The 72,089-nt window shown below is 37.5% G+C and overlaps 2 protein-coding genes and 1 non-coding gene across 4 annotated transcripts; 2 read left to right on the top strand and 1 right to left on the bottom strand.

Annotated features, from left to right (window-relative positions):
• Positions 1–4,106: 4,106 nt before the first annotated feature.
• Positions 4,107–5,114, top strand: GPR119 (G protein-coupled receptor 119). The gene has a single exon (XM_054576963.1). The coding sequence runs from the start codon at positions 4,107–4,109 to the stop codon at positions 5,112–5,114; it is 1,008 nt and encodes a 335-aa protein (XP_054432938.1).
• Positions 5,115–16,379: 11,265 nt separating this feature from the next.
• On the bottom strand, positions 16,380–48,829 carry SLC25A14 (solute carrier family 25 member 14). 2 transcript variants are annotated; one of them, XM_054576961.1, is made up of 11 exons: positions 48,761–48,785; positions 48,387–48,630; positions 43,207–43,300; positions 41,761–41,908; positions 39,612–39,706; positions 37,989–38,074; positions 33,341–33,436; positions 26,289–26,413; positions 24,951–25,086; positions 17,719–17,799; positions 16,380–16,779 (listed from the first exon to the last, which is right to left on the bottom strand). In XM_054576961.1, the coding sequence occupies exons 2-11, from the start codon at positions 48,459–48,461 to the stop codon at positions 16,738–16,740; spliced, it is 978 nt and encodes a 325-aa protein (XP_054432936.1). In that variant the 5' UTR covers positions 48,462–48,630; positions 48,761–48,785; the 3' UTR covers positions 16,380–16,737. The 2 variants fall into 2 exon arrangements, with proteins under 2 accessions (XP_054432936.1, XP_054432937.1); XM_054576962.1 differs by lacking the exon at positions 48,387–48,630 and having other exon boundaries at positions 48,761–48,829.
• Positions 48,830–64,001: 15,172 nt separating this feature from the next.
• Positions 64,002–64,151, top strand: LOC129073395 (small nucleolar RNA SNORA57). Its single transcript, XR_008529436.1, has one exon. It is a non-coding gene; the product is annotated as a small nucleolar RNA SNORA57 (small nucleolar RNA).
• Positions 64,152–72,089: the final 7,938 nt, after the last annotated feature.

The following is a 72,089-nucleotide window of genomic DNA, read 5'->3' as shown; positions in this document are numbered from 1 at the left end:
TTTGCCTTGGATATCTTCCTAGAGCTGCTTTTCCAGCAGCCTGGCTCCGAAGGTGGGCTGTGTTGAAGCCTGGTGTCTCCTCCATTCCCATTCCAGCTGAAACCTCTGGTCCTCAGCCCCATGCACTCAGGGTAGATGAAGTGCTCTTTTGTATCCTTGGTAACAGCCCAGTATGACCAGCCTTTAATGCATTCATTATAGGATAATTTGACCAGAGAATAAACCCTCTCATCCTCTTACTTCCTCAACCCCAGCATGTTCATCTTGTCAACACTCCATTCCAGAGACTCTGAGAGCCCTCAGCCCACTCCAGTGCAGCAGGACTATAAGGACCAGCCACCAACCTCTCAGGAAGGAACCACGTTCTCTATGGCCTTGACCTCACAGTATGTGCACACCCCTAGGATGCACACCTGAGCCATGTGGTGGTATCAGAAAGGGGGTATAAAAGACCAAGGTGGATATAGAAGTGGAGGTAGCTAAGAAAAAAAGGAGGTAACTGAAGTAGGGAAAAAGACTCCAGGGGCCCATTGAAAACAGGTTATATAGGGACTGAAAGAAAAGTCAATGGGAATAATGATGTTTTGCACCACTGCAGGAATACCATCTAAGACCCTCCAGACAAGTGAGCATTCAGCCTCTGCTTGCATACTTACAATGACAGGGATCTCACTATTTTCCAAGGCTTCCTAAAGTAGTTTGAATCAGCTTATGGGACCCTGAGAGGACAAGACAAAAATAGGAAACATTTATTTTTGCTAAATAAATAGGCTAAAAGAAAAGAAATAAATCTCTAGGACATGAGCAAAGGAAGAGCAAACTGAGAAGAGCATCTGTGCGGGGTAGAGGAAGAAGAGATCTGGACAGCAAGGAATACCGGTATGGTAGGCAGAATAATGCCCCTCCTCAAAGATATGCATGCCCTAGCACCCAGAACCTATGAATATTTTACTTTACATAGCAAAAGTTGCATTGAATATGTGATTAAGTTAAAGGGTCTTGAGATGGAGAAGATATGGATTATCCAGGAAGAATCGATCTACTCACAAGCGTCCTTAAAGAGGGAGGCAGGAGAGTCAGAGTCAGAGAAGGAGATGTGACTAAAGAAGCAAAGGTCAAAGTGATGAGCCATGAGTCAAAGAATGGAGGCAGCCTCTAAAAGGTGAAAGAGGCAAGAAGTTATTAAACATCCCTAGAGTGTTTTGAAGGAATGAAGCGCTGCCAAGACTTTGATTTGAGCCCTTTAAGACCCGATTTGGACTTCTAAGCTTGAGAACTTGAATAGATTTGTGTTGTTTAAGATACTAAATTTGTGGGACAACTGTAATAGCATAATCAATAAAATATACTTTAAAAAAGATACTAAGTTTGTGGTAGTTTGTTCCAGCAGGAAAGAAAACTAATACAACCAGGCACCAGAGAGTGAGAAAATGGAAGTGGCAACTTTAATGTGCATAGAGATCACCTGAAAATATTGTTCAAATGAAGCTCTGCTTCAATGAGTCTTCAGCAGGTCCTGAAATTCTGTATTTCTACCGAGTTCTCATGTCATACCAACACCTGATCTGATAAACACTTTGATTAACAAGAGACTAGAAGACACACAATAAAAATGCCTATGTAACATTTTACAGTTTATGAACCCCTTTCATATCAATTATACTTCATTTTGTAATCCCCACAACCCTTGATGTAGGTACTATTGTCCCCATGATACATATGAGGAAGCCAAAACTAAGTCAGAGAGGTGAAGTCATTTGTCCAAGCAAAATCACAGAGATAGTGTCAATTCAGCCCCCAGGTATTCTGACTCCAGAGACTGCTTTTGCCATTGGGCAGTGGTTCTCAACCCTGCCTGAATATTTGAATCACTTGAGGAATGTTTAAAACTCCAGATGCATAGGTCATGCCCCAGGCTAATGACAGTAGAGTCTCTTGGCATATGACCCAAATATCAGTAATTTTGGAATCACCAAGTGATTCCACTACACAGCAAAAGTTAAGAATCACTTCACTATTACATAGCTGGTGTGGCTCAGTGGATTGAGCACCAGCCTAAGAACTAAAGGGACGTTGGTTCGATTCCCAGTCAGGGCACAGGCTTGGGTTTCAGACCAGGTACCCAGCAGGGGGCATGCAAGAGGCAACCACACATTGATTATTTTTCTCTCTCTCTCTCTCCTTCTTCCCCTCTCTCTAAAAATAAAATTAAAAATATTTTTTTTTAGCCCTGGCTGGTGTGGCTCAGTGGATTGAGAGCCAACCTGCAAACCAAAGGGTCGCTGGTTCGATTTCCAGGCAGGGCACATGCCTGGGTTGCAGGCCAGGTCCCTAGTGAGGGGCTTGTGAGAGGCAACCACACATTGATGTTTCTCTCCCTCTCTCTCTCCCTTTCCCCCTCTAAAATTTTTTTTAAGATAAACCAAAAAAATAATAAATAAATAATCTTTTTTTTAAAAATCACTTCACTAAAGTAGTGATTCTCAAAGTGTGGTCCCCAAACCAGCAGCATCAGCAGCACCTGGGAACTGGTTATAAATGCAGATTCTCAGGCCCACTGAAGACTTAATGAATCCAAAACTCTGGAGATGAGGTCTAAGCCCTATAAGGGATTCTAATGCACTCTTAAGTTTGAGCATTGGCTTGAAAAGGGCCATCTTGACTCCATGCATGGAGTTTAGGCTGAGGAAACAAAAGGTCACCTTATATCCAGGTATAAAATTAGGCCAAGTGCCAAGCGACTGAAATCAGCCTTCTAATGGATGTTACAAAGGACAGTTCTCAGACTGGTAACTGGAATACCAAGTCCCCGCACCACAGCCTTTCTGATCCTTTATAGGAGAGACATCTGCCAAAGGCCCACTCATTCTGTCAAAACATCCAAGTATATTTGCCTCCAACTCTGTACCTTGCTCCACTCACTCACTTAAAATAATCTTTCCCATTTGTGCTCTCACCTGAACTGAGCAAATAAGCTTCTAACCACTCTTTTCCCCACCCCTCTCTTCTTGGTATCCAAGAAGAGAGTGACAGGCAAAAGGTTAGTTCTAACATACCCAAGCAAGTGGATGGATATACAACCTAAAATAGGAGTGACCTACACAGCTCCCCTCTAAGCCCATCTCTCCTGCCTCAACAACACTGCCACCCTTGGTGGGAAATGGAAAATTCCACAACCAAACATTAGAGCAGACACTTCTCTAGAATGCAGTCCACCTCCTCTTCTCCTGTCCCAGAGATACCTCAGGTCTATAGGATCAAGAAAGGCAAGTCTACACGATAAAGAAAGGCAAGGCTGGCAGCCACTACTCATGACAAGAAACATGGCTGACATGGTGCAGAAAAATTCTCAATGAGTATACCCGACAGACACAGCCTTAAACAGGGATGGGCTCTATTCTAAATGGAACAAAGGCCATTAACAATTCTCAACTTTGTTTTTCCCACCCTTCTAAATTCTCAACTAATTGAGTTCCAAGGGGTGAGAAAGAGAGGAACAGCACACCCTATTTCAGAGAATTAGAATCTGAGGTGTTAGGAAGCAGTCCTAATAATAACGGAGAATTAGTTATTAAGCAAATACTTAATTAAGCTGAGGTTAGTTGTTAAGCTCATAGTTGAGGCTGAGAAAGAAAAGTGGAAATTTAATATCCAGCTATGGAGGAAGAAAAAGTGCGGTTAGAGTCAATTATATCTTCTACCAGACAGGAAACCTGCTGAATGCCCCAGTCCCTCCAAAGTCCATCAAGCATCAGAGAAAGGAGAGAGAGCCTGACGACACAGTGTGCACCAGGTACTTGTGAGTTGTCTAGTAACTTGATTGTTGAAGAGGGAGGGACTAGCCCAGGGTCCAGGGGAAGTCTGCACGGAGATTGCCGCCTTCAGAGAGCTGGGGAGGCAAGAGGCTAAGGACTGAAAAAGAAAGGGTGAGTGATTCTTAATAACCAGCAGGATCCCAAATATGGCAAGCTGCCAGCCAGGACTGCCAGTGATGAACAGAACTGTGCTGCAGCTCTGAATCCACAGCTCCTTCTCACCCAGCCCACGAGAATTTGAGCTGGAAAGCCAGCATGCTCTAGTAAGTGGAAATCCTGACACTTCCAGACATGGAGTCATCTTTCCCATTTGGAGTGATCCTTGCTGTCCTGGCCTCCCTTATTATTGCTACTAATGCAGTAGTGGCCGTGGCTGTGCTGTTGTTGATCCACAAGAATGATGTTGTCAATCTCTGCTTCACCTTAAATCTGGCTGTGGCTGACACCTTGCTTGGCGTGGCCATTTCTGGCCTAGTCACAGACCAGCTCTCCAGCCCAGCTCAGCCCACACAGAAGACCCTGTGCAGTCTTCGGATGGCATTTGTCACTTCTTCTGCAGCTGCCTCTGTCCTCACGGTCATGCTGATTGCCTTTGACAGGTACCTTGCCATCAAGCAGCCCCTCCGCTACTTCCAGATCATGAACGGGCTCGTGGCTGGAGCCTGCCTTGCTGGGCTGTGGTTGGTGTCTTATCTCATTGGCTTCCTCCCACTTGGAATCCCCATGTTCCAGCAGACCACCTACCAGGGCCCCTGCAGCTTCTTCGCTGTGTTTCACCCACGCTTTGTGCTCACACTCTCCTGCATTGGCTTCTTCCCAGCCCTACTCCTTTTTGTCTTCTTCTACTGTGACATGCTCAAGATTGCCTCTGTGCACAGCCAGCAGATCCGAAAGATGGAGCATGCAGGAGCCACAGCTGGAGGTTACCGGCCCCCACGGATTCCCAGTGACTTCAAGGCCATCCTCACTGTAGCTGTTCTCATCGGGAGCTTCACTCTATCCTGGACCCCATTTCTTATCACTGGAATTGTGCAGGTGGCCTGCCAGGAGTGCCACCTCTACATAGTGCTGGAACGGTACCTGTGGCTGCTTGGTGTGTGCAATTCCCTCCTCAACCCACTCATCTATGCCTATTGGCAGAAGGAGGTGCGGCAGCAGCTCTATCAGATGGCCCTGGGAGTGAAGAAGGGGCTTGCTTCATTCCTCCTCCTTATCATGGGCAGGGATGGTGGCCCAGAGGTATCAAGGGAAAGTTCCTGTCACATTGCCGCTATCTCCCACCCACAGCTTGATGGCTAAGACGGTAAGGGCAAAGAAATTCAAAGTGCTTTTTCCCTCCTCTCTAGGTGTCACAAATAGTAGCTCAGAAGGAGCTAGGGGAATGAGAGCACTTATTTCAGGCAATTAACCACCCCCCATACTCCCCCACCCCAGACTGAGAGGTAACTGAGGCAGGGTGCTGACTTTCTTCTATAATCAGTTTCCTCATTTGCAAATATCCACTCCTCTCTGTCCTTCTCTTGCAATGAGTCTGTTTCTCATGTATGGGTAAACTTACTTATAGTAACAAATGTACTACTATAAAGATGCTTAAAAGTCAAACCCTATTTTTGAATACACTACATACAGGTGCACCACTCAATCAAAATATAATACAAGCCACATACATAAGTTTAAATGTTCTAGTAGCCACATTAAAAGGGTAAAACAAAAAGAAAGAAAGAAACAGGTGAAACTAATGTTAATGCTTCATTTAACCCAATATATCCAAAACATTATTTCAATATAATCAATGTAAAAAACTATTACATTATTTTTTCATGCTAAGTCTTTGAAGTTTGGTGTGTATTTTACTCTTACAGAACATCTCAATTCAAGCTAGTCGTGTTTCAAATGCTCAATAGCCACATGGGGCTAGTGGCTACCATATTAAAGAGCATAGCACTAGAGAAACACGGTTCTGTTGTTTTTAACAGTTTATTATAGTGATTGCTTTGGTAAAGCAAAAAGTCCTGCCTCCCTGATGTAAATCAGACATTTTAAGTAGTGAGTTTGCATAACATGTAGGAACCTGTATTAGATTCTAAAGCATGTCTTTCCCCACACTTCATGGTGTTCAAAACAGTGTTTCTTTGGGAAATAGTCTATCTTGTGTGGGGTTTTTTCTATTAACCCTCCCAATCCACCACCTTTCTAACTCTGTGATGCCCCTTTCCCTCAGCTGGCCTCTTACTTCACTTGTAGCTACTTGCTGATGCCAATGCTGAACCACAAATTCTGAGACACTGGAAGGGAAGAGAGGAAAAAGGGGTAAGGTACCAAGGAAGGCACTACCAAGCTCTCTGCACTGGACCCACTTTGCTCCTCAGAGCTTGACGTTCTTCCATTTACTGCCAAACTTTCATTTTCCTAAGAAGCTCAATCACATAAGATGTCTCCAAAGTGGTTCAGGAGACCAGCTGAGGAGCAGGTGCCTCCTTCTGCTCTCTATGGGTACAGAAAGTGACTGTTGGCATCTGGGAATTATGCTCAGGCTCCCTCTGGGCAACCTCAGCAGCAGAAATTCAAGAACAGAGTGGGGAAGAAACCCAGGAACTACACTCAGCCTTCCTGATCTTCCCTGTAACTCTTTCCTCAACCTCCTGGTCTCCACAGTGGATTCCTAGAATGTTTGTCTCTTAAAACCCTAAACTAGATGGTCTCCCTAAAAAGCTGAATAGATGAAAGAGGGCAAAAAGACCTCAACAGTATGGGTTAATTGTCTAGGATTTCGTGCCAAAACAACCTTGAAGGTTAACTGCTCTGTATCTCTAAAATGATGGCCTGAGAGTACATTTGTGTCCAATGTTTCAAGAGGCCCATGAAAATTTTCATTCAAATTTCAAACTCTGATGTTCAAACTCAGATTCCTAAATGGAATCTGGCATTCCTCCTCTCAAAAGGATAACACCATGCCATGACACTTTGCACTTGGTTTTAATTCCCCTTCAACCTTAGATGAACTCCTAGCTTGTTTTCCCTAAATTGTTCAAAGGTTAAAGAACTTTTTGGCTGTCAAGGGGATGATGGAAGCCAATATGCTTTCAAGTGTTGAGTGCCCAGCAAGGACCAGTTATGCCAGCAATAAGGCACACTCTTGGATTAGGTTATTAGTTACTGGGAACTAGGTAAAACACAAACAGTAACTGGGTTTTTGGACAAAACTGAAAGCTGCCTCAAGTGGGTGCCCTTCCTATTGATGGTTCAAGGATTAACTTCCTGGCCTTGGTGCAAAGGACTGATCTTGCTGAGATAACACAAGCAAAGTATAATGAAAATTAGTTAAGGAGAAAGGCAGGATCTGAGGGGAGGCTAGGTGATTGTTGTGTTATTAGGTTCAGTCTAAGAAACCCTACTATCTCTGGAGTCAGCATGTAAAGTGGAAAAATCATGGGCTTTGAAGTCCAACAGACCAGTGTTCAAATTATGACTCAGTCGTTTAAATTCCCAAAGCTGCATTTCCCTCATTTGTAAGATTAGGGTAATAAAGACTACCTTATATGGTTATAGTGAGGACTAACTCCAATAACATATGTGAAAAATAACTAGTAAGCTATAGCACATTGTTAGTGCTCAGAAAATGTTCTCTTTCTTTTCCTTAAAGATCCAGAATAAAACATCAAATTGGCCAATTTAAGGGAGCCTATCATATCTGTCGATGTTATGACCTCCAGGACAAGCACAATTAGGCTCTGAATCGTGAATTCCTCAACTCTAAAATAAGGTTTATTAAAATGAGTGATTAGAGATGACTCAAGTTGAAAAACACAAAGAGTAAATCTAATATCTTACTAGGATCAAGAGAGAGCAGATACAAGCAAGGCACTATTATCATATACTTGGGCTTAAGAGTAACTGAAATTAAAAACACTGCGTTTAAAAAGCCATGAGCAGAGGTACAGAATGCTATGCAAAACTCTAATGGCTTTCTTTGATGTAGCCTCCTTCACAAATAAGGGAATGCCCTGGAGAAGAAACATTTGGATTTCATTCATGCATCCAATGTTGTCTCCAGATGGACTTGAAAAAAAACCAGATCCTGTTCAGCAATTTGATCAAAATAGCCAAAAGATATTAAGATCTTGTAGGACAGAATGTAAGCCAATTGGTCCCATGTATAATTTCCATAAAGAGCTTATTGTGAATTTGTTATAAAAATTGTGATAACTAAGTTTTATACCGATTCCTCAGGTAGCTAACATTATACATAGCACAGCTCAGTTTCAGAGGACTACTCTCAAGAATGTTAAGAACACACAGCACTCTGTACAAGGGCATTTTGAGTGGTCTCACAAGTGTTAGAGGCAGGTTTTTGTAATCCACCAACATTCACCTGCTTGTCCACATGACCAATAAGCCCATCTCTGGGAGTTGGTCAGCCAGAGTTAGTCTTGGAATATCTTTCCCTATGTGAAGAAGTGATCATGGTTCAAAAGGGAAATGAACTCATGACTATTATTTCATTCTCACTTAATTACTAGCCAAACTGAATAGAGACCAGTGAAATCAGGAAGCATCAGAGATACTTCAAGGACACAAATATAACAAGAAGAAAAATGGTGTTGATACTGGGCAACAAGAGCAGCAACGGACCTAAGGCCAGACCACAACTCCTTGGCTGCTGTCAGCCACTCACTTGTCTTGTGACTCCTTCAGTACCTTCTATGTTATCCTTCAGACTGCTGACTGATCTGGAATTTTCTTCTCTTAATTAAAAAAATCTTCATTTGCTCTTTCTGCAGTCATATAAATTCAATGATGGTGCCTACAAGCGTTAACTGCCAATCAATTCATTCATCTGTCTATCTATCTTTGTACCTACCCCACAAACATTCATTCAGAGCTAGGTATTAAAATTGCTCCAGCTTTGCTGGGATTCGTTAGAGACATATGTTGATGCATATATAATTTGCATGATTCTTTTCTGATTATCAAAGAAATTTTTGCTTATTTTAGAAATTTTTGAAAATATATAAAATTACCCATAATTGCATCATCCAGAGATGATCGCTGTTATTCTCCATCTGTTTTCTTCGCTTAACATTATACTGTGCATTTTTTGTCATTAAGTTTTGTTCAAAAATATAACTTGTAAAGGTTGCATGTTTTTTCAACATGAGTATATAATATTTAACCATTTCCCTATAATTGTACCTTTATGTTATTTCCAATTTCTGTTATAATACCACTATAAATACCCTTGCGTATAAATATTTGACATGTCTGTTTAATTCCTTAGGATAAGCAGTATTACTAGGTCAAAAAGCATTAAACATTTATAAGAAATTTGATTCATATTTTTCTAGCATTTCTTAAAGTGTAATGTTTCCCTAAGATATCTGCCAAAAAAAGTCAAAAGTGAGCCATAAATGAAGATACTACACTGATATGAATATCTCAAAGAAATAAAAGTGCATGGTTTTCTAAAAGTATAAACTATACAGAAGGGGTTTACCCAGTTTTTCACAAAAGGAAACCTATCAATATGTCCTACTGCTAGAGTTAATCTGCAGATTTAGAAATCTGGACTAATGGGGCACAGCATATTAAAAACAACTCTCACAGTACAACTAGATCATCAACCCAACATTGTATGATATTCAGATATTGATTTCAACGTATTTCCACTCTTAAAATTGTCTGAGGTGGTTGTTTTGTGCAATACAATAAAATTCTAAGGCATTAGAATATGAAAACATGATCACATGGAGCCAGGAGACAGGGCTTGATGTAGTTGAGCCTTGAAGCTCTAGTCTTGCAGCCTTGCTGAGAGGGAAAGGTGTGCTCCATCTAATGGATCAACTGTAGTGGGGTAAAGTGCATGAGAGCTTAACATGCTACTACCCAGCCATATGTTCACTGGATTTACAAGCTGTTGGGACCATAATCCACCACTGGGCTCAAAGAGCCCTCTCATGAGGAGTCCTAGCAACAACCAGTGCAGCTGCTAAGGTACTCAGAGTGTGTTTCAATGCATAAAGTAGTTTCCATTTTTTTTTCCAAAACATTTTCTATACAGTGGGGCGGGCAGGAGCCATTTACTCCAGAGCACTGGAGAGACTAAAATCATGTAAGACCAAGAGCCTGAAGGGGAGGGGGGGCGTCTCTTTTATTTGTTTAGGTTTGTTTGTATTTGGTATATGTCACCCAACAACCCTGTGATTGAATCATATTTCCCACTTACTATAATAAAGCCACATCAGTTTCAGTTCTGTCTCAATTATGTTGACATTAGGCACTAAAAAGCTGATAAACACACTGAGATAACACAGTCATTGGCCCAGTAAAATGCCATGCTGTCTTACAAAACTGTTCATTGTGCTTTTATCTCTTATAATATTTTTGCAGATTTGCCCACTGGACCATTTAACAAATAGTAAAGCACTTCCTACAGAAAAGCAAACTGGTGTCATGTTATCTCAGAGGTGGTTTAAAAAGTGAGAAACCTAAACCAAGAAATTATAGCTGAATGGCAAGAGGTTATTTCAAATGTGAAAAACATTCATAATCCAAAATTCCAACTACTAAAGTATTTAAAGTTACCAGATCCCTTAGTAGTCTTACACTGATGTACTAAATAAATGGGACAGACAAGGAATCATGAAGAGAGTTCAGAGTAAGTTAGGCACAGCTCAAAATACAACTGAATTTTGATGCTGTGACACTGAATAGAGAGGATAAATATCCTTTACTGAAACCTTAGGAATTAAGATTAATGCAGAGTGGTCATTCTGAGAAGATATGAAAATACTTTTTATATTTTTAAGATTTTATTTATTTACTTTTGGACAGAGGGGAAGGGAGGGAGAAAGAGAGAGAGAGAGAGAGAGAGAGAGAGAGAGAGAGAGAGAGAGAGAAACATCCATGTGTGGTTGCCTCTCACATGCCCCCAACTGGGGGCCTGGCCCACAACCCAAGCCTGTACCCCAGCTGGGAATCGAACTAGCGACCCTTTGGTTCGCAGGCCTGCGCTCAATCCAGCCAGGCCAGGGCCTGAAGATATTTATTTTTAAAAAAGCAATATTATTACTTTAACTTACATGTAACATCTTGACTGGCTAGGCTAACAAAAATATTATCCCTTATATGATATACTGTAGTGAATAGAAAAAATATTTATAATCAGGTTCATAATAGTTTAATCATTCCTCCCATAAACTTGTTTATAAGCCTAATGACATACTTCTTTGCACTGGATGAGAGAGGGTGAGAAGGCTAGCTCCATGTTCACTTTATTCAATTTCAAACTAGAGGCATTTGTATCAATAATTCCAAGTTCTTTAATAAACAGTATAACACAAAACAAGAACAAGGTCCTCTGTGTGTTGGGCTAGTGATAAAGGAGGACATGGAGAAGAAAGACCAACAAAGGAAAGATAGGGAAAGCAGTAGAAAGTCCAGAATAAGAGAAAAGTTATATATTTGCAGTCACATGTCTCCAGGAAAATAATTTAAGTCCAGTATTATAGTTCAGTGTCAGAGAGTGACCAACCACAACAACTATTGACCTTCTTTTGCCCAGGGTGCTATAAAGATAGGGGAATTAATGAAATCAATATTCTTTACTGCTCACCTGCCATAAACGTTAACTGACCCTGGACAAGGCTAAGTCACTACACCTCTAGCATAGTGACTACAAGCACGGGCTCATGAGCCAGACTGCTTGGGTTAGAATCTTAGTTCTGCTATTTCCTAGTAACAAAAGTATTTTACCTTTCTGTACCTCAGTTTCTCATCTGAAAAATAAGAATAGTACCTACTTCATAGGGTGGATGGAAGAATGTAAACAAAGTTTCATAAACATAATACACTTATAACAGTATCTGGCACATAATAAAGCCATATTAAGTGTTAGTTGTTGTTATTATTATTATTAGAGTCGTATCATGCTCTATCCCAAGTTAAACAAAATTATTAAAGAAAGAAAAAATAAAAATGAAATTTTTTTCATCATATAGCCTAGCCTCTGAACATTATTTTATCCCTTCAGACCTGAGGGTTCGTGATCAGAAATGTCAGTTATTTGATCTTCAGGTCGCTGGTAACATGAGGGATTTGCTTATTCCAAAGGAAAAGTATCTATGCAATCATCTGGAGTTAATATGAATCAATCTGTGTTTTCTTACCAAGCAGCTTCATTGAAATCCCTCACTAGCCATCCCAATCACATGCTAGTCTTAAAAAAAAAAACTGAGATATAATTAACATACCTATTTAAAGCATACAATTTAATGTTTATTAGTATATTTACAGAGTTGTGCAACCACCACCATAACCTACTTTTAAAACATTTTCATCCCAAAATGAAATTCTATACCCGTTATCAGTCCCATCCATCCCTCCCCCCAGCCATAGGCAACCAGTAATTTATTTTCTATTTTTATGGATTTTCTTATTCTGAATATTTAACTGGAATGATATCATATTTTTGTGCTTGACTTCTTGCATTTATAATGTTTTCAAGGTCAATCCACATTGCAGCACATATCAGCACTTCATACCTCTTTTATGGCTGAATAATACTCCACTGTATGGATAAATCACTATTTGTTTATCCATCAGTTGACGGACATATGGATTGTTTCTGCCTTTTCATTTTCATTTCTCTCTTACAACCCACATCCTATCCTTTAGCAAGTCATTATTTGCTGTTCTCCAAAATATAGGTATTTCAACGACTTCTCACAGCCTCTACTGCTACTACCATCAACCAAGCCACCATCACTTCTTGCTTGTAACATCACATTAGGCTCCAGGTACATGCTCACCTCAGGGTCTTTGCATTTGCTTTAAACCTAGATTGGCTTTTTATCTCACCTCTTACAGACCTCAGTCAAATATGGCTTTCTCAGTGTACGACCTTGTCTCAATATTTGCCATTCCCCTTCCCTGCTTTATTTCTCTACTAAGCATCTTTCACCCTCCACTATATATTTACTCATTAATCTTTTATTATGTCTCTCTTCTATACACAGTAGGCTCCCTGAGAGAGATAGATGTTGAATAGTTAAAAAAGATTAGGTGCATCTCCCCAAGCACTTTTATTTTCCCTTAAAAACCTGTTCTTTATCTACCATCCCATCATTATCAGTAATTCAAAATTTAATTTCATTCCATTTAAATCCCCCAGTATTTGCTGAACATTTGCTATATTTTAGGCATTTTGTCAGATCTTTGGGTACTGATTGATTCATTTATTGATTTAACTAGTTACTAAATAATGTAACTGTGCTAGGCACTGAGAACACAGCAGTAAACAAAATCAACAGAATCCTATTTTTATGAAGCTTTCAGACTGATGGGAGATAGAGGCATTAATCAAATAATCACACAAATATGGAGTTATAAATACATAGTATTTATAATGAGCCCTGACTGGGTTTTTCAGTTGGCTGGAGCATTGTCCCATACACCAAAACGTTGTGTGTTTGATCCCTAGTCAAGGCACATACCTAGGTTGCAGGTTCAGTCCCCAGCGTGGGTGCATTCAGGAGGCAACTGATCACTGTTTCTTACATTGATATGTCTCTGTCTCTGTCTCTCTCCCCCCTCCCTTTTTCTCCCCCTCCCTCTCTAAAATCAATATAACATATCCTTGGGTGAGAATTAGGGAAAAAAGAAATTATAATGAGAAAAGTTATTTAGATTGGTGAAGAGAAAATCAATGAAAAATTTCCCTGAAGAAATTGCATTTACCCTGAGGTAAATGAAACCCAATTTCCAATATATATAAACCCTTTAAGAAACTATCTTTCACTCTATACCAGCAATTTTAAACCTTTTTCATCTCATGGCACACATAAACTAATTACTAAAATTCTGCAGCACACTAAAAAAGATACATAGTTTTGCCGAGCTGACAAACATAGGTATAATTTTGATTCATTCACACCAGACAGCTATTGTTGTGTTGGCTGTTGTCATTTTTTTTTATTTGACAATCTAGGGGAAAGGAGGTCAGTGCCCCTGACTAAATAGTCAGGTATTGTATGCTTTAAAAATTCTTGTGGCACACTAATATGACTCTTTGCAGCACACCAGTGTGCCACAGCACACCAGTTGAAAATTACTGGCCTATGCCATTGTAAAAACATGACTTCCTTTTTGTTCATTTATTTGGGAAAGAATTGGGTATCTGATGGTGTAGTAGTCTTTATTTTATTTTTAATTACAATTTACATTCAATATTATTTGACTGGTATAGTAGTCTTCAAATAAATATAATCAATGAGATACTTATCAGAGTAGCCAAAATCCCAAACACTAACAATTCCAAAAATTAGCAAGGATGTAGAGAAGTGGAAACTCTCATTCATTGCTGGTGAGAATGCAAAATGGTACAGCCACTTTGGAAGACATTTTGGAACTTCGTTATAAAACTAAACTTACTCTTACCATGCCACCTAGCAATTGTATTCCTTGGTATTTACCCAAATGAGCTGAAAACTTGTGTACACACACACACACACACACACACACACACACACACACACTGCACATGAATGTTTATAGCAGCTTTATTCATAATTGCCAAAACTTTAAAGCAACCAAGACATCTTCTAGAAGGTGAATTAATATACTGTGATATATCCAAAAGGGAAAAAAAAGGAAATGAGATATAAAGCCACAAAAAGCTGTGGAGGAAGCTTACGTGCATACTACTAAGTGAAAGAAGCCAATCTGAAAAGATTTCATACTGAGTGGTTCTGACTATACGACACTCTGGAAAAGGTAAAACGATAGTAAAAGGATCAAGAGATTCCAATGATTAGGGGAGAGAAAAGAATGGACAGGCAGAGCACAGATGATTTTCAGAACAGTGAAACTATTCTGTATGATGCTATAATGGTAGATAATGTGTCATCATACCTTTTGCAATACCCATGGACTCTATAACACCAAGAGGGAACCCTAATGTAAATGATGGATTTGGGATAAAAATCATGTGCCAATGTAGATTCACTGATTGCAACAAATGACTCACTCAGGTGATGAATTTTGATGGGGGGAAGCTGTGCACATGTGGGCATAGGGAGTATATGAGAAATCTCTGTACCTTCTGCACAATTTTGTTGTGAACCTAAAACATCTCTAAAAAAGGTCTATTAAAATTAATTTTCAAAAGGAAGTACTAGACCGTTCAGAAGCCACTGTGGGGTGGTAGAATGAGACAAAGAAATCCATAAATATGTTCTAGTCTCAAACCTGCAACAATCTGGCTATGTGGCTTAGAACAAGTTTTCTTAGTTTATATGGACCCTATTTTGTCTACCTCTACATAAAGGGAAAGAGATTTCAGTGTGCCCTAACCTTTTTAGTGTTTTCCCCTCCAGACCACCCTCCACACTAGGGTTATCTTCCTAAAAACCAAAAGCTGATTATATTATTTCCCTATTTTAAACTTCCTATGTCTGCCCTACCCCTCAGGATAAAAGTCAAACTCTTTGGACATATAGAGACTCTTCATAATTTGACCCTTTGGCCACACTATTCCTATCTCGTTTCATTCTAGCCCACATTTCTTTACAGGTGCTTCTAAAAGTATAATCAAAGTACCACCTGCATTGACTGCCTGTAACCAAAGCAAAATGCCTTTGCCCCAAGTAAGCTTAGGCTCTCAGATGATGGTATGCAAGGACATACATTTACGCAAGACTGCCAGGTGATTCTCCCTCATGTGGTATTTGTAAACCACTGCCCTACATCTTCACCACACTGAACTTTTCCCCATTCTCCTGCCTGGAATGTCATTTCTTGCCTCATCCACATAGTAACTAACATCTGCTTTTTAGCACAAACGTCACCTCCACTATGAAGCCTTTGGCCAATCTCCTAGGTAACTGGTTGTTCCCTCCTCTGTGCTTCTGCAGAACTTTGTTTATCTTTCACATAGTACTTAGTATCTACTGTAATTATCGACTTACATTGTTTCTCCTACTATAATGTGAGCTTGGAAATGGATTGTCTTAACTTATTTTTATATTCCCTGCATCTAGGACATAACACACACAGAATTTTTTTTAACAAATAATGAATGAATAAAGATGAAGAAACTAAACTACTCATTCCACAAATACCTGAGTGCTTACGATGTGTTAGGCACTGTTCTAGTACAAGAAAGTTGGCAGAACTTTTACATGTAAGACAATTAGAAGCCTAGACACAGGGTTCTATTTCAGGCTTTTTTTAAAGCATTTTATCTGTAGAAACTTCCAAATGAGCTACTTGGCTTTTTTTTTTATTATTATTATATATGCTTAGGAAAAGACCATTTGCCTGATGTTTACATGTGAGTGACATTATGACAATGAATGACAGTGGAAAGACCAATGCACTTAGTCACACTTAGTCTGTTCCCATAAATGTGCTGCAAGTGTCCAGACTCAATTTCATAGTCACCTCCTCTTTATCACTTTCTGGAAAATGTAACTTATAAAGATTTGGCAAACAAGAAAATAATAAATGAAGACAAAGCCAAAGTGATTCTTCCAATAAATACTTTAATGAGAACCGAGGTCTGTAACATACATAGCAGTAATTGCCCTGGCCTATGCCTTCTGCTCTTGTCCAAGTCTGGGGCTAACCAACTACATTTAACCCACATTTGAAAAGAAAGCCATTTTCAATGTCACCCATCAGTATCCATCTTCACAGAAGATACCAATCAGGGGCCAGAATCTCAATGTTAACACCTTCTCCTGGGGACGTTAACATGGTAGCACAAACAAATGAACAATTTTGAATCATCCTATTGTTCCATCAGGAGGCTCTTGGGAGACCAATGGTTCAGTAAACACTTAAAACTCTGTCAAAATACATTTGAACAAAGAAACAGAAAAGAGTAGAAAGGCTGGCAGGGCTTGGCTTACATATAATTCAGTCCTTAGATCTGAAGCCTCTTAAGCTGCTCATATGTGATAAAAAACTGAAGATTAAGTCATGGAAGATCACTGGGATAACACTGAAACCAAATCAATTCTAAAATTGTGCATTGCATTCTTAAATTAAGGTACTTAGACTGTGCAATTCTATGTTGCACTTAAGTCTTTTTAAAAAACAATACCTGATAAATCAAGCATGCACCGAGTGCCCACCATGTGCTTATTATCATCATTGGCATTTACCAATATAAACAGATTAAAACTCTAACATACTTACAGTCTTCAGAGGCAAACAATACACACACACACACAACCAAGAACATCAACGACAACATATAATTCAGAGCTAGAATAATTGTTACAAATATTAGGTAATCAGAGCAATCCCAAGGAGGGAGAAAAATATTCTCTCTCTCAACCTATAGACTCCACAAGGGCAGGAAATTACTATTCAATCCCACAATACTTGCACACAACACCACACACAGCATCCAATTCATGGCTCTGCATGTAGAAAGCACTCAAACACAGCTAAAGGAAGGAGATTCACCCCTGAGGAAATAGCCCTACTTGGCCCTGGATTCCTTCATCCTATCGATGTTTTCTGACTTACAATTTCCCCAGCTGCTTGGGTCCTAATAGTTAGGGGGTAGGAAATATGGACCTCCTCAGCATGGACTTTTCTGTGGGCATCTCCCAACAGGGTTTCCAAAAACTTCATAGCACCTTCTACACTTGGCTGTTACAGTTAGTGTTGTTTCTTTTTAAAAGAGGAAACTTTGTCATGTATTTTCTAGTCCTTTCCGTTTGTTTTAGACTCCCACTGAAAGTCATGTCTCAATTCCATCCTCAATGGTCACCATTAGAATGCTTGAGTTTCTCACTTGCCTAAAGGCTTTAGGAGTCAAATTTTCCTTCTTATAGCCTAGAATTACATAAGAGCCTGAAGCATTTGCTTCCATCTTCATGTTCTAAAAGGATACAATGATGTTCCAGGGTCCAAGTCGAAGCCAGTTTGGCCAAAATCCTTTATAGAGTGCAAAAAAGCCCTCGTGTTTCCACATCTGAAAAATATAATAACAAATAGAGTGAATTCCCTTTACTCTTTACATCTCACAATTACTTGTATTTCAGTACTCATCTTCCAAGCCCCTCCCCAACAACTCATGGCTCCATGAAAGGTCTTTTTTTCCCCTAAAGACACACATTTGAATTTATTTGTAGTCTAAATCCACCCACCCATTCATTCAACAAATATTTATTAAGCTCCTACCATCTGCAAAGTATTCTTGATACTAAGATATTAGTAATACTAGTAAACAGAGAAAAATTATCTGTGGTGGAGAGCTTCCAAGATGGTCCCCAAAGAAAGCCACCTCCAGTTACTCCCACCCTTGTGTAGGCCCTCCCACACATACCAGGATTGGTGTGTACTGCCAATAGAATAAGGCAGCTGTGAACACATGTCACCCACACTGCTTCACTTTAGGAGGTGTTTTATATATAGAATGTGTCTGTCCTGTTCTCTCTTGGATCATTCATTCTGGAGGAAGCTAGTGTCCATGTCATAAAGAGAGGCCCACATGGTGAGAAACTAAGGCCTTTTGCCAACAGCCAGAGAGGAGGAAAGGTTTCCTGCTAACAGCCAGATGAATGGTCTTTGAAGCAGATATCCCAGCCCCAGTCAAGCCACCAGATGACTGAAGCCCTAGCTGACATTTGGACAACAGCTTTGTGAGAGAGTCTAAGTTAAAATCCCTCAGCTAAACTGCTTCTGAATCCCTGACCCACAAAAAATGAGAGATAATAAATGTTTGTTGTTTTAAGGCACTGAGTTTTAGAGTAATTTGTTACACAGCAAAAGATAATTTATATAGCCCCTGCCCTCATGAAGTGCATATTCTAGTGAAGCTGACAACAAACTTAAATACTTTCAGAAGTAAGCACTAATAAGAAAACTAAAGCAAGGTAAGACAATAGGGAGTTGGGCAAGTCACTATCCTCTGAGTCTGGTTCATCATTTAAGTTCTGTGTAACGCCATGGCCTACCTCATACCAATGCTCTGAGGATCACATGAGGAACAATGTGAATTGCTTTGAGTTTGCATTCCCTGTTTTATACAAAGCGGTCTACACACACCAAGTGAATGGTTATTATGAATTAAATGACAAATCATGTATATCAAAGGTCACAAACTGGTGGTATATGTTGAATTCAACTTACAGAAACAGTCCCTATTTGATGGACAAATGTCTATTAATTGATTCCTGTGATTTAGGCATTGTGTTAGACATTGGAAAAATGTTATTTTGCCTTTCCATTGGTGAAGTGAAACCCATCCCTATACTAAAAATGGATATATCCAGACTAGACAATATTATGAGAATCCAGATTTATAAATATCCCTTACCCCATCCTGTAGATTAAGAATACTCAATTTCTTTAGATAAATACCCAAAAGTGGAATTGTTGCATTGTATGGTGGTGATCATATTGTAAGGTATAAAAATGTCGAATCACTATGTTGTACACCTGAAACTAATATAATACTATATACCAACTAAACTTAAATTTAAAAGAATGAACAGTCATTATCCATACCATTTTTTAGAGCAAGTAGTAATTTAATAAGGGCATTGTTTATGAAAATATGATGGTTAATGTACTTCCCCCAATGAATCACCAGCAAATGCCATGGGTCTCAGACCAAAACAGATGCTGAAAAATTGTGAAAATCAGCAAAAATAAAGCCCAGTTGCCTATAACCTAGAATCACAGATTGCTAAACTTACAAGGGACCTTAGAAATACAATCCAACCCCATCACCTCTCAACTGAACTACCACAATAAGCCTTCTATTTTAAAATCTCCACCTAGAAGTCAAAACAATCTTTTAAAATTTACGTTAGATAGTGTCACTTTCCTGCTTAAAGCTCTCCAGTGACTTCCCAATGGAATTCATTCTAATCCCAAGTTTTCTGAGATGACTTACAGGATCCTACATGATTTAGCACCTGCCTCTCTCTCCAGTTTCATTTCCTACTACTGGGTTGGCCAAAAAGTTCATTTAGTTCTCTTCCATAAAATAAAATATACACTTCTTCATTTTCACCAATAACTATATTGATTTGGATATTTTGAGTATGTCAGCTATTTTCTGCATAGTATAACATTGATTGTTCTCAATTAATATCTTGGTTTGATCGCTATCAACTTCAACTGGTGTACCTGACCGTGGATCATCGCCCAGTGAAAAATCTCCAGCATGAAATTTCACAAACCACCTTTGACAAATTTGATCAGTCACGGAACTTTCTCCATACACTGCACAATTTTTGTGTGTGTGTTTCAGTTGCGTTTTTACCTTTCTTGAAATAATAAAGCATAATATGCCAAAAATGCTTATTTTCTTCCATCTTCAATATTAAAACGGCTACACAAAAATTCACCAATTTTGATAAGTTTTTTATTTTTTTAAATTTATTTTATTTATTATTTTTAGAGAGAGGGGAAGAGAGGGAGAAAGAGAGGGAGAGAAACATCACTGTGCGGTTGCCTCTTGTGTGCCCCGCACTGTGGACCTGGCTGGCAACCCAAGCATGTGCCCTGACTGGGAATTGAACCAGTGACCCTTTGCTTTACAGTCCGGCGCTCAATCCACCGAGGCACACCAGCCAGGATGATAAGTTTTTTAAACGCACACTGATATGACAGCTGTCACAACACAATCTAACAAAATTGTTTCAAATGAAGTTTAAAGACAACTAAGTGCTACTAGAGCCATCTTATGGGGGAAAAAAATGAAGTTTTTGACCAACCCAATACTTTCTCCTTCATTTACCACTCTCAACCACATCAGCCCTCTTTTTAATGCGTGAACATGTCCAGCTCATTCCCAACTCAGGGCCATTGTGCCTGTTCCTTCTTTATGAAATACTTTTCTCTCAGATTTTCATGTGGCCACCTTCTTCCCATCATTCAGACTTCTGCCCTGATGTCACCTCCTCATAGCCTTTTCCTGGCTACCCTAGCTGAAGTAGTTTTCTACCATCATCACTGAATCACTATCTCATTATGTTCTGTTTGTTTCTTCATTACATTTACTTCTATCTGAAATTATACTGTTTATTATTTGTGTGTTTATTGTCTGTCTACCTCAACTAACATATAATCTCCAGGAAAGCAGGGACTATGTTTGACTCATTAGACATTATATCCCTACCACCTAACATTGTCTGGCACATAAAGTTTCCAAGAAATATTTAAATAAATATTTGTTGAGTAAATGAACACACAAACACAGTGAAGGTCTCCAACACTCCCATGAGCCACCTGAATCCTTATAAAGTTAAAATATATTGACTAATTTCTTTAGAACTAGGAAGCACACTTTTTGGCTTGAGGCAGTTGTGTGAGAACAAATCAGAACTTCTGTAAATAAACAGAGACAACAAGGTACTTCATGAACTTATACATTCATTCAACAAATATTTGTTGTGAATAAAGTGATAAACAAGATACACACTGTCTTGCCTTCAAGGAACTTACAGTCCACTGGGATGAGCAGACAGACATTAAAAGTAATTACAGAGGGTAGGGGGTTTGGGGGACTAGGTGAAAAAAAGGTGAATGAATTAAGCAAAAAAAATACACACACACACACTCACACACACACATATGACACATAGACATGGACAACAGTATGGTGTTAACCAGAGAGAAAGGGAGTGGGGGGAGGTAGAAGAAGGCAAAGGGGGAATAAATAAGGATAGAAAGAAACTTTACTTTGGGTGAAGAGGACACAATGCAGTGTGCAGATGATGTTTTGTGGCGTTGTACACTGAAATCTGTATGGTTTTATTAATCAATGTCAGCCCAATGAATTCAATAAAAAAGATAGAAAATAAAATAAAAATAAAAGTAATTACAATAGTAATTACAATAAAATGAAATATATATATATATATATATATATATATATATATATATATATATATGATTCAGCCATATGGTGGAATATTATCCAGTCATAAAAAGGAACAAAGTAGTGATACATGATACAACATGGATAAACCTTGAAACATTACAGTAAATGAAAGGAGTCAGTTAAGCCCTGGCTAGGTTAGAGCATCACCCCAATGTGCCAAGGTTGCAGGTTTGATCCACAGTCAGGGCACATATAAGAAAACAACCAGTGAGTGCATAGATAAGTAAAACAACAAACTGATGTATCTCTCTTTGTCTCTCTCTCTCTCTTTGTTTCTCTCCCTTCCTCTTGTCTCTCTAAAATCAATCAATATTTTTTTTTAAATACAGGTAATGAAAATGTTATAAAATTGTGGTAATGACAGTTGCACATATCTGTGAATATACCAAAAGCCACTTTGAACAGATTAATTATATATGTGAATTAGTCCTCAAAAAAAGATTTTTTTTTAAATACAGTCAAACTTCAGTTCTCGGATGTCTCCCATCTCAAACAATTCAGTTCTCAACCAAGTTATTCACAGAAGAAATGCCTCAGTTGTCAAACAAAACTTCTGTCTCGGGTTCTTGGCCCAACAACCCTTTCATGCTGATACCTATATGATCAGTCACACATCTCTCAGATGACAAACAAAGAAGATTCAGTTTTTGAACAAATCACTTCTCAAACAGGCTTGCAAAATGAATTAAGTTCAAGAACCGAGGTTCTACTGTATAAGAAATGCTATGATAGAGCAAGTACACAAAACTATGTACACATAACCTACTTTAACACTCTGAGAAGGCCTTTATGAAAAAGCATTAAGATTTAAAGAATGAGTAGGGGGTGGCCAAGTGAAAGGGAATTAGTGGGGAGTGGGGGGCATCTCACAAAGTACATGGCATGGGTTAACACTTGGGAATGAGATAAAGTCTAGTACTATAAATTGTTCAATACATATGAAATGAAGAATAAAGGTAGCAAAGATAAGGCTGTGGAAGGAAAAAGGGGTCAAATCACATAGATCATTGGGCCTATGACAAGCCATTCAATAGTTTTAAGATGGACATAACAAAATGAGATTTGCAGCAGTTGCTCATTTCTATGTCAGAGATGAATGCATAATTCTATTCACCAAAGTGTTTTGGGACTCTTAGAGATGAAATAATAAAGTATGATTCTATTGTATATAATGACGATGTGCAGTGAAATTGTTTTAAAGAACTTTAATAGCAAATAAGTGAATGAGTGAGTAAATATAAGTACTTAAAAGTTACTGCCAACATGAAAATATGTTTCTGCCAATACAACACAGATTAGTGATTACGAGTACAAACTTTGGAATAAGACCCTGGTTTAAATCCCAGAGCTGACACGTATTTGCTGTGTAATCTTGGGTAAATATTTAGCTATTCTGAACCTGAAATCTGTCATTTATAAAATGGGAAAGGTAATACCTACTCCATAAGGTTGCTGTGAGTTAGAGGACATATTATAGTGTGTGGCACATAATAAGCATTTAATAAATGCTAGCTATTACTATATTATTTTCCCTTTAGTTCCTCTTAGCCAACCTTCCTGAAGGAATATTTTACACTTAACTACTTATCCTCACTTCCTAGGTGTGTTTATCTGTCTCTTCCTATTAAAATTACAGTGTCATGAAAGGCAGGACTATTTTGTTCACCAACCTAGAAAAGTGCCTGGTACATAAGACACTTAAACATTTTTATATTGAATGAATGAATGATTAAACACACTCCTCAATGCACAGCACTCTGGCTTTTGCAAACACCAATCCAGCAAACCTCTTCTAGAAAATATTACACCCAACAGATATGTTGCAATCCTTATACTGGATCTCTCTATTTCATTTCACAAATAATTACTCACTCCTTCTTGAAACTCTTTACGCCCTTGGCTTCCATGACACTATTCTAAGTTTCCTCATACCTTTTGAACTATTATCTTTTGGTGTCTTTCCTGGGTTCCTCATGTATTAATCCCTTAATAATCAGCATTCCCTCAGAGTTATTTCCTTGGCCCTACTCTTTCCTCACATCAGTGATTGTCAAGTGGAAGGATGAGCATGTAAGAAACAACAAGGGGGGCTTTTGCCAAACTCTACTCTTCCGAGTCTGAGAATCACTGCCTCTGTGAATCACTATTAATGGAACAAATGTTATAACACTCCAGTGTGCTAGGAAGGCAAAAATGTTGTGAATTCCTCTACCTGCTCTCCTTGGTCTCCCCCTCCAGTTATGTAACATCTGTACACTACTGGTTCCCAAGGCTCTCAGCTACACCCTTGATCTCTTCTCTGAGTGAATACTAATATATCCAAATATATCCACTGTGTGTTCCTCATGAACCTCAAACTAAGTGTCCAAAACTCTAATGTCTCCCACAAAACCTGTTCCTCTTCCTGTGATGCTGCTGTCAATGAATATCACCACATGATCACCACTAAAATAATCTGTAAGGCCTCATTAAGACAGTTTCTGATACATAGTAAAGCACTCAACATATATGAGTTATTATTATTCAAGATGCCACCATCGACAGGGAATCTATCCCAAACTTCCAAATTGGAATAAAATTTCCTCCCATAGGTCCCTGAGGTTATCAGTTACCAACTGTGTTAATTATCTGTTTGTACACCTATAGTATGCTATAATTTCTCTGTGTCTACTAAAATGTGCCTGGTATATAATAAATAGTTATTATACTAAACTGAACCACAGAGAAACCATATGGCAATATCATATTTTACCCTCAAATTTGTTTCTTTGTAGAAGTATTATCACCAGTGATCATATAATACATAATTCATTTACAATATTCAACTTTCTACAAAATAACATAGCAGAAACTTTTAAAGCAAAAGTGCAAACAATAGCCCAATGCTAAACTAAAATTGAGTACCAGATTTTCTATCACATGGACTCTGTCTTGTTTGAAGTGGACAAATGTGGAATATGTTAAATCCTTTATATTAACTCCACATGGTGCTATTAATAAAAGTATCCTGCAGTCACAGCATTGAAATCAGAATTATAATCTTAAGGACCACTGTGCATCAGCACATTGCCAAGGGCACAGCTTTTCTACCTGGAAATTACTCTGAGAGCCTATAAATGATTCTTCCATCTTCAGAATTATATATAGCAATTAAGAATAAGGCTTGAAAGAAGGTCTGAGACATCAAAGAAGATTAAAAATGCAATCTAAGCCCACAGTGTGCATACCTTTAAAATACCATCCAAAGTACCCTTGTAGAGGTCCACATGTCCCACGATTGCCCTCTGGTTCATCATGCGAGTTCGAACCACATCAACTGGATTAGAAGCCAGAGCCCCAGCCAAGCCACATGTAAAGCTGGAACTAAAAATGAAAACTTTAAGATTTAAGATTAAAACTAAAGATGAAAACTTTTAGATTGCCCCACTTCCATCCCTGCCCACTAAACAGAAATTAGGCCAAACTTAAATGGACAATGAATCAGACTCATCAGATAAAACCTGGCACTGGCCCTTTCATTATAATCTAAAGATAAAGGAAATATTTTCTAAAGTGACATCTGCCCTTCAATAAGTGAGTGGATCAAAACACTATGGTACATTTATACGATGGAATACTACGCAGCAGAAAGAAAGAAAGAGCTCCTACCCTTCACTACAACATGGATGGTACTGGAGAGCATTATGCTAAGTGAAATAAGCCAGGCGGTGAAAGACAAATACCACAGGATCTCACCTATAAATGGAACCTAATCAGCGAAGCAAGCAGGCAAAGAAAATATGACCAGGAACATTGAAAGAAAAAGGAAACCTACAGGGACAGGAGGGAGGGAGGGAAGGGGGTAGCCAGGAGAGGAAGGGGAAGGGTCAGATCAAGGAACAGGTGTGAAGGACACGTGGACTAAGCCATGGTGGGGAAGAATTGAGGTGGGGAGGTGGGGTGGGTGGGGCAGGGGAAAGTGGTGGCGGGTAAATGGAGACAAATGTATGTGAAAAATTTTTAAAAATAAATAAATTTTTTTAAAGTTGTCTCTTTCACTTTTCAATATGAAACTTAGACAGCTTTTCTTTCTTAAAGGAGGAGAGTTTATAAGTCTAGCAAGATCCATTAGCAAGAAATGTCACATATCTTATATTAGTTATGTAATTTTTTCAAAATATAGGATCATATGCCAAATGCATGTAAGTAGTAAAATATCATAAAGTTGCAAGATGAAGAAAAATGTAGGATGACACTGCCAATAGTCTCCAGCCCAAAACTATGATTTTGTTTCAGGGACCCTATTAAATTATACCTTTCTTTCTGAATCTCACTGAGAAAAGTTTGCTTTCTGTTCCAAAATAAACCAAAGCAAATAACAGATATTTAGGCTGTGTATGAACAAATGCAGACCCTGCAGACATCTGACAAGCTGCTGTATTAGACACCACCTCTAAGTACTTAAGTGCCCATAGCACCTGGGATGTAAAATAAAGGTACCAATTCTACAAGAGGATCTCACTGAAAGATGCTTCTTGTGCACAAATTACGGGAAATATGGCATGAACACAACCTATCATACTTACACAAAGTGAGTTAAAATTGTGTCTCCCATCACCCCTGACAATATTAAGTGCTTCTTTGTAATATCATAGACTGGTAGCTCTACTCCCACAACGATAGCAGCCCGCTGAGCAGTTGGAACAACACCCTACAAAATATAAGTGACATTAGACACCAAGAAAATACACAGGTAGTGTGACATAAGTCAAAAAGCAAGCAAAAATGTTGTGAATTAAAAAGTGACAGAAAAATCCAACTCTGGAGTACAGAGGTCACTCTTTCAAATCAATACCTAATACTGGAATAAATCTGTGAATTACTAAAAACCATTATGTGCACTTTAAGTTAGTGAATTGAATGGTATGTGAATTATCTCAATAAAGCTGTTATAAAAAGTAAAATGAAGCAAAAGTCAGCAGGGGAGAAAAGAGCTTCCAAGTTTAATTCACAGAATTTTAGTATATGCATAAAGAGCACACTAGGATGATAGGAAAGGTATGACACAGCAAGGGAGAAGGCCAAGGTAAAAAGGAGGACTTCCTCACAAGTCCACTTGGGGTATCACTACCAGCATTTCACTCACTAGCATAATACTCCTATTACAGCTCACATGAAAATGCAGGGCTTCTAGAGCATTAAAATAAATGTTTTGGAAGAATACTGACACAAGGAAATACTTATGATATAACCTTAAATAAGGTAAGACATAAAGTTACATATAGTATTATTCTAACTTAGGGAAAAAGGTATACATACATGCCAAATTTTTGTAAGGGGTTAGAGAGAAGTACACTAGAATATTTTTCTTCATCTGTAATTAAGACAACAGACCAGTTAATTTTCATTTTTACGTCTTTCTATATTTAAAAAAAAATCACAATGAATGTTTTCCTTATCTAAATTCTGTTTAAATGGTTACAATTGAAAATAACATACTGTGGGGACAACTGCTTCCTGGGAGACAATGAATATTAAAGTATTCAACCATCTCTAATATCCCTAACTCAGTGTATACAGTGGAAGTAATGTAGCTCTGCTATAATCAGATGATTCATTCTGCTGATTAGGCTGACTAGCCCAACAGTGCCTTCCTCTATGACCCCTCCATCTGCTCTAGTCTGTTAGAAGAGAACCTTTACAGAAGACTACTTTGGTGAACAGTAAGGCCCCAAACTGGAGCCCATGGGCTGAATTCAGACCACAGACATGTTTTTTTGGTCCAAACAGTGTTTCTACAAGGCTGAATAAGCCATCAACACATAAAAAAGAGTGCACTTCACATAGAAATGCAGATTTCCAGCTTCTCTTGCAAGTCCAGAAAATTTGGCCACACTGAACTTACATCACACATGGCAACAAAGAGCAGAACAGGTGCTCTCCAGTTACCAAAGACCCCAGCACTCTGTCTTCTCTGCAAATCTGACATTAGTGCCAGTAATGCTTTTATTATTGTACTCAGAGTTATTTCTCCCAATGGAGTTAGGAAGAAAGTGAAATGTTTCCAGTACCCATATTACAATCAAAGCAGGAAAATAAAACATAAACAAAGAGGACCATATGTTTGAAGAAAAATGCCAACATATTTCCTTGTTGAAATAAAAAATAATTCTGTGTTTTAATATGCAAAAAACATGTCTGTGTCAAATAATACATAAGACAATGTACTCCTTCCTTCCTTCCTTCCTTCCTTCCTTCCTTTTACTTCATGTCTTTATATGCATGGATGATGTAAGTAGTTTGGATCATAAAAGTAGCTATGTTCAGTTCCTCAAAAAATTAAGAGCTGAGGGAGGGAAGGAGGGAGGGGGCAAGGGAAAGTGGTGGGGGGTAGGCAGAGACAAATGTATTTGAAAAAATAAATTAAAATAAAATTAAAGAAAATTAAACATAGAATTGCCATACAATCCAACAATCTTACTTTTGGGTATATTCATAAAAGAACTGAAATCAGAGTCTTCACACACCCATGTTCATTGCAACATTATTCACAAGAGCCAAGATACAGAAACAACCTAAATGTCTGTTAAAAGATGAACAAACAAAATGTGCTATATAAACATATATACATACATACATACGTGTGAGTGTACATGTGTGTATAGATATATAGATATATATAGTCTGTCCAGAAGGTATCCAGCCATATACTATGAAAAATAAAGACATTTATTCAAAAGAATACAAGATACAAGAAACATTATACATAGAGCAATGATGTCTCAGTCCCCTTCAAAGTAGGCACCTTGGGACCTCACACAGTTCTCCCAGTTGCCATCAGCTGCCTTGTCCTATCTTCCCGAATCTCATCCATGGTCTGAAATTTCTTCCCTTTCAAAGGTGATTTTGGTTTTCGGAAAAGCCAGCAGTCGCCGGGCACCAAATCTGGGCTATAGGGGGGCCAAGTCACCTGGGTGATTTGATGTTTCATCAAAACTCTGCATGAGACATGATGCATGAACAGACATGTTGTCGTGATAAAGATGCCATTCACTAGTTGCCCATAGCTGTGGCCTTCTGAATCATCCAAATAGTTTCCACAGAGGAATGTTGAAGCTTAATGCAATAGCTGATGCAGATTCATTGCTCTACTCGCTCAGTCATTTTGAATGCAATGGGCCACACAGTACACATGCTCACTCAATGGTGTCTACTGCCTCCACTGACTAGTACAGTGAAGTTGTCATTATTCATGCATGTGCATTCCAGTCCACTCTCCTTGGCTGCAAGGTTACATCGATGTCGCACAAACCACTCTCGTTATATTAACAATGGCTGGACTTTTTCCAGACAGACCTCATATATACACACAATAAAATATTATTCAGCCTTAAAAAGGAAAGAAATTCTATACATGTGACAACATGAATGAACCTGGAGGGCATTATACTAAGTAAAAGAAGCCAGTGACAAAATGGCAAAAGTATGATTCCACTTATATAAGGTACCCAGGATAGTCAAATTCAGAGACAGAAAGCATAAGGTTGCGGGGAGGAGGGAAATGGAGAGTTGTTTAATGGTATGGAGTCCCAGTTTCGCAAGATGAAAAGAATTCTGGGGACTGGTTGTACAGCAATATAAATGTACTTAACACAACTGAACTTGAAATGGTTAAGGTAAATATGATGTCATGTGTATTTTACCACAAACGTCCATAACACCCAAAGCAATTTATAGAGTCAATGCAATCCCTATCAAAATATCAATGATATATTTCACAGAAATAGAACAAATATTTCAAAAATTTATATGGAACCATAAACAACTCCGAATAGCCTCAGCAATTTTGAGAAAGAAGAACAAAGTAGGAGGGATCACAATCCCTCCTGACATCAAACTATAATTAACAAGGCCACTGTAATCAAAAGAGTCTGGTACTGGCGTAAGAACAGACACATAGACCAATGGAACAGAACAGAGAGCCTAGAAATAAACCCACGTCAATATGACCAGTTAATATTTGACAAAGGAGGCAGGAACATAAAAAGACTCTGAAATAAATGTTGTTGGGAGATCTGGACAGCTACGTGCAAAAAGGAAAAAAAAGAAACTAGATCACCAACTTACACCCTACACCAAAATAAACTCAAAATGGATAAAAGACTTAAATATCAGTCATAGATGACAACATAGACAGGAAAATCTAAGATATTCCACACAGCAATATTTTCACCAATACCTCCTGTAGGGCAAGGGAATATAAAGGAAAAATAAATAAATGAGACTGCATCAAACTAAAATGCTTCTGCAAAACTAAAGAACACACACATCAACAAAATGGAAAGGGAATCAACTGTATGGGAAAACACACTTGCCAATGATACCTTGGACAAGCGTTTGATCTCCAAAATATATAAAGAACTCACACAACTCCACTCTAGGAAGATAAACAATCCAATTAAAAAATGGGCAAAGGACTCGAACAGACACTTCTTCAAGGAGGACATACACAGAGCCAACAGACATATGAAAAGATGTTCGACATCACTAGCCATTAAAGAGATGCAAATTAAAAGCACAATGAGATACCACTTCACACCGGTCAGAATGGCCATCATTAATAAATCAACAAACAACAAGTGCTGGCGAAGTTGTGGAGAAAAGGAAACCCTAGTACACTGTTAGTGGGAATTCAGACTGGTGCAGCCACTGTGGAAAACAGTATGGAATTTCTTCTAAAAACTAAAGATGGAACTGCCTTTCAATTCAGCAATCCCACTGCTGGGACTCTACCCTAAGACTCCTGAAACACCAATTCAAAAGAACCTATGCACCCCAATGTTCATAGCAGCATTATTTACAACAGTCAAGTGCTGGAAACAGCTTACATGCCCAGCAGTAAACGAGTGGATCAAAAAACTGTGGTACAGCCCTGGTTGGTGTGGCTCAGTGGATTGAACACCAGCCTCTGAACCAAAGGGTTGCTGGTTTGATTCCCAGTCAGGGCACATGTCTGGGTTGCAGGGCCAAGTCCCCAGAGCGGGGAGCGCAAGAGAGGTAATCACACATTGATCTTTCTCTCCCTCTCTTTCTCCCTCTCTTCCCCTCTGTCTAAAAAGAAGAAAATAATTTTAAAAAAACTGTGGTACATTTACATCATGGAATACTACGCAGCAAAAAGAAAGAAGGAACTCCTACCCTTCCTGACATCATGGATAGAACTGGAGAGCATTATGCTAAGCGAAATAAGCCAGGGGGCAAAAGACAAATACCATATGATCTCACCTATAAGCGGAACCTAATCAACAAAACAAATGAGCAAAATAGAACCAGAGACTTGGAAATAAAGAACAAACCGACAGTGACCAGGGGATGGGGGAGGGAATAACGGAGGAAAGGAGGGGAAGGGGCGAGAAAAGGAACACGAAGAGAGGAGCCAGGAGCACAGACAATGGAGGGGCACTGACTGTGGGTGGGGGACAGGGTAGGGGTGAGCAATGGGAAAAAGGCTGGACAACTGTTATTGAACAACAATAAAAAATAAAAATAAAATAAAAATATATGCAAAAATAAAAATAAAGTAGCTATGTTTCCCTGACAAAATCTCTAATTCTATTTATTGCTCTCTGTCTCTCCTTTAGCTTTAGTTAGTGGAAAAACTTCTAGCTAGTTCCATTTTACGGTTTTAGATTAAATTAATCAAGAAACTGCACCCTGCTATTACCAGAAAGCAAACCTTAAGGATCATTAATGGATGCCAAGACCACTAGGTGAAAGGTAATTAGGTAATAGGATACATGCACAATGCTATACTATAACCCTACAAACTACTTGCTAATTGCGAAGAGGGTAACAACTTATCCTTTACAATGGTGAGATCTAGTAGACATCAGCTTACAACTTAATCAAACTTGGCATCACTAACTGTGGAATAACCTAACATTATCTGCCCATTGGTGTGATGCAACATGAAATACACAGTGTTACCTATGAAGCTCTCTTTTTAAAAATTTAACATGAATATAATCAAGCCAATGAACATAATTTCTACTTTACAGGAAATACAGGTGAAACATGACGAAACATTACATAAGAAAGCTGGCCTAGTCTCATCAATAAATAAAATTTGAATATGGGCTGGATATTAGGTTTTAGAGATTTACTGTTAATTTCCTTAGGTGTGGTAATGGTATTGTTATTATGTAGGAGAATGTCCTCATTCTTAGGAGATACATAATGAAGTATTTAGGGGAATACCATGATATCTGCAACGTCCTTTCAAATAGTTTAGCAAAAAAAAAATGTGTATGTGTGTACACACACATAAATAAAGCAAATATGGCCAAACTTTAATAGTCATTTAATCCAAGTGTGTAGGTGTCCAGTGTTCCATTTTTTCAAATTTTCTCTCTGTATGTTAGATACTATTATGAGAAGAAGCTGGGGAAAATTATAAAGGACGGAAAAAAAGCTCTCTTTTTAAAGAGTCTATTAATAGATTCCCCATTCTACTCTCTCTGCATATTCTACTTGTAATTTTATTTAATATTACAATCTTTTTTTTGCTATTTTATTGTTGTTCAAGTACAGTTGTCTCCATTGTCCCGCCACCACTTTCCCCTGCCCCACCCACCCCCACCTCCCACCCTCCATCTTACCCCACTTTGGCTTTGCCCATGGGTCCTTTATACATGGATGGAACTGGCAAGCATTATATTAAGTGAAATAAGCCAGACAGTGAAAGACAAATACCATATGATCTCACCTATAAGTGGACCCTAATCAACAAAACAAGCAAACAAGCAAAATAGAACCAGAGACATTGAAATAAAGAACAAAAGACAGTAAACAGAGGGAAGGAGGGAGGAGGATAATGGGGGAAAGAAGGGGAAGGAACATATATAATATTACAATCTTAAGTAATTAAAATAGGATAAAGCATTATAGGAAAAACAAGAAAACAACAAAATATAGATAGAAGACTGAAAGATAATATGACAAAATATTAACAGTGATTAGCTCTAGCTAGGGGGACTTAATGGATTTTTTTTATCATTTATATATTTTATCAATATTTTATAGTGCATCTTTTACCTTTAAAAGAGTTTTAAAAAGTTATTTTAGGCAATATCTTTAGAACATAAGCACTACAGAGACTATCATAAAGACATTGCTGTGTTAGTACAAAAGTATATATTGAAGAACTAAATTCATTATGAATTTGAACAAACCAAAATGGTTCTCTTAAATAATATAATATCTTCTCTCATACATACAACCCCCAAACATTAAGCAGAAATAAAGTCAACTGATAAATTCTGGTCCTTTCATAGGTGATAAGGAGCTTCTTACCTTATCATATGGGTTACCAAGAATCTTACACAGTATAAAATGACAATTCATAATTTTATGGCTTTAAAAGCCATGGCTAGTGTGGCTTTGTGGATTGAGTGCTGGCTTACAAACTAAAGAGTCATAGCTTTGATTCTCAGTCAGAGCATGTGCCTGGGTTGTGGGGCAGGTCCCCACTTTGGGGTGCATGAGAGGAAACCACACATAATTTTATGGCTTTAAATAAAAAGTTTTCTTTGCAAATTCTAGGAACTGAGTATAGAACAATACCAGAAAGAGTACTCACCCTCCACAGACCCTTGGTACCTTCTTGTTGGTATATATCAATGAAACTGCCAATCATGCTGCCTTGGAACAAGCTTCCCTGAGCCTGCATTCGAATCTAAAACAAGAAGAGGTGAACATTTTGTTTTGACAGAGAAACCAAAATGAAATGGTTCACTCATTTAAAATTAAGAAAACAGTATTGGGAATTAAATAAAAATCAGCCTGCTATTATTATGAAGCTAATGTCTGAAACTATATGTAGAAAGAATGTAATTTGTGTCAAAGTGTGTCTTATAAAGATTTTTATCAGCCTCACTTTGCTCACACCTAAGTCCATCTTTTCTGTAGTTGAAAGAACACTTGGGAAAAAGGAAGAACAAGGACTGAGTGGAGGTAGAAAACAATTCATTTAAAATAGAATTAGTTTAGTGAAAAATTCAAACAGCCTACGTATCCAAAAACCACAAAGGATTGGCTGCATAAATTTATGATGCATCCATTTAACAGAATACTATGGATCTATAAAACTTTGTTGTAGAATAATATTTGACACTGAAAAGTGCCAACAAGTAATTGCTGTATAGAAAAAGTAGGTTGCAAAGCAGTATGTATGGTATATAATTTTTATTAAAAATATGGAAATTTAAACCACATCCACAACAGAGAGACTGGATGAACACATACAAACAAATGTTGACTGTGGTTTACATCTGAGTAATGAGGCTACCCATGAGCATTTTTCCCAGTTTTGTTTTTTTCCTGCCTTTCACTTTTTTCTAAATTGAACATGCATTGCTTATGTAATTATAAAAAGCAAAAATGCTTTAAAATATAATTTGATGCTATAAGGCATTAAACTGAGATTTGTTTGTAAAAAGCATGATACTGTATTCTGCATAGTGGCCTTTGAGAAGCACAAGAAACGAGATATAGCACTAAAAAGCCATGTGAAAGATTTGATAAGAGTTTCCCACTGACTCTGCACATATGGAATCACATTAGTCAATCACTAAATATTAGTGGCCCAAATGTAGCCCTGATATTCATGAAGCAAAGCTCTAGGTTTCAATAAATGTCATGTAACAGCAACATGCTTTTATGCAGAATACTACTAAGAGTTGAAATAAAAACCTAAACCAAATTAAATCAGAATAGAAACTATCACATAGACAAATTGAAAGCACAAATATCCTATGGTAAGTAGATTTCTTTTTTTTAATTTAGATTGTCTTTTATTGTTTATACTATTACAGTTGTCCCCATATCTTCCCCTTTGTCCCCCTCTACCCAGGAACCAAATCATAGTTTTCTTTAAGGAGATGATTCCTGAGCAGGGCTGGGACTGGGGTGGAACAATAAGCGTGGTATTTCCCTCAGGCACAAAACGTAGGAGAAAAATGCAAAAAAAAAAACCCAAAAAATCAGTAATCCAGATAAATAATATCTTAGTGAAATATTTTTTAAAACCAAAATTAATGCACAAAAATACACAAAGAACCAAATATCAAAATTGTAACTAAATACAGGATCCAACGTGGTGGGATTAGGATGAGGCAAGTGAGATGAACTGTACAAAATACTGATATTTTGTTCATCAATTTTTGCATTCACTTTAATTTTTGAAAATTGTAGCATAAAAATGTTATTTCTCCTGATTCCTCAGTTTTGGGGCACCCCCTTACATTTTACACCCAAGGAGAGTACCTTGTCCTAGTCCTGGCCCTGTTCCTGAGCAGTCTTGAAGGATAAATTCATGAGGAAAGGGGAAAAAAGCACTGAGGCAGAAAGAGAACTACATGCACAAAGGCAAGGAAGCAAGGCATAGTAAATCAGAGAAACAGCTGTCCAAGGATAAGTAAAAGGATTGAACAGCCCAACTGTGATTTTAAATCCTATATTGGTATTGTCACAGTCTGATTGTGACTTGGGATCCTCTCACACATTTTATCACACATTTAGTGCCTTTAATTAATCATAATATAATTAGAAAATTGACCTGTATGGAAGTCTGACAACCAAGGAGCTAAAGAAGAAACATTCATCCAGACTGGTACGAGGGGCAGAAACAGGCAGCCAGAGCAGAGAGGACACGCAGCAAGGCGGCAGGTGGAGGACTAGGCTGTCCCACATCTGCGTGCAGATAAACCAGGAGGAACAGCTTGGAAAGGAGAAAGACCATGCAACCCAGGGTTCCAGTGCCAGAAAAGAAAGCCTCAAAACCTCTCTCTGTAAAAGCCTTTAGGAGTTGGGGTGGCAGGAGAAACTCCCAGCCTCACAGGAGAGTCTGTTGGAGGGACCTTTGGGGTCCTAGAACATACACAAACCCACGCACCTGGGAATCCTCACTAGAAGGGCCCAATCTGCTTCTGGCTAGCCAGGGAAGTGACTGAAAGCTGGTGGGGAGAGTGGAACATGTGGCATTGTTCCCTCTCAGACCCCTCACCCACACTCAGCATCACAACCCAGTGATGTGGGTTGCGCTGCCCTGGCAAATACCTAAGGCCCTGACCCTCCCAACCTAACAGGCCTGCTGAGACAAAGAAATATGGTCCAAATGAAAGAACAGATCAAAGCTCCAAAAATAGAATGAAGCAATGAACAGATAGCCAACCTATCAGATGCACAGTTCAAAACACTGGTAATCTGGGTGCTCACTGAACTGGTTCAGTATGGTCACAAAATGGAGGAAACAGTGAAGGTTACGCAAAGTGAAATAAAGAAAAATATACAGGGAACCAACAGTAAAGGGAAGGAAATCAGGATTCAAACCAACGATTTGGAGAAGGAAGAGATAAATATTCAACCAGGACAGAATGAAGAAATAAGAATTAAAAAAGAAAAATGAGGAGAGGCTTAGGAACCACTGGGACAACATTAAATGTTCCAATATCCAAATCAGACGGGTGCCAGCAGGAGAAGAGGAAGAGCAAGAAATTGAAAACTTATTTGAAAAAATCATGAAGGAGAACTTCCCCTGTCTGGCCAAGGAAATAGACTTTCAGGAAGTCCAAGGAGCTCAGAGAGTCCCGAAGAAGTTGGACCTAAGGAAGCACACACCAAGGCACATCATAATTAAGTTACCCAAGATTAAAGATAAGGAGAGAAACTTAAAAGCAGTAAGAGAAAAGGAGACAGTTACCTACAAAGGAGTGCCCATAAGATTATCAGCTGATTTCTCCAAAGAAACCTTGCAGGCAAGAAGGGGCTGGAAAGAAGTATTCAAAGTCATGAATGACAAGGACCTACATCCAAGATGACTCTATCCAGCAAAGCTTTCATTGAGAATGGAAGGGCAGATAAAGTGCTTCCCAGATAAGGTAAAATTAAAGGATTTCATCATCACCAAGCATTTAGTATATGAAATGTTAAAGGGACTTATCTAACAAAAAGAAGAATATCAAAACTATGAACAGTAAAATGACAACAAACACAACTATCAACAACTGAACCTATAAAAAAACCCAAAAACGAACTTAGCAAACAACTAAAACAGGAACAGAATCATAGAAACAGAGATCAGAGGGGAGGGGGCGGGAGGAGAATGGGGGAAAAGGTACAGGGAATAAGAAGTGTAAATAGCAGGTACAAAATAGGCAGTGGGAGATTAAGAATAGTACAGGAAATGGAGAAGCCAAAGAACCTATATGTATGATTCATGGACATGAATTAAGGGGAGGGGGAATGCTGGCGGGAGGGGCAGTGCAGGGTAGAGGGGAATAGAGGGGAGAAAAGAAATGGGACAACTGTAATAGCATAATCAATAAAATATATATTAAAAAATCATAATATAATTAATCACATGTTTAAATAAGTTAATAAATAGAAAATGTTTGCGATTTAATAAGATAAAATAAGATAAAGATTGATATTAAAATAAATGTTTCATTCTGTTTTGATAAAATCTGAAAGAAATCCAATTATATTTTAAAAACTCAGCACCACTAACCTATACTGTTCTGTTTCTAAATTCAGAATATCCCAAAAGTCAAAATATACCATTTCATAGCCAAGTCTCACTCTTAATAGAAATATGTATAAGACAGGGAGAGACAGAAGCATTATAGACTTAAGGTACCTCAATTAGTTACTAGAAGAGGCTTCTCCAAAAACTGTATTTCAATTTATCCCTTTGTTTGGTACTCCAGGTTACAGCACAGGTCAATATACCATACTAAGCTCTGGAAGGGGTGGGGAATATGCCTTTCTTTTGTAAAGTGAAGAAAGGACTATTATGTATACAAGTTTACTCTCAGGTCACTTTGAGAAAAGAATACAAATGGAAGTAGGGGATCTTGAAAATACTTTCCTTAAAATTGCATAGCCCTTGGAAAGAATCTATAGAGGTTTGCATACTCTAGTTTGAAGACCAATGGATTAATGCATATCTTAACAAATTGACTACTATTTACTGAGCATCTGCTACCTACTAAGTACAACGATAGGCAGTTTACATATATTATTTATAATCCTTAACAACCTTATGTGATAAATACTGAATTAATTTCATTTTACAAATGAGAAAATAGACTTAAAGCAATTAAGTAATTTACCCAAAGTTTTACAGCTGTCAAGTGACAGAGTAGGGAATCTAAACCCAACTCTGACTCAAAACTCATCATCTTTTCACATCACACTTCATACATCCAATGCTACCAGACCTCTCTTACCTTTAGTACATCGGTGGGATTGGCTATAGTGGAAGATATCACTCCTGACACTACCCCACAGATCATATTAATTAGAAGAGTTTCATCTGTAAAAAGGAGCAAAGAAAGAAAGAAGGAAAGAAATGTCTGCGTGTATTAGGTACCAGTTTCTGAGAACAGAGTATTGAGCTATCAGAGGAAGGGAACCCTAGTCAGAGACATGATTGTAAAAATGAAGTACAAAGCTTAGGAAAATAAAAAAAATATTTCTAGATCCCAAATCAGTACTGCAATATGTAAAAACTGTAATACATAAATCATTATTTTTTAAAAAACTATTTCTAAAGGACACTGAAACATGGTCTACTATGATATGCTACTGCTAATACCACACACAAATTCAAATGTGGTATTTATCCCTCAATCATTCCAAATATCTAAAGAAAATTACTTTTTTAAGTCTTTTTCTGGAGAACCATCAATGAAAACTCAGGACAGAATGTTAAAAGATAAAATCTTTGTCTAATAGAAAAATTCCTACATATTAATTTTGACTGGACTTAATATCTACTAGCCTCTATTTATTTACAGGTTTCTGTAGTCGAATGTGAAAAATTAGTCATTTGGAACTAAAACCTCTCAGCTACCAAAAACAAAACAAAACAAAAAAACCCAGAGCATATTGCTCTAAAGTTAAAATTCAATCTTTACCATTCCTCTCTACTACGATGAGCCCACAAATAGAAACTATGTTAACCTAAGTGAAGAATCTGTGAAAAGAAATTACTTCAGGAAGCAAATCCTTCAAGATCCTCAAAAAAGAAGGTCCAGAAAAAGTTGATTTAGTAAAGTGATACAAAGAACACTGCTAACCAAAAGGCTCTCCAGCTGCCCTCAACCATGTTAACAGCCCCAGGCCTGTGATAAAATAACCCTTAGTAGAACATTAGGCTAGCACTATTGCAGCAGCCAACAGAGAGACATACAATACTGAATGTGTATAAAGTGGCCCTAGGTACATCAGAATCTGAAATATAATAGCCTGAAATTACTCCACATAAGAAAAGCTTGTCAAAATCAGCAGCTAGAGCCCTGACTGGTGTGGCTCAGTGGGTTGGGCATTGTGTGGCAAATCAAAAGGTCACCAGTTTGATTCTGGGTCAGGGCACAGGTCGGGGCACATGCCTGGGTTGCGGGCCAGGTCCTCAGTTGGGGGTGTGAGAGAGGCAACTGATCCACGATTCACACATCAATGTTTCTCTCCCTCCCTTCCTCTTTCTCTAAAAATAAATACATAAAATCTTTTTTAAAATATCAGCAGCTAGAAAAGTCCTTATAGTATAAGTCCTCTTGTTGATGAAGACAGCATTAATTTTCTGGGCAAGCTTAGTCCATGTTCCCTCTCTGATGACCAGAAGTCATTTTTTTTTCTTTGCTATGAAAAGGGACAAACTTGAAGAGCAGATCCCTCAAACACATTATCACCTCTGCAAGGATTAATCCCAAGTCAATACAAGCTCACTTTACCCTTGCAATGACTGTCACCCATTCTCAGGCATACCATAATAAGCACTTTTCACTAAGCATGATTTCAATAATCTCTTTGAATATTACCCCAAAAAAGAATAAGGAGTCTATACTAACCTTCTAAACGTTCTACAAATAATCTCTTTAAGCTTTGGTAAATGCCAATCTTAATGGTGCCATATGATGCCTGCCTTAGTAAAGCAGGAGCAATTCTGGAAAAAAAATTTAAAAAGAAAAAAAGAGTCAATTATACTCAACAAGCACTTGCAAATTTTACATTTCCAGCCTACTCATTTCCATTACCTACCTCATTCCACCCAACAACACCAAAATACACATGTTTTCAAGCACCCATGAAACATTCACCAAAAGAGCATATCTGGGTCATGAAACAAACCTCAACAAATTTTTAAAAATTGAAATCATATAGCGTATGTTCTCTACTGATAATTAAACTAGAAATCAAGAAGAAAAATCCTTAAACATTTTGAAATTAAACAACACACTTCTAAACAATCCATGGATCACAGGAAGTCTCAAAGGAAATTTTAAAAATACATAGAACTGAATGAAAATGAAAAATTCAACCTATTAAAAAATGTGGGATGCATCCAAAGCAGTGCTATGAGAGAATTTATAACACAAAATGCTTACATCAGAAAATAAGAAAAGTCTCAAATCAAGTTTCCTACCTCAAGAACTAGAAAAAGAGCAAAATAAACCCAAAGCAAGTGGAAGGGAAGAAATAATAAAAAGTATAAATTAATAAAATTGAGCCAGGAAAACAGAGTGAAAAATCAATTAATCAAAAATAAAAATAAATTTTTTTAAAAAGTCAGCTCTTTTTGGAAAAAATATCAATAAACTTGGTAAACACAGAGCAAAATAAAAGACATAAGTCATCAATATCAGGAATGAAATAGGGAATACATAGCATTACAAATTCTGCAGCGATTAAAAGGACAGTAAGGGAATGCTACAAAAAAACTCACTGCTCTTAAATTCAACAACTTAGAAGAAACGGACTGATTCCTTAAAAACCACAAATTACCAAAACTCAATCAAGATCAAACGGATAATATGAATAGTCTCATAACCATTAAACATTTTTAATTCATAATTTAAGTTTCCAAAAAGAAAATCTTCAGGCCCAGATAATTTCACTGGGGAATTCTACCAAACATGTAAAGAACTAATACCCATCTTACACAATCCCTTCCAGAAAACAGAAGAGGGAATGCTTCCCAACTCATTTCATGAGGCTAGTATGACCCTGATACCAAACCCAGACCCAAACAATATTAAAAAAGGAAAAGTATAGGTCAATTATCTCTCATGAACTTAAGCAAAATTCCTTAACAAAATATTAGCAAATTGAATCTGGAAATGTAAAAAAAGTATACACCTATTACCCACCTCATAGATTTTTTTTAATCAACTTTATTTCCTAACAATTGCATATACATCTTCCATCCTTTCAAGAAGAAAGTACCGGAGCAAACATTTCACCCTATTTAAGTTTTGCTTATAAACTGGAGATGTTCTCACTTGTATGTCCTTTGAGATTCTTTCAAATTACAGGACTATTCTTCAGTTGTTATAAAAATAATCTTGTGATTATCCATGCTAAAGAACATGGATGTATTACTTGATTTTTCCCCCAAGAAAACTGTCTTTGAAATTCAGCCTAACATAGATTAATAATAAAATTGATGTCCATTCTCTGAGCGATAAACTGGTACCCTAAATGCAGGAGTGACCTAGGAAACTAGCAGCAGATAAATAACAAACTGGACCATGAACCACAAACTTATGGCTAATCAAAAGTGACAAAAAAAAAGATGGGTCACCCTCTCTCTCACTCTGCATTTTGTTTAAACTGCCAGAATATTATTTCTTTAAAGAGGAAAATTTTTAAAGAAGTCACTATTTGGCAACTCAAGAAAAATACCACAGAAAAATATACAGTTAACTGTTGTTGCTATTCATAGTGTCTATCAGTGACTCTTGGGAAAACAGGAGAAAGCCAATGCTGCAATGGATTATCCATTTTAAAATGTATCACTAACAACTATACACACTTATAAATGAAAATCCAAAAGCTCAAGGCTTTAAAATAAGCAAGTGAAATATAAACTGGCACACCAATATTAAATTACAAGTTGAGATGGTAAATATGAATGGCAGAAACTACCAGACAGCTGAAATACATGGCTTCTTTAAGAAGTATTTCTATTCATGATATAAGGAAAGAATCTAGTCTTACCCTGAGTACAGAGCCAATACACCTTCTTCTTTATAGATTCGGAACAAAGCATGAAACATTCCTCGGTATTTTATCTCTTTGAAGCGGGCATCGATGCTTTGGCCTTGAACTTGTAGTCGTGTTTTGGTTAGGTCCACGGGAAAAGTTCCTATAAAGGAACACACTCATTTATAAGTTTTTCCAAGTAGTTACAGTTAAATGTTGGCCAAATGTATGCCAATGACAATTTTTAAAACATAAGACAAAGTCCTTTTTATAACACACAGAAGAACACTAGAATATCACTGTCAGAAGACAAAGAGTTGTATGTGGTAAAGCAAAGTGTATTCTATCTGGTCAGCAGGATTTGACCCACAGTATATTTGAAACTGTGATATAGTAAAGTACTTTAAGATGGTCCTTCTATACTGTAAATGAAAAATAATTTAAATGTTGTTTTAATTTCATCTGTAACATACAATCTAGCATTTGTCTTTGTCTTTTCCTTGTACCCACCTCAAGTCTCCCCACTTCTCCCTCTTAAAATCTCCCTAAATTTTCACAATGAAGTTAGGAAAAGCATAGGATTACTGCTCTAGATACTCTCAAATACTGTTACAAGATTTTGTGTTTTTTTATCTGTTTACAAGAAAAAAGTAGTTCCCTAGTATTATAAAAGACAACGGTAAAGTCCTATTTAGTTTACTTATTCTAGTTCTTTAGGTAATTCAAGACAAATACCAGCATAGTGCTTGGGGAGAAATTTTCTTTAACCAACCTTCTTTCTCTTATGTTAACACACAGAAGTGGTCATTACAATGACAAAATATGTTTCAAGGAATATTTCAAGGTCTAAAACTAACAAGGTAATTATATAAATTTGGTCACTGATGACCTTGATATCACACCAGAGCATATGCCAAGGAAGTCAACAAAGATTAGTGGACTGGAATCATTTATTTAGTTTAGGAAGAAAAAATTTGGAAGATGAAAAAACACAATCTAAAAATATTTCAAAATTCAAATAAAATAGAGAAAAATCTGTTTTGATTGTGTTAGTCAATTTTCTTATAAAATGAATAGAGGTTTGAAAAGAAGTTTGGATACTTATATTTAAAAAGTTACAAACAACTTATCATAAAGGAAAGACCATTAGGACAGGGATAGAGCAGAAACCCCTACCTTAATTAACTCCCTCTGTATTTTCATGTATATTATGTAAGCCTAGCAAATTAACAAAGCATTAAACTATAAAAAATCTTCCTAAATTTGACTTTTCTTAACTTCATTTTTCATACCATTAGTGTACTTTCTCAGAATAATGTTACTTGATGGCTTTGAGACAATAGTTTTTAAAACAAAGAGGACCTTTTTTACTTCTTCTCTAGTGGTCACCAAAAAATAACTGTCACCATGAGCTTCCATCTATACCATAAGAAGCAGATTTGTCAGTTTTCACATTCTTACCAAACTCTGCAACAATAGAGGCAAGGCCGCCATATACAAAGGGTTTCCAATTCAGACCAGACATCTCATGGCTTACAGTGGCACTCTTCTGGGGCTAAAAACAAACACAAATTAGAACAAGGCGCAAAAGTGAGGAGCATTTGTTAGTGTCTGATCGCAACACTTATATCAACAAACTCGGCAAATAAAACAGACATACCAAGTGGAATGACACAAAATGGGGATCCTGTTTTATGTGATAGATGATCATGAATGTGTTCTTTACTGCCATTCTGCAGGGGCAGACGTGCGAATCATTCAAAGATCAACCTGTGCCCTTCATTCTCTCTAGTTCCTTTAATGTTATCCCCATCCCCACCCAAAGAAGAGGTTTCAGGCCATCCAGCACACCCAACTTACACATTCAACAAGACAATTAGTAGTGAAGGAACCTGGAGTTTAAATTACATAGGCTGAGGCATCTCATAAAAGCAGTTCATGGTATTCAGTCACATTGATTCAAGTGCAAAGCACAAGCTGACACCACTACCCTCTCATATACTTAGCCCTCTCATCTCTCCACTAAACTTCAGGGTATTAGTTCTTCTAACTTGTTCTATCTACCTACAACTTCCCCACAATAAGGCCCAGGTTGAGTTAAGCACATTTTCACCTTCCTTGTGGTTCCCAGAGGAATGACAGCATTATGGTGTCTTTCTTCTGTGTGACATTTAACATCCACACATCCGGTTAGTCTCCCTTTTCCCTGGTCTTTTAAAGCACAAACATACAAGTGTTTTTTTTTCTTTGAAGTTCAGGTTCCTTAACAATGTATTCTACTCTCTGTCTCCCTTTCCTCCTTTCTCATCCCACCCCCAAGCAGACTCATCATCGTTAGTCTTTTCAGCTTTTTTCCCCTGCTACTCTCAGCTCTCTCTCTTAATTTCTTTTCCTGCAGCTCTGCCCTCTAGGTCAGTGGTTTTCACATTTTAATGTGTGCCAGAATCATCTAGAAGGTGGATTAAAACATAGATTGGTGGGCCTCACCCTCAGGGCTTCCAACTGGGGCTCTGGGTCTGGCCTAAGAATTTGCAAGTTTCCAAATAGTGCTGATGCTTCCACATATTAAGAAGTACTGCTCTAGGCATTACCTACTAAATACTGGTCAAGCTGTAAGTAATCTCTCTGCTTAAGTTGGACTCTCAGATTTCTTCTAAATATTCCTTTTTCAGAGCTTCACAGAATTTATTATTGAATTTCAAAAAGCAACTTCAAGTAGTTTATGTGGTCAGGAATGAAGACTCTAAAGTCAGATTGCCTAAATTCAAATCCTGACAATACCACATACTAGTTCTGTGATCTTGGGCAAATTACTTAACCCCTCTATCCCTGGGCTTTCTGAACTATAAAATGGGGATAATAATAAATACTATATTATAAGTTTGTTGTGAAAATTAAATATAATATAAAACACCTAGAAAAGTACTTGGAACCTAGTTCAACAACTATTACCTATTATACATTTTGAAAAGCTAAGTATTCCAACATACATTTTCACAGACATTACTTGCTGCCCACTTCCCCCATTGCCGATATGGGGTTAGCACCATTGAGTCACAGTCTCTTTTGGGGGGAGGCAAGATTTTGCTTTCTTTCATGTTATGCCATCAATATTACAATTGATGACACACACAGTGAGAGGGTAGGCATCAAAAAGCAAGGACCATGGCATATCCCCTCTCTCAGTTTGTGGGGAAAAATGCGCTCTCCATTGACCAATTGATAGACTGCCTAAAACAGTCAAACTTTCAAATGGCTGCTATGCTTCTCTACAAAGCTTTCTCTTTACAACTACTTTAACTCTTCTCATTACAAGAGAAAGCCTCTATCAGAATTTTACTACCTGCTACCCAGCCTTTTTATTAAGGAAGATATGTCCAGGGTTGAGGGAGCAATAGTAAATCAGTTAAAGGCAGGGAGCAAAAAGACCAGCCACTGAATCTTAGGTCAGCTGCCAAGTAATCCCTTAATGAAGTTTTCACAATTCTGAGGTGAAATGAACAAAATAAGCATACCTGGTGCCTTTTTTCAGCCAAATATTGGGTTGGCCAAAAAGTTAGTTTCTATTTTCCATACAATGGCTCTAGTAGTGCTTAGTTGTCTTTAACTTCATTTGAAACAATTTTGTTAGATTGTATCGTGATAGCTATCATATCAGCGTGCATTTAAAAAAATATCAAAATTGGTGAATTTTTGTGCAGCCATTTTAATATTGAAGATGGAAGAAGATATGCAACATTTTTAGCATATTATGCTTTATTATTTCAAGAAAGGTGAAAATTCAACTGAAATGCAAAATAAAAAAAGATTTGTGCAGTATATGGAAAAGGTGCTATGACTGATCAAACATGTCAAAAGTGGTTTGAGACATTTCTTGGTATTATTGACATTTTGGCCAAATAATTCATTGCTGTGGGGCTATCTTATGCATTGGACGATGTTTAGCAGCACCCCTGGCCTCTACCCACTAGAAGACAATAGCAGGAGATAGCCGACATACTCAAAATATCCAAATCAATAAAGTTATTGGTGAAAATGAAAAATGTGACTTTTATTTTATGGAAAAAACTAAATGGACTTTTTGGCCAACCCAACATATTTAATTTAAAGGTATTAGGAAAGCATGTTCTTCCAACTCCTAGAACTTTTTTTAAAATCACCTTTCTTGTATAAAATGGCAATAGTGGTTGGCAGTTGATTTTGCTTAGTGTCTTAACAAAATAAGACTGGCAACCCTAATTTGTGTCTCCTCCCAAAACTTTCATTTAAATTTTATTGGTCTTTGAAATCCAAAAGTCTGGTAACCACTGGCCAAATTAATACTGCTACCACTGCTACCTCCCCACTCCTTCCTGATAGTAAAATCCATTTCCCACCAATGGTAGGAAAGAATCTTGCTATGAAGAAGTCCTGTGTTATTTTTAATTAGGTCTTATTTTTGACATTCTTTCCTCCTACTGAGCCAGAAGTCTGTGTTCCTATAGTTTTCACCCTTTTTTTGGAGGTAATATTGAATAAATTTACTGTTTCCCTAGGAAAGTCCTTCCAATATTAAAGACAGATATTATGTTCTCCTACATCTTATCTCAGGCTACATAACCGCAATCATTTTCATCATTATTACACTTCAATTATTACAGCTGAAAATTACAATCACTTTTGTGGGGGCCACATCACACCACTGACTCATTAAAACGTCAGCTAAAACCTCCAAATCTTTTACTTAAGGCTATTCAAAAGCATGAATGTTATGTCATACCTATTCTACAGCTAAGCGATGTTTTCTGAACCTTCACTTACAGCTTCTATATCTTAATCTCAGGCATACAAATAATGACTAGGATGTAGTTTATCTTATAGTTTCCAATGTTATTTTTTTTCCTCTTAATTAGGTATGATCCCTGAAGGCAGAAACCATGTCTTACAGCACTTTTTATAACCCCTACAATAGCTTTAACAGAATTGAGTACACGTCCATTAAATACATAGTTGGTTCCAGTGTGATGTCCTTTATCTACATATGCAGTCTGTATGTAAAACATTACAGAGAAATCATGAAAGTTAAGTTGCTGGACCTGACCAATACTACACATTCAGTACACAACACTTCGCTGATTTCAGAGATTCTCTGCCTATTAACTCTGTTCCCTTGCTTCTGTTGGAGAGAATTACTTGTGTAATACCCCAAGCATTTAATAATGATTTTGACTTGTGGGGGCTATCCCCAGATATAGGTAATAGGAGAGAAGTCATATCTAAGTTCAAATAGAGTATCTTAAATATTTTTATTGTATAAAGAGGCCAATGAAAAATGTCTTCAAAATGCAGACATGTATTCTGAAGTCTAAGAAAAATTTGATAGGCTAAAGAGTGAAAAAAATGTCCTAAAATACAAGTTACCTAGTCCTACACTACTACAAAGATCTGATCAGAAAAATCTGGGTGCCTTTCTTGCTTTCTCCTTTAAGAAAGAGTAGGCACTAGAGATTCTCAGGTTCAGGAGGTAATAATGGAGCATCAAACAAACATTTATTAAAGGGATATTATATGCCCAAACCTGCAATGTACTATGGTCTAAACATTATGTTAAAAAAGAAGAACAAATGGTCTAACACCATGACAATATTTATCACTCAACCTATATCTCCTGAATAATCAAGGAGACTGAGGTGGGGATAAAAGTTCTGTAAAATACCGTGCTTGCCTTTCAAGAATGTATAATCTGGTAGAGGAAATCATAGTATCTCATCAGAGAAAAATTAAGTGCTAAACTATATAATACAAATTATAAGTGCAAGATAAGCATGGAAAAGGAGACAATCAGCATGGACTTGGATAATTTTGAAAGGTTCGTGGAGGTGAGAGAATTGAAAAATGGGCTTTGACACAGAGCAGGTAGAAATCTGAATAGGTGTATGTGAGGGAGAGGGCGGGGGGGGGGGGAAGAGCAGGATGAACAAAGGCACAAATGTGGGGAAAGTACAGCACGTGGAGACAGGCATCAGTATCGTTTGTTCTGAGAAGGAAGAGTACAACCTAACTGGGAAAAAAAAATCCCTTATTTCATTGAAACAGTACCAGTCAAGAAGTGTAAGGAACAGATCATGATGAAAGACTTGACTTGAAACCAAAGTGTGTGTGGTGGGCTCTGCGGTGTACTGTAAGATTTTTGAACCGGGAAGTGATTTGAGGAAATTCATATTTTAGTTTGCCTATCAGGGCTTCAGCAAGCAGTAATTACAAATGGGAGAAGAAGGGAAACTAGCTTAGGATAGTGTGAAGTAAAGCAGACAAGGTGTTTGTTGGCAATGAGGTTAGAGATAACCTCCAAAAATAGAGACACAAAGGAACTAGATGATGTAGGGAATGAAGGCGAGGGAGGAGTTCATGATGACTCTAAGCATACCTAGCCTGAAAAAAACAAGGAAATACTGACAGAAAACTACAAATATCCCTGCTGTTACCTTGTCTGAGAAACTAACTCGTGTTGATAAAGGCTGTCATCACAATTAGTTATCTGAACTGCATTTTAATAGATGCCTTCAATGCCTTTACCTAAGGGAGTGGAAAGGGGTACAAACTGAAGGGGAGCATCTTTCAACAGCACCCCTCACACTAATACAATGGAGGTGTTTGCTTACTCCGCTTACAATCACGGCCGCCGTTGCAAACTTCACCCTTAGAAAAATTAGGATTATTCCAGGAAAGATACCCATTCACCCTCTGGGTAGCAGGATCTTGCCAGTTCCTCAGCTGTCAGAGCGAGTTCGTGAAGAGAAGGGAGGCGCCTGAAGCAGGCGGCCTCCCAAGGGGGTCGAGGAAGCAGGGCTCAATCGAAGTAAAACCAACGATGCCAGAAGAGTGAAAGACAGGGAAGGGACTCAGCTGAGGGGAGAGAGAGACCAAAGGACCGTTAAGCCCCTCCCAGGCCGGGAACCAGGCCAGCCCGGCCCCGCGCGGCCTGGCGCGGCCCAGCCCCGCTCCCCAGCCTGGTAATCCAGGAGCTCCCCCTCACCTGCTCGGGCTCATCAGACGACTAGGAAGCCAAGCCTCCCACAGTCGGAAACGCCACCGCAACGCCAACCCGGAAGCATTGAAACCAGCGGAAATAACCAAGCTGTTGTCTTGGCAACGGTGGTGCAGGCGTTCCAACCCAGCCTCCTCCAATCCTTGAAAAGAAGGCGCGAAATGAGAGGCGAAAGCAAGGGTCTTAACGGGTAAATCAGGCAGGCTGCCCAAAGAGGCACCCCGACCTTCGGGAGGCATAGGGAGAGGAAAGTAAGGCGTGAGAACTCGGCAGCTTTTACAGTTAACATGGTTGTTAGTGAGAACAGAGCTATCTCTTCAACGTGTTCCTTCCAACCTAGCGCGAAACAGGCCCAGGGAGGAAGGGGCGGAATAAAATCCTGGGGCCCGCGAAGGGTGGGGCAAGTGTAGAGGCTAGGCCGGAGGAGTGAAAGGGCGGGGCAACTGCTTGCAGAATAAGAAAAAGGAGGGAAAGTGAAGGGGCGGGGCAAAAGGCTTAAAATAAAACGGGAAAAATGAGGGAAAGCGGATGAGTGGTATTTCGTAAAGTACCTAAACTCGGAAAGAAAGGTCAAGTAAACAAATAAATCTCAGCACCCCCTAGGTTCCAGGCGTTAGGGACTGAAGAATTAAGCTCTGGCCACGTACTGAAAGCACATGGTTGAGAAAGAGCAAGTTGGAAACAGAAGAGAGGATCACAAAAAAATTAAAGAATCTGAAGAGTAGAAATGAAAACGGGGAGTTTGAGTTAATCCGTAGCTCACAATCAGCCAGAAAACAATGAGGGCCTGCTGACCAGCTTCTGGCTCTAGACCCCGGGGGTGTAAGCAATAGATGCAAAGTATCCTGAGTGATTCCGTTTACCCAATGGGCTTCATTCGATTTTTAAGCCTCTCCTGTGAAAGTTCTGTAATCTGGCGGGATTACACAATAATAAAGTTTATGGGTCGAGGACAGTATAACACTTTAGCCAGTGCAAGGCATGTGCCTAAATGATTATTTGTTGAATGAATACATGTTCAGAATACCTTTGTTGCCCCATTTAAAAAGTTAAGGCAGCACACATGTTAGCTGATATTAGGGAATGCTTACTAAGGATGAGGCCAAGAGCTTCATGTGCACACAACTACCCTATGAGACAGGTACAATTATTTTTCCTTTTTGATGGATGAGAAAACTGATATAGTAATAAGTTAGAAAAGTAACTTGGTAAGTGGCAGAGCTGAGATTCAAATTCTGGTCTGACTTCAGAGCCCAGGCTCTCAACCACTGGGCTATTCTGCTCTCAATTTTAATACCCTTGTTACCTTCAGAAACTTACTTATTAAAAATAGAGATAATATAAGAAACATGAGCATGCACTCCAAAATGTGAATCCCCTTCAACTTACATCTCAGCAAGGCACTCCCTTCCAGCCAGCAAAAGAGAGTTTTAGCTTAGAGTCACTCCTCATTCAGAACTATGCACTATCCAGTGACATGAATTCTAAGTCCAACTGTAGCCTGGGCTGTCCCTCACATCCAGGTATCTGAATCTTTTAAAATTACTCATATAGCCCTCTCTGTGAACAAATCACTACCAGCTTTTCTACAAAATTTCACTTTTGCCTCTTCAGCCACTGCCACTACCAACTAACCCACCGACCATCTAAATAAACTTTGTTAAAAGGAGCTTTGTTTTCAAATTACTTATTTTGAAAGTTCTAGAATAGATGAATTTTAAAATAGCATTTGTAGGAACAACATTGTAAACACACACTTGTTTAACACATTATCAGTTTGACTGCTTTCTTCTCAACATTTTTCTAAAATTACAATATTAAAAATCTAGTCCTCATTATCAAAGTTGGCCATTTTTCTTTTAAATCACCTTCTATTTGTTGTCTTTACCACATAGACCAGTATTTGAGTATATTCTGTCTTGTGTTATGCTTGAATTCTAATCTATCCAAGAGATAAGCTATTCAAGACGAAGAATCCTGGAATCTTCAAGCTGGCGAGACACTTAGAGGTCCCTTCTATAATATTTATTATAGACAATTGTCCAGTCTCTGCTAGAATACTTCCAGTGTAAGTATACATCACAAGCCAGCTCATTTCACTATAGGGTAACTCTGTTAGAAAGTTCTCATTTATGATGAGCCAAAATGTGCCTTACTCTTTCTATTCTCCCAAGAGCAACACCTGGTCTTACAATATGAAAAAAATATTGTATTTTGAGCCAGATGATCTTTTTTATTAATTGAGGTGTAGTTCACATCACTAACACAATCTTACATTGTCAGTTATATCTCAATAAAACTGGAGGGGGGACAGGAAACAAAAAGTACAATAAAATTGAGAACATTTTTATTTTCATTAAAGGACACTAGTAAGAGAATAAAAAGGCAAGATCCAGACAGGGAGAAGAGAGTTTTAATCTATGTATCCTATAAAATCGCGTATCCAGTATGAACTTCTAAACTCAGCAATAAAAAGACAGACAACTCAATATTTAATGGGAAAAATACTTGAAAGTTACTTCATAAAAGAGTATATCTAAATTATCAATAAGCATATGAAAAGTGCACGGCATTATTATTCACCTAGAAAATTCTCCGTAAAAGCACAATACACACCCATCAGCAAGGCCAAAGTTAAAAGGACTGACAATACAAGGGGTTTGGTAGAAAGCATCTCAAATTCTCATACACTGCTAGTAGGAAGATGTATTAGTGTTCTATTGCTGTGTAAAAAAAGATTGCCACAAATTTATCAGCTTAAAATGCCACACATTGACTGCCTTCCAGTTTCTGCTGGACAGGAGTCCAGGCATGACTTAACGCGTTCTTGGTGTCAGAAGGCTTCAATCAAGGATCAGCCAGATTGTATTTTTATCTTAAAACTTGACTGGGGAAGAATTCATTTCCAAGCTCACTCAAGTTGTTGCAGAATTAGCCTCCTTACAGCTGTAGCATGGAGGGCTTCAATTTCTTGCTGGCTGTTTGCCAGAAGACACTCAGCACCTGAGGCTGTCCCCAGTTTCTTAGGACATGGCCCTCTCCATAGGTAGTTACAATATAGCCACTTGTTGCTTCCAGGCCAGAAGGAGAAAGCCTCAAATGTGGTTTTACCAGCACAGAATATGTGGGAGTATTATTTTCTGTGATAAAGACTATACATATTTTTTAAAATTACAGATAGCTTCTTTTTTCTGATTGTAATAAAGTACATAGTCATTATAAAACATTTTAAACAATACACAAAAGTGGAAAAGTAAAAATTAACTGAAATCCAAATATTCAAAGAGTACTACTCTTAACAGTGTTGTGGGGCTTCTTTTAGTCCTCTCTCAAGGCATACACACATACTTATATCATCATTCTTGTGACATGCATGTTGCAGTCACATGCTCTTGCAGGCGGCCTCATGTGCTGAAGTCAGTGTCCTCGGTTCATTTAACTTTCAGTCCTGAATTTCCAGGTTTTAAAAGTTATGCATCTTTGTAGAAGGAAAAGGGAAAAAAACATATGCAAGAAGAAAAAATACAAAAGAGGTGACATGTAAACATCATCCACATAAGCCAGTACCATCATTAATATGTCTATGTGTGTCCTTCCAGGTTTTCTGTCTCTTATAAAACTATATACATGTTGACTAAACCTTGCCTTACCTCCTGCCTCCTTGCAAACCATGTTACTTCCCTCATCCCCCTCCCTCGATGATCTTAGAGAGTCAATCTCTCCCTCGATTTATCATTCCTATTAGCTTCAAGTTCTTCCCAGGTTACCAAAACAAGAAAATCCTCTTCTAACCCCTTGTCACCCTCTAGATACTATCCAATTACCTTACATTCATACCTATTTTTAAAAAAGTAACAGTATTTTACTTAACCCAATATATCCAAAATAATATCATCTCAGAATGTAATCAATAAAAAAGTATTTATGACATGCTTTATATTTTATTTATTTTTAATTTAATTTTCATTGCATTTCTTTCCATTAACAATTAGTCTCTTTATATCCCCCTCCACCCAGCAGTCACCACACTGTTGTACATGTTCATGAGTCCTTTTTCCTTTTTGCTCAATACCTCCACCCTCTAACCTCCCCTGCCCCAACTAGCTGTCTGTCTTTTGCTCTCCATCTGGGAGTCTGTCTCTGTTTCATTTGTTAGTTCAGTTTGTTCATTAGATTCCACATATGAGTGAAATCTTATGGTATTTGTATTTCTCTGACTGGCTTATTTCACTTCGCATAATGTTCTCCAGGTCCAACCGTACTGTTGCAAAGGGTAAAATTTTCTTTTTTATGGCTGAGTAGTATTCCAATGTGTAAATGTTCCATAGCTGTTCAATCCACTCATCTATTGATGGACACTGGGGCTGCTTCCATATCTTGGATATTGTAAATAACACTGCAATGAACGTAGGGGTACTTATGTTCTTTCAAATTCATGTTTTGGGTTCCTTCAGGTATATTGCCAGAAGTGGGATCACTGGGTCAAAAGGCCTATCCATTTTTAATTTTTTGAGGTTTTTCTATACTGCTTTCCAGAGTGGCTTCACCAATCTGCATTCCCACTAAGAGTGCAGAAGTATTCCCCTTTTGCCACATACTTGCCAGCACCTGCTGTCTGTTAATTTATTGATGATAGCCCCTCTGACAGGTATCAGACAGTATCTCATTGTGGTTTTAATTTGCCTTCCTCTGATGATTAGTGATGTTGAGCATCTTTTCATATGGTATTGTCCATTTGTATGTCCTTTTTGGAGAAGTATCTATCCAAGTCCTTAGCCCATTTTTCAATTGGGTTGTTTGTTTTTTGGTGTTGAGTTTTATAAGTACTTTATAAATTTTGGATATTAACCCCTCATCAGATGTATCAACTAGTATGTTCTCCCATTCTGTGGGTTATCTTTTTCTTTTGTTGATGATTTCCTTTCCTGTGCAAAAACTTTCTAGTTTGATGTAGTCCCATTTGTTTATTTTTTATTTTGTTTCCCTTGTCTGGAAAGCTAGATCCAATAAAAATTTCTACGAGCAATGTCCAAGATTTTGCTGCCTATGATTTCTTCTAGGATATTTATGATTTGGGGTCTAACATTTAGGTCTTTGATCCATTTTGAATATATTCTTGTGTGTGGTGTGAGAAGGTAGTTTAATTTCATTTTTTTTTTGCACACATATGTCCAATTTCCTCAACATCATTTATTGAATAAACTACCTTTAACCCATTGTATGTGTTTGCTTCCTCTGTCAAATATTAATTGACTATAGAAGTGCGGGTTTATTTCTGGGCTCTCTGTTATGTTCCACTGATCTATGTGTCTGTTTTTATGCCAGTACCAAGCTGTTTTGATTACTGTGGCCTAGTAGTATAGTTTGATATTAGATAATGCGATTCCTCCAGCTTTGTTCTTCTTTCTCAGGATCATTGTCACTATGCAGAGCCTATAGTGGTTCCATATAAATTTTTGAAATATTTGTTCTAGTTCTGTGAAATGCATCATCGAAATATTGATAGGAATTGCACTGAATCTATAGATTGCTTTGGAAAGTATGGACATTTTAATGTTGTTCATTCTTCCTAGCCATGAACACGGTATGTGCTTCCACTTATTTGTGTGTTCTTCAGTTTCTTTCTTCAGCATCTTATAATTTTCCAAGTACAGGTCTTTTTTACATCCTTGGTTAGTTGTATTCCTAGATGTTTTATTGCTTTTGAAGCGATTGTGAATGGGATGGTTTTCTTAATTTCCCTTTCTGTTAGTTTGTTATTGGCATATAAAAATGCAAATGATTTCTAGATGTTAATTTTGTATCTTGTTACTTTGCTGAATTCAGTTATCAGATCTAGTAATTCCTTGGTCGAAATTTTGGGGCTCTCTATGTACGGTATCATGTCATGTGCAAATAAAGATAGTTTTACTTCTTCTTTTCCAATTTTTATGCTTTTTATTTCTTCTTCTTGTTTAATTCCTATGGCTAGCACTTCCAGTACTATGTTGAATAAGAGAGGTGAAAACAGACATCCCTGTCTAGTTCCTGATCTTAAGGGGAACACTTGTAGTTTTTACCATTGATTATGATGCTGGCAGTGGGTTTGTCATATATGGTCTTTATTATTTTTAAGTAAGTTCCCTCCATTCCCACTTTGCTGAGAGTTTTTATCATAAATGGGTGCTGGATTTTATCAAAAGCTTTTTCTGCATCTATTGATATAATCATGTGGTTTTTATCCTTCATATCGTTTATCTGGTGAATCACATTTATTGATTTGTGACTGTTGTACCATCCTTGCATTCCCAGAATAAGTCCCACTTTATTATGGTGTATGACCTTTCTGATGCATTGCTGTATTCAGTTTGCTAATATTTTGTTGAGGACTTTAGCATCAATGTTTATCAGGAATAATGGCCTATAATTTTCTTTCTTTATAGTGTCTTTATCTGGTTTTGGAATTAGAATAATGCTGGCCTCATAAAATAAGTTTTGGGAGCCTTCCTTCCTTTTGAATTTTATGTAATAGTTTGAGAAGGAGAGGTATTAGTTCTCAGAACTTTTGGTAAAATTCAGCTGTGGAGCCATCTGGTCCAGGGCTTTTGTGTGTTGGGAGTTGTTTGATTACTGCTTCAATTTCATTAGGTGTAATCTGTCTATTCAGATTCTCTGATACTTCCTGATTTATTTTTGGAAGATTGTATGTTTCTAGGAATTTATCCATTTTGTCCAGTTTGTTGACAATTGTTCATAATATTTTCTTACAATCCTTTGTATTTCTGTGGTGTCAGCTGTTATTTCTCTACTTTCTCTTTTTAAGAGATTTTATTTATTTACTTTTATAGAGGGGAAGGGAGAAAGAGAGGGAAAGAAACATCAATGTGTGGTGGCCTCTCATGCACCTCCTACTGAGGACCTGGCCCACAACCCAGGCATGTGCCCTAGACTGGGAATTGAATCAGAAACACTTTGGTTCACAGGCCAGTGCTCAATCCACTGAGACACACCAGCCAGAGCTCTCTTTCATTTCTGATTCTATTTATTTGGGTCCTTTCTCTTTTTTTCTTGATGAGTCTGATCAAAGTTTTGTCAATCTTGTTTGTCTTTTCAAAGAACCAGCTCTCAGATTCAATGATCTTTTGAATAATTTTTTAAAATTCTATTTAATTAATTTCTGCTCTGATCTTTATTATTTCCTTCCTTCTACTCACTTTGGGCTTTGTTTATTGTTCATTTTCAAGTTCCTTTTAGGGCGAAGTTAGATTGTTTATTTGACCTTTTTCTTGTTTTTTGAGATAGGACTGTAATGCTATGAACTTCCCTCGTAGGATTGCTTTCCAAGTGTCCCACAGATTTTGGATTATTGTGTCCTCATTTTCATTTGTTTCAAGGTATATTTTGATTTTTCCTTGATCTCATTGTTATTCATTGTTTAATAACACATTATTTAGATTCCATGTCTTTGTATGTTTTCCCATGTTTGTGACTGATTTCTAGTTTCATAGCATTGTGGTCAGAAAAGATACTTGATATGACTTCAATCTTCTCAAATTTATTGAGACTTGTTTTGTGTCCTAGCATATGGTCTATCCTAGAAAACATTCCATGTGCTCTTGAAAAGTATGTATATTCTGGTGCTTTGGGGTAAAATGCTCTGAAGATATCAATTAAATCCATTTGATCTAGTGTGTTATTTAAGGCCACTGTCTCCTTGTTGATTTTCTGCCTGGAAAATCTATTTAGTGAGGTCAATGGGGTGTTCAAATCCCTGACTATAATTGTATATCTGTCGATCTCTCCCTTTATGTCCATCAAGATTTGCTTCACATATTTAGGTGCTCCTATGTTGGGTGAGTAAATGATTACTAGGGTTATATCCTCTTGTTGGATTGTTCCCTTTATCATTATGTAGTGTCCTTCTTTGTCTGATACTATAGCCTTGGTGTTATATTGTATTTTGTCTGATATAAGTACTGCTTCCCCAGCTTTTCTTTTCCATTTGCATGAAATATCTTTTTCCATCCCTTTACTTTTTGTCTGTGTGTATCTTTTAATCTGAGATGGGTCTCTTGGAGGCAGCATATGTATGGGTCTTGTTTTCTTATCCATTCAGCTACCCTCTATCTGTTGGTGGAACATTTAAGCCATTTACTTTTAAGGTGGTTGTTGATAGATACTTATGTAGTGCCATATTATTGTTAGACTATTATCCTCTGACTTTTTTCTTTCTCTTTTTCTTCTTCTTCTTCTTAAAGCAAGCCCTTTAACATTTGTTGCAATACTAGTTTGGTGTTAACAATCTCCTTTAGCTTTTTTTGTCTGGGAAGCTCCTTACTTCTTCCATTTTAAATAATAGACTTGCTGGGTAAAGTAGCCTTGGTTTTAGGTCCTTGCTTTTCATCACCTTGAATATTTCACACCACTCCTTTCTGGCCTGAAATGTTCTGTTCTGTAATCAGATCACCTGTCTAATTGGTGCTCCCTTGTAAGTAACTCTGTGCTTTTCTCTTGTGGCTTTTAGGATTCTCTCCTTCTCTGTAAGCCTTTCATTGTTATTATGATGTGTCTCAGTGTAGGCTTCTTTGGGTCCAAATTGTTTGGGACTCTCTGAACTTTCTCGAGTTGTACAACTTTTGCCTTCACCAGATTAGGGAAGTTTTTGTTATTATTTCTTCAAATATGTTCTTAATCCCTTGCTTGCTCTCTTCTCCTTCTGGTATTCCCATGATGCAGATGTTGTTACACTTCATGTTGTTCAAAATGTTTCTTAAGCTCTCCTCATTTTTTTCTTTAATTCTTTTTTCCTTTTGCTGCTCTGCCTTGGTGTTTTTTTCTAAGTTGTCTTCTAAAACACTGATTCAGTCCTCTGCTTAATCTAACCTACTGTTTATTCCTTCTACTGTATTATTTATCCTGGATATTGCATTCTTTAGTTCTGACAGGTCCTTTTTAATGGTTTATATGTCTTTTTTCATGCTGTTGAGTATCCTTATAATCATTACTGTAAACTCTTTATTTGATAAATTGCTTGCCTCCATTTCATCTAGTCCTTCTGGAAAATTCACTTGTTCTTTCATTTGGGATCTGTTTGTGTCTTCCCATTTTGGCTACTTCTTTGTATGTTCTGCTTTACTTGTTAATCTAATCAGCCGTTAAGCCAATGAGCTGTTAAGCTAATCAAGCTGTAATCGGCAGCCTGGTTTAAGCATCACAGGGTGGAGCAGAATAATTCCTGCAGGTGGGGCTCTTGTTTCCCCTCGGGCTGATGCCACTTGGAGGGGACTGCTCTGTCTATGCAAGAGGGCTCCTGCAGTATGGGGAATGACTCAGCACAGGGATCTTGGTGGCTAGTCCTTCAGTTTTCTCCCCAGAGCCACCAACCCCCAACTCTCCTCAAGTGTCTCTAATCCACTCTGCCCTCCCTTTGCCAGCACCTAGGGTAAGTGGCTGGAAATGAAATTATGTGCATTGGTCCTTTAAGAGGCTCTCTGTGTCTCCAGCTGTCTTTCACTGGTAGACAGAAACCCCACTGCTTTTCACAGGTGGATGTTACCTTGGTTCCTTTCTGGCTCTGGTGCTATAAACTGGAGAGCCCAGTTTGGGGTTTAGACCCACACTTCCCAGGAGGAAACACCCGGCTGCTGAAATATCCCTCCAGTAATTCAGCTGCCACCCATGGGAGCCCAGCCAGCCCTTTCATGTCTTTATACTCCGTACCAGTCACATTGTGGTAACGTGGTTTCTTCTGTCTGTACATGGTTCTAAGGTTTCTCTCCAGCTAGTGTTCAATTAGTTATTCTGGATGATTTCTCTATTTAGTTGTAATTCCAGATTGGTCCTGGAGGGGGTTAGTGTAACTTCCATTTACTCCTCTGCCATCTTGGATCCCCCTACATTTTATTTTTATACTAGGTTGCTTGTGTTTTTTTTACACTCACAGTCCATCTCAATTCACACTAGCCACATTTCAAGTACTCAATACCCACATTAGCAAGTTGGCCACCTTACTGGATAAAAAAGATCTAACTTATTGTGCCATCTGATGGTTTATTACATACCTTCTCCAGCATACCCCCAAGTATCATCTAGCTCCCTGCTACTCAAATGTTACCACATCAGAATTATCTGGGGCTTGTTAGAAATGCAGAGTCTCAGGCCCTACACAGAACTTATTTAAATTGAAATCTGCATTTTTAGCACTACCCCTAGGTTATTAACTTGCATATAAGTCTGTTTTTCCTCCTATTAAACATTTCCAGTAGCAGGAAACTCATTATCTTCTCCCCAAGGAAGCCCATTCCATCTTTAAATGGTTCTAATTATAAGGAAAAAAAAACACATTTGTCCTTCCTTTATTGAGGATTCCCCATAGTTCTCTATAATATTGTGATAATCACTTTACATGAATTATCTCATTTAAGCCCAGCAGTCTATAAGATAAAGGCTAATTTTTACTCCTTAGTTGCTGTTTTTGTTTATTGTGGTAAAATATAGATAACATAAAAATTTACCATTTTAAGTGTACAATTCAGTGGCATCAAGTACATTCTCAGTGTTGTATGATCATCACCACCATTTCCAGAAGTTTTCACCATCCCAAACAGAAACCCATTAAACACTCACTCCCTTCTCCTCTCTCTCCAGCCCTGATAACCACTATTTTTTCTGTCTCAATAAATTTGAATATTCTAGATACCTCATATAAGTGAAATGTCCTTTTGTGTCTGGTTTATTTCACTTAGTATAATGTTTTCAAAGTTCATCCACATTGTAGTCTGGATCAGAACTTCCTTTTTACAATAATTATTCAATTTATGTATATACCATTTTTGTTTATTCATTCATCTGTTGATGGACATTTGGGTTGTTTCCACCTTTTGGCTATTGTGAATAATGCTGCTATGATCATTGGTGTGCAAGAATCTGAGCCCCTGCTTTTAATTCTTTTGGCTATACACCTAGGAATGGAATTGTTAAATCATATAGTGATTCTATATTTAACTTTTTAAAGAACCACCAAACTGTTTTCCACAGCAGCTGCACCATTTTATCATAGCCTTTAAAAAAATATGTCAGTTATTTTGCAGACCAGAAAATTTTAGAACCATGCTCTTTTTTAAGAAAACTGGAACATAGAGATAAAGAAAACTTCAGGAGAAAAAACTATAATCCCGTTGCCATTAAAATTGTTCACACGTTTGTGTTTGGTTTTGGTTTAAAAAAAAATTTTATTGAATTTATTGGTTACATTGGTTAATAAAATAATATAGGTTTCAAGTGTACAATTCTATAATACATCATCTGTATGTCATATTGTATGTTTACCAGCCAAAGTCAAGTCTCCTTCCATCACCATTTATCCTCCTCTTATTCTTGTCTACCTCCCTCCACCCTTAACCCATGTTTTCTGTATAAAATACTCATAGATTTAAGTGCACACATGAGATAGGCTATATACTGAAAACTTAATAACTCAAAGGGACCAAAATGATCCATTATTTTATTTTCTTTCTGTGTGTTCCAATTCTTTTTAATTTTTTAAACTTTTATTAAATTTTTGGGGTGATATTGGTTAATGGTATCATATAGGTTTCAGGTGTACATTTCTCTGACATTACATCTGTATATTGCACTGTGTCAAACCATCTTCCATTATCATATATTAGGCCCCCAATCCCCAACCCACTTTTCACATGTTGATACACATTCTCCCAGGATTTATTTTTATGGTGACTGCTTTTTAAAATAAAGGTTTTGTATGTTACCATGGAACTTTAAAAATGTTTTTGAAGGAATAATATTTTAGAAATGTTCTTGCCTTAAAATATACCACTTTCAAATAATATTCAGTCATCACAAATTATGAGAATATGTAACAGTAATAAACTCTACATTCTATTAACTGCTTACTATATTCCAGAAACTTTACATATGCTGACTCTAATGCTTACAATAACCCTTTGTAGGCTTTACGCTTCGATGGGCCAGGTTTCACCACCTGTGTGGTACTGCTTAAGTACTCAACCTCCCTACCCCTAAGTTTTCTCACCTGTGAAAACAAAGGTCCTACTAGTACTTACCTCTATAGTTACTGAGCATTCAAACAAGATGATCCAAGTAAGATGCTTGGAACATAGTTTAGCATAGCATATCAAAGGTAGAGACAATAAAAGCAAAGGATTGGTGGAACTAACCATAAAATAAAAATAATTTCTGAATGGCAGAAAACACCAAAAAGTTAGAAGGCAAGCAGTAATGTGGGGGAAATATAACTATTGTGACAGACAAAAAACACTTTAATATACAAGCTTTAGAAATTTAGAAAATGTAAACATTTAAAGATACTTCCCTAGGAAAGCAGGCAAAAGCTATAAACAGCAAAGGAAGACAATCTGACGTGACCGGTTTATCTGTGAGGACATTTTCATGAACCAATTGACACAGATTATCTGATGCATCCACTGTCTGTCAGCCATCACTGCCACAATGAGCATGCCCCGCCTTCCTTTCCCTCCCCCTCTCCTTAACCTCCAGTCCAGAGGACCATCACCTTAATATTTTCTGCATTGTTTGCACTTTCGTTCACAAAAGCAAAACTTCTAATCATAAAAAAGATAGAAAAAGCTTTTAGAAGGATTAACCTCTAAGGGGAACCAAAATCATCTTCATAAAAGAAATTCCATTATATTTAACATAATATTTGCATACTCAAGTCCTGAGAAAAAAGTTAAGAGTTTAGTTGAGTATTTCCTCTACAGTCCGGAGCTGAGAATAAGAAGTCTTATTGTGTTCCAAATACCTTCCTTCTCCCCTTCGATTCAGTACCTATATATCTAATCTATATATCTATATCTATATCTAATCTATCTATCATATTCATTCACTCATTCACTGTTTGTGTTTTTACACTGAGCACCTCTTGTCTGCCAGCCATTGTGCTAAGCATGGGATCTAGCAGTGAGCTAGAAACAGTCCCAGCCCCCATGGAGCAGACAATCTAGTTGAGGGAGGAGGAGGAGGAGGAAAAAAAAGTAAATGTTTGGGTTAATGACATATTGTCAGATGTGAAAAAATTAGAGAAAGGACACAGAGTACAGCAGGGGCAGCTGTTTCAGATTAAATGCTCAGGAAGGCCTCTGTAATAAGGTAATATTTGAGGAGAGGGATAAAGGAGGTGAGGGAATGAGAGGTATGAGGATTCCTGAGAACATTCCCGGCAAAGAGAACAGCAACAGCAACGGCCCTGAATCAGGAGTAAGCCTGCAATGTTTAACGAAAATCAAGGTTAGTAGGGCGGCTGGAGCAGAGGGATGAAGTGGGAGAGATGTAGGAAATGAGGTCAGAGAAGTGATGCGATTAGGGAGATCAGATAGAGCTGTGTATATCATGGTGAAGACTGCGGATTGTATTCCATGAGTCTGGGCAGGTTGGCATAATCAGGAGAAAGCAAGCCTACAAAAAGCAGAAGTGTTTATTCTTCATATTTTTAAATGAAAAAAGGTAATAATTTCCATTAAAACAAATGATTTCTTGTTATATGTGATTGGAGACTAAATGTGCCCAATCCTTAGTCATCCTTCTCTCCCCCATCATGGGACCTGTACCTCAAATTGGCAGTGGTTAGCAATAGGACAAGCTCATGTTTGGGTGTTAAGAGGAAACAGTTAACATAGCAGTTTTGGTGGCTTACTCTTTGTATGTCTCCAAGAGAATCATAATTGACTCTTAACCAATCCAAAAGAATGTGTCTGTCAGTGTTCTTTATATTATCAATGGGTTGATGATTTCGTTATGTACACCATGCTTTACCATCTTATTATGGTTGCTTTGCACAAACATCAAGATTGATGATGTGAAACTGCTTTCAAAGTTGGGTCAACAACATCATTGGGGTCCTGAGTTTCCTGGTCATGGCCAGTTGTTACAAGCATGCATATGTAACCTGACCTCCCATTTGTAACTCTGACTGAGACTCAAAATAAGATTTACTGGGCATAGATATTCCACATGGGCCCCTGAAGTTCACTACTACAAGATCTCAAAAGGGAATTAGAAAGCATTTTGAACTAAATTAAAACACAACATAGCAAATGCTGTGGTATATAGCTCAAGCATTACCTAGAAGAGAATGCATAGTTAAATCTCTATATAAGAAAAGAGTTATAGCTGATGTGGCTCAGTGGATTGAGTGCTGGCCTGCGAACCAAATGGTCACCAGCTCAATTCCCAGTGTAGGGCCCACGCCTGGGTTGCAAGCCAGGTCCCCAGTAGGGGGCGTGTAAGAGGCAGCCACACATTGATGTTTTTCTCCCTCTCCTTCTCCCTCTCTTCCCCTAAAAATAAATACATAATTAATTTAAAAAAGAAAAGAAGAAAAGCCTCAAGTCAATGACCCCAGCTTTGATCTTAGGGAACTGGAAAAATAAGAACAAATTAAGCTCAAAGTAAGCAGAAGAAAAGAGATAATAAAGGTAATGACAGAAATCAATTGACTAGAAAACAGGAACAACTAGAGAAAATCAATGAAACCAAAAGCTGGTTCTTGAGGAAATCAATAAAATTTATAAATTTGTATCCAGACTAATCAGATAAAAAAAGAGAGAAGGCACAAATTACCAATATTAGAAATAAGAGAGGGAATATCACTGCAGAGCCTCCAGACAAGCAAAATGATAAGTGAATGCTATGAACAAAAGATAACAAAGAAAATTTAGATAAATTAGACTTCATCAAGATTTAAAATATTTTGTGCCATAAAGGGCACTACCAAGAAAGTTAAAAAATGGGAGAAAATATTTACAAGTCATATATCTTATAATAGTTTAATATCTAGAATATATAAAGAACTCTCACAATTTGAAAAATAGATAAACAATCCAATTGAAAGATATTACCAGAGACAGAGAGGGACATTGTGATTATAAAGGAGGGGAAAGTTTTGCAAGCGGACATACAATTCTAAATATTTATACATCTAATAGCTTCAAAGTACATGAAACAAAAACTGATAGAACTGAAAAATAGACAAATACACACTTAAAGATTTCAACACACCTCTCAATAATTGATAGTGAAAGTATATAGAACAATCAATGAGGATATAGAAGACAATACTATCAGCTTGACCTAACTGACATTTATGAAACACTCCAAAAAAAAAAAAACAGAATATACATTCCTTTTGCATGACCATTGAAAAATTACCAAATTAGACCATATTCTCAGCCATAAAACAATTCACAACAACCCTCCTCTTTTTGGCAGGGGTTGAGCATGTGGTCCTGGTCCCTGTAATGTACAGAGGGAGAGGGAAAGGGCTCTGGCCCTCTCGGCATCACGTCTTCAGTTCCCAATAGTTTCCAGTCCAATGTTTCTGTCCTCAAGCACTGGGACACAATTAAAACAAACAAACAAATAAACAATTCAAAACACATTTAAAAGTATTAAAATTATGCAAAGTATGTTCTCACCCTGTCCGGTGTGATTCAGTCGGCTGCAGTGTCATCCATTAGACAAAAAGTTCGAGGATTTGATTCCCCATCAGGTTTTGTACTTGGGTTGGGGTTTGATCCCTGGTTTGGGCATGTGAAGGAAAGCAGCCATAAGATGATGTTTCTCCCTCACATCGATAATTCCCCCTCTCTTGTCAATGTTTCTCTTGCTTCCTCTCCCTCTCCCTCCCTCTCTCTCTCTCTCTCTCTCTCTCTCTCTCTCTTTCTCTCTCTCTCTCTTTACGCCTTCCCACCCTCCCTTACCCTCTAAAAGCAATGAAAAAAGGTGTCTTTGGGTGAGGATAAAAAATGGTATGTTCTCTGCACACAATAAAATTAAATTAAATTTGATTAGATTAGATTAAATTAGATCAAAAGAAGAAAGATTCCTAGAAAGTTCCCAGATATTTGGAACCTGAATAACACACTGCTAAATAATACATGGGTTAAGGAAGAAATCAAAAGGAAAATTATAAAGCATTTTGAACTAAATTTAAATGAAAACATAGAAAAATTGTGGGATACAGCTAAAGATATGGTTAGAAGAAGATTTATAGCACTAAATGTCTATATTAGAAAATATTAAATATCTCAAAATAATGACCTTAAGAAACTAGAAGACAAATTGCAAATTAAACCTAAAGTAAGCAAACTTAAACCTAAAGTAAAGATGACACAAATCAAATACACTGAAAACAGAAAAACAAAGAAATGGTCTTTCTTTGAGAATATCAATAAAATAGACAAACCTCTAGCCAGACTGACCAGGACAAAAAGGATATAATTAAATAATATTAGGATTAATAGAGGGAACATAAGTTATAGATCCTACAAATATTGTGGCAGGTAGACTCTAAAATGGTCTCCATTAATTCTTGCCTCCAGGTATTCTTGCCCCTATGTAATTCTCCCCTTGAGAGTGGACTGACCTAGTAACTTGTTTCTAACCAACAGCAATGACAAAGGTAATGGGATGTCATTTTCTGATTAGACTACCAGATTGCTACACCCTCTTTATTGATGTCTTTACTAAAGTAAACTTCCATGTTGGAAAGGTAACATGGTAAGGAACTAAGGGCAGCCTCTCACCAACAGCCAACAGGAAACTTGGGCCCTCAGTCCAACAACCCACAAGGAATTGAATCCTGCCAACAACGTGAGCTTAGAAGTGGATCCTTCCCCAGTCAAGTATTTAGATGAGACCCTGGTTCTGGCTGACAGTTTGATTACAGCCTGTAAAAACTCCCCAAACAGAGTACCCAGCAAAGCTGTGACCAGATTCCTGACCTAGAGAAGCTGTGAAATAATAAATATGTGTTGTTTTAAGCTGCTGAGTTTGTGGTAATTTGTTATGCAGAAATAGATAACTGTAAAAATGTTAAAATGATAAGAAAATATTATCAACAACTTTATGTTAATAAACTTGACAACTTTGATGAGAAGGACAAATGGAAAAATTTCTTAAAATATGCAAGATATCAAGGCACATTCAAGAAGAAACCAATAATCTGAATAGCCCAACAGCTATTACAAAAAATTAATTTGTAGCTTAAAAACTTTCCCACAGAGAAAACTTTGGGCCCAGATGACTTCACTGGTGAATTCTCCCAAGCATTTAAGAAAGAAATAATTATAGTTCTATATAAACTCTTCCAGAAAATATAAGATAATAGAATATTTCCCAACTCATTCTATGAGACCAGCATTACTCTGATACCAAAATAAAAGACATTATAGAAAATAAAACAAAGACCAATACCCCTCAAGAACTTAGATGCAAAAATTCTTAGCAAAAATTTAGCAAATGGCATCTAAAAATATCCAGAAAAGGGACTTCATCATGATTATATGGGGTTTATTTGAGGAATTCAAAGTAGGTTTAGCAATCAAAAATCGATAACTGTGATTCACCGCATTAGCAAAAAAACATAAAGAAAAAACATAATTATCACATTAGACACAAAGAAAGCATTTGACAAAATGCAACATCTTAGCATAAAATCTCAGACAAAATCTCAGCAAACTAGGAATAGAAGGAATCTTCCTCAATCTGGAGAAAGGTAACTATGAAAGATCTACAGCTCACATCACATTTAATAATGAGACACTGAATGCTTTCCCTCTAACATCAAAAAAAAAAAAAAGGCAAGACTATCCACTTTTACTATTTCTATTCAGTATTATACTGGACATTCTAGTCAATGAATAGGGGAGATAAAAATGCATCTAGACTAAAAAGGTTAACTTCTCATTATATATGGATGATAAGTTGTCCAAACAGAAAATCTTCCAGAATATACAAAAAAAGCTGTAATAACTAATACATGAGTTTGGCAAGGTTTCAGGATATAAACTCAGTATATAAGAATCTATTGGATTTTTATACATTAGCAATAAATAACTGGACATCCAAAGTTTTACATTCAAAATGGCATCAAAAATATGAAATGCTTAGGGATAAATTGGATGAAAAAAAGTGCAAGACCTGTACATTGAAAACTACAAAAGAGTGCTAAGAGAAACTAAAGAAGACTTAGAAAGATATACTATATTGGAAGACTCAATATTAATAAGATGTCAATTCTCCTAAAATTGATGAACAGATTCAACATAATACCAACCAAAATCTTAGGAGGTTTTCTTGTAAAAATGGACACACTGATTCTAAAATTCATAATTGGTATGCAAAGAACCCAGAATAGGCAAAATTATTTTGAAAAAGAATGACAAAATTAAAATACGTGACCTAGCCAGATGGCTCAGTTGCTTAGAGCACCTGAGTTTTGCACCACAAGTTTTGCAGTTTTATTTCCTGGTGATGGCACATAACTAGGTTGTGGTTTCAATACTGTGTCAGGGTCCCTACAGGAGACAACCAATCAATGTTTCGCTCTAATGTTGATGTTTCTCTCCCTCTCTCTCCCTTCTTCTCTCTCTGAAATCAATAAACATATCCTCAGTTGAGGATTAAAAATAAATAATAAATAAAAGATTTACAATCTGATTTCAAGATTTATTACAAAGATACAGTAATCAAGACAGTATACTACTGCCAGAAGAACAGACACACAGATCAATTGTATAGAATAGAAGGTCCAGAAGTTGTGCCATACATACATGGTCAACTAGTTTTTGACAGAGGTGACAAGGATAATATTTTCAACAAATTATGCTGTTAAAATTGGATAACCTTATGTAAAAAATCAAGTTTGACTCTTATTTCATGTTGATACCAGTAACCTGGCCAGTGCTGTAGTCTGAACAGTGCCTGGAGTGTGAACAGGAGTGGAGGGGAGGGGCCACAGCGGCAGCACCACATTGCCTGGGTAACCAGGCTACTGCAGGTGCTGATGACAGATCCCCTCTCCCACTCCTGGGCAGGGCAGGGCAGGGCACAGCAAGAGGAAGCCATTGCTTTGAGCATGTGCAAGGCTAGCAAGGGTGATTGGCTAAGGGAAAAGCTCTCCTACTCCCTTCCAGTTCAGTGAAGATTTGTCAGTCTAGCCTGGGAAAAGACAGGTTTGTTTGCGGGGTCGGAGGGGCAGGCCCTCCGGAAGCATGCAGAAGTTTGAGCACCTGGCCTGGCCCACAAGGGTAGCATATATAAACCAAAGGAAGAGAGATATTCTCTCTCTTGAACCCACCATGGATGTGTGAGCTGCTGCTTTGCAGGACTGGCAGGCTCTGGAAGTCACATGGCAAAATGGTGGCTCTGAAAAGGAGGGAGCTTGAGGCCCAATAGTGCTGTGGAGAGAAGTTGACCTGCTTGAAGGATGACTTGGTGGCTGCCTGCAATTCCTGAAGGACAGTATTTTGAATGGGAGAAGGAACTCTGGGCACAGCCTGGGACTGGTCCAACATACAGTGGCTAGGTTTTCTAGAGGGGATGGGCTTTGAGGCAGGAGTTTGATATCCTCCCAGATAGTGTAGCTTTTGAATAAAAGACCCCTTTCCTTTTCTCACCAGACCTCTGTCTTTGGAATTTGCCTATATGAGTGGCAGCGGGCAGCCAAACCCCACTTTTGTTTGGTAACATTACATAAAACATAAGCTTGCAATGAGTCATAGATTTTTCTTAAAACTGTCTTATAGTAATTAAACTCAATTTCTATCTGATACAGAGAGATTCCATGAAGCAAAAAAATGTAAAGTATTAGATTCCTTTTGCAAAGTTTTATAATTTATAATAACCAGTTAAAAACTGAGAAATCCAACAATAAACAAAATCTGTTTAATTTTGTTTCACCCTGTAATACACAAATGTATATGACCATGAAGTTCTTTATTTGCACATTAGTAATATTCTATGAAACATACAACACACTTTGGAAACCATATCTGTTCAAAACTTTTCCTTTACATGTGAGAAATCTGATGCCCAGAGAGAGTAACTCACTTGAGCAAGATCACTTGCCAAATGGGAGATGCCTCCAGGCATAAATCCTCTGCTTCTTGTATACACAACTTATTATCATTTTCATTTGGTATAGGATATGCCTTGAGTATTTAATAAGCAAGTATTGCTTCTATTTTTGTGCTTCCACTGTTCCTCGGGCTGCCCTTATTACAGCACCTATCATCCTATTGTACAACAATAGTCTTCTCCATGAGACCCAACACTCCTGCCCAGGGAATGTAAAATAATCATTTTTGTTTCACTCAGTTTGTTCCACTGACTAGAATATACTGGTACCTCAGTACATGTTTCACAAATGAATGGAGTTGGGGGTGGGTGAGGAGGATTTCTGTGTGAAGAACCCAAAAACAAGAGTATAGTCATTCAAAAGAAGAGTACAAGACTCCAAGTTGGGAAGGAAAATTCTGAGAAAAAGTGATCTTAGGGAGAGAGACAGTATTGGTAGGAAATTAATAACAGTATTTGCACAGCAAGGAATTAGGAAAGTAGACCCAATGAGATATAGTGATATCACTAATGCAGAGAAGATATTTGGTTCAGGACAATTCGCATGTTATTGTAAAATCTCTAAATAATTAGCTATACTAAAAGCCAAGAAAACTGTTTTATGCAAATAAATAGCACATTATGACATAGTAACCACATTAAAAGAATTATTTCAGTTGGATAGCACTGGATATATATTATAAATATGTATCAGTCAATATGTTGAGGGAAATAATTTTAAGCTTGTTGTTCTCAAAATTAAAATATTAAAATATATAAAAACAAAAGTACATCACAAAAGGTACTAATATTTATTGATCATGACAAGCTATTGACATACATAAGCTCACTTAGGTCTCATAACTACCCTGTGTGGTAAATATCTCCCCATTCCTTTTAAAAGATTTGAGGACCTGAACCATCTTCTCTTCCAAGAATCTGCATTCTGTTATGAGAATCTGGGTTGCCCCAGTTTTTTCCCAATAATTTCCTAAACCAAGGTATTTTTAAGGTAGTGAACTATTCCTATAACCCCAATTTTATAAACAGAGTTTAATTTTCATGATTTGCAGAACATCTTGTTGAACATTTAAAACAATAACAGATTCATCATCTTGTTCAGGAAAAACTCTAGGAATTCAGATAGCTGCCTCTATATGTAGCATCCAAGATTTGTAAGAGTTCCTAACATGGTTTTATATCAAAATAAATTTGTAACTAACTTTTTATGGGAACAGAGTAAAAAGATGAATGAATGCTTATACAGAGCTTAATAAATTCCAGATACTGAGGTAAACACTTTCTAAATCTTTATGCAATTCTCACACCTTCCTTATGAGATAAAATGGATCTTGCTTCTGGAATTTTTATAAAAATTATGTTTTTTTCACTTGTTAGAATTTCAGTTTATTTAGAAGTCAGAGCTCTTACCTCCGTAGTGTATGAAATCAACATATTTACTTTACCATCTGCTGGCTAAGCCAGATCTATGCTACTTGCCATATATGTGGTGGTTGTTTTTTGACTTTCAATATTACTTCATACTGGTTTTGGGTATACAACATAGTGGTTAGAGGATCATATACTTTCCATAATGTTCCCCCTGATATTTTCAGTACCCAACTGGCACAATACATAGTCATCACAATATTATTGATTGTATTCCCTATGCAATTTTAAGTTATTTTAGTTATTTATTTTCAGACAAAACCAAAGTGAGGGAGAAAGAGAGGAAGAGAAACATCAATGTGTAACCACACGCCCCGGCACTGTGGACCTGGCCCACAACCCAGGCATGTGTGCTGACTGGGAATCGAACTGGTGAACCCTTGGTTCGCAGGCCTGCACTCAGTCCACTAAGCCAAACCAGCCAGGACCCTATGCTGTACTTTAAATCCCCATGACTGTTTTGTAACTATCAAGTTGTATGTCTCAATCCTCCCACCACTTTTTCCCAGTCCCCCGACACCCCCGCTCCCTGGAAACCACCAGCCTATTCTCTGTGTCTAGGAGTTTGTTTCTATTTTGTTTGTTCATTTATTTTGTTCCTTAGATTCCACACATAAGTAAATCATGTGGTATTTGTCTTTCTCTGACAAGACTTATTTTACTTAGCATAATATCCTCTATGTCCATCTGTGCTGTCACAAGTGGTAAGATTTCATTTCATTTATTTATTTGCTTTCTATTTTTTAAAAATCATGTTTGTTCTATTACACTTGTGTCAGTTTTCCTCCCTTTGTCCTCTCCCACGCATCCCACCCCACTCTTCTCTCACAGTCAATTCCCACTCTGTTGTCCATGTCCATGGGTCATTCATACAGGTTCTTTGTCTAGTCCCTTCCCCTTCTTTCCACCCTTCTCCTCCTTCCCCATCCCCTCTGGTCACTTTCACTCTGCTCCATGTTTCCATGTCTGTAGTTTATTTTGTTTGTTAGCTTATTTTGTTGAATAGACTCCATTTATAGGTGAGACCATATGCTATTTGTCTTTCACCAATTGGCTTATTTCACTTGGCATAATTTTCTCCAGTTCTAACCATGTTGTCAAAAAAAGGTAGGCGTCCCTTGCTTATTTTCTTTTTTAATGCAGATTGATTTTATTTTTTAAATGTCAAAATACACTATAAAATATTTTAAAATTTTAAAACAATTATAAAATCTCAGAAATTAAAACAACATGACACCTGCACAGAAATAATCAAGTAGGTCAATGAAATATAATGAGCATTCTTTAAATGTATATATCCATTTAACAATGGAATACAATTAAATTGATGTTTCAAATCAATGGTGAAAATAAGGCTTCTTCAACAAATAAAGTGCATGGACCACTATTACTTGAAATAAAATAAATATAGAGCCCTACTTCATACATTATACAAAAAATGTTCCAGCGAGTTAAAAATCAACATGTAAAAACTAAAAGTTTTGGGAAGAAAAAACAAAATAATATTTTTCTTACCCTGAAGTAAGATATTCAAACCCAGAAGCTACAAAGTAAAATATTGACAATATGACTATATTAAATATTTAAGACTATATAGTAATATACATATAAAACAGTTAAAGGACATGTAATAGAATAGGAAAGTATTTGTAACATACCTAAAAAAGGATTAATAGTTTTTTTAGGGAAAAAATTCTACAAACATTTAATCAAAAAGTGGATAAAGAATATCAAGAAGACATTTAAACATATTTAAACATAATAGAAAGGAGAAGGAAGATGGCAGAGGAGTGAATGGGAGTCACACTGACCTCCTCCCAAGACCAAACTGGAATTGCGACTAAATAGTGGAGAAATCACCTGGAAAACAATGGAACGATAGTGGGAGAGGAGCCTTGGAGCCGCGGACAGACAGTGGATTTAACTCTCACACATCCCAACGGGTGAGAAGTGTGGTGGAGGCTCAAGAGGGTCGGCTGGGTGCCCACAGGCA

This window comes from Pteronotus mesoamericanus, unplaced genomic scaffold, assembly GCF_021234165.1.
Source record: "Pteronotus mesoamericanus isolate MK-2021 breed Mesoamerican mustached bat unplaced genomic scaffold, CSHL_Meso_final contig_40, whole genome shotgun sequence".
NCBI classification, from domain to species: Eukaryota; Metazoa; Chordata; class Mammalia; order Chiroptera; family Mormoopidae; genus Pteronotus; species Pteronotus mesoamericanus.
This window is presented reverse-complemented; position numbering and strand designations above follow the sequence as displayed.

Coding starts and splice junctions, on each gene's coding strand:
- GPR119 (XM_054576963.1), top strand. CDS start 4,107: ATGGAGTCATCTTTCCCATTTGGAGTGATCCTTGCTGTCCTGGCCTCC.
- SLC25A14 (XM_054576961.1), bottom strand. CDS start 48,461: ATGGGTATCTTTCCTGGAATAATCCTAATTTTTCTAAGGGTGAAGTTT. Junction 26,414..33,340: donor GTACCAAGGGTCTGTGGAGG/GTGAGTACTCTT, acceptor TATATTTTGTAG/GGTGTTGTTCCAACTGCTCA. Junction 25,087..26,288: donor ACAATTTTAACTCACTTTGT/GTAAGTATGATA, acceptor TTTCATTTTTAG/TTCCAGCTTTACATGTGGCT.